At 43.2% G+C, this 72,089-nt stretch overlaps 1 protein-coding gene across 2 annotated transcripts; it reads left to right on the top strand.

Moving 5' to 3' along the window:
• Positions 1-11,657: 11,657 nt before the first annotated feature.
• Gtf2a1l (general transcription factor IIA subunit 1 like) lies at positions 11,658-62,363 on the top strand. Of its 2 annotated transcripts, none has more exons than XM_021149157.2 (9): positions 11,658-11,737; positions 14,149-14,250; positions 14,448-14,568; positions 36,438-36,493; positions 38,138-38,222; positions 40,674-41,239; positions 59,208-59,465; positions 60,115-60,204; positions 62,097-62,363. In XM_021149157.2, exons 1-9 carry the CDS (start codon positions 11,717-11,719, stop codon positions 62,202-62,204), a joined length of 1,407 nt encoding a protein of 468 aa, XP_021004816.1. In that variant the 5' UTR covers positions 11,658-11,716; the 3' UTR covers positions 62,205-62,363. The 2 variants fall into 2 exon arrangements, with proteins under 2 accessions (XP_021004816.1, XP_021004815.1); XM_021149156.2 differs by having other exon boundaries at positions 11,673-11,737; positions 14,448-14,607.
• Positions 62,364-72,089: the final 9,726 nt, after the last annotated feature.

The following is a 72,089-nucleotide window of genomic DNA, read 5'->3' as shown; positions in this document are numbered from 1 at the left end:
ATCCTGCCCTTCTTTCCCCCTCCCTCTCCCCTCTCCTATCCAGTTCCCTCTGCCTCCCATGATTATTTTGTTCCCCCGTCTAAGTGGGATTGAAGCATCCTCACTTGGGCCTTCCTTCTTGTTTAACTTAGGGTCTGTGGGGTGTATCATGGTTATTCTGTACATTTTGGCTAATATCCACTTATCAGTGAGTATATTCTATGGATTTTGGGGGGGGGTCTGGGTTACCTCACTTGGGATGATTTTTTAGTTCCATCCATTTGCCTGTAAAATTCATGATGTCCTCATTCTTAATAGCTGAATAGTATTCCATTGTGTAAATGAACCACGTTTTCTGTATCCATTTTTTGGTTGAGAGACATCTGGGTTGCTTCTAGTTTCTGGCTATTACAAATAAGGCTTATAAGCAGCTCTAACTGTCTGGCTCCAGCTTTATTTTCTTGGAAACGTTGGTCACCCCTTCAGTATGAGTTCTTTTGTGGCACAATGCTTGAATACTTTTATAGTTAGATGTGACTGTTCGAACATACTCCTGTGTTTGAAAAATTGGCACATAGCTGATGGTGCTGACTGGGGAAGTTGTGGAATGTTTAGAAGGAAAGGCCCTAGATGGAGGCAGTGGGTCCCTGGGCTGTGTCATGAGGATTAGGCCACCTTGCTTCTGACTGGCCCTGCTGCATGCTCTCGGATTGGAGCCCTAGCACCCATGTGCTCACCTTTCGCAGAAGACAGCGTGTTGTGATGGACTAAGGTATCCTCAGACCTGAAGCCATGCAATTCTCTCTTCAGTTGCTTCTGACAAGTTACCAGTGAGAAAAGTTACTTATCAACTACGCTGACCTTGTAGCATTCTTATGACCTTGAAACTAAAATGAACCATTTCCTCTAAGGAGGAGTAAGAATGGGCAAGGTATCTCTGATTTGTAAGTGTTCTAGATTTCAGTCTCCCTGTCCTTTCTGGGAGGTGATGCTTCAGGCTTGGGAGAAGTAGAAGGTGGCCCCTAGCTGTGGCACTTGTGAGGGGTGAGGGTGTCCCCTAGCTGTGGCACTTGTGAGGGGTGGGGGTGGCCTGTAGTCACGGTAATTGTCCTTTTCTTCAGTGATTTATTTTGATATTTTCACAGTGTTCAGGTTGAGCTCCACGAAGAGGTCTGAAGTGCCATAAAGGGGACAGGAAAGGACATCTCCAAGAGTGACGTGGTTAAATGCCAAGAGCCGGCCTCTCTGCTGAGTAATTCTGAGATATTCTGAAACACTTTTCAAAAGCTTTGCTAAGTACTCGTTGTGGAAAAGGACACACTCTGACTTAGACTAGCTCTGGGATCAGAGACAGCTGTGCTAGAATGCCAGCTAGATGACTCTTGTAGCTGCCTTTTAATTTCTCTCATTCTTTGGCTGGGTAGCCCAGCTCTATAGCCCTGCATCTCTCTGAGGCTCTTGGGTTCTTCTTTTTTCTTTTTACTTCAGGTGGTTGACACCAGCCACTCAGACCTCATCCTTGGATGGCGCTTCTGTGGCTTTTTAAATGGAGTTGCTTGTGTTTCTACAGTCCAGAGCCCTCAAGCAGTGTCTTGGCCTCCAGTGTCGTCATCCTGTGCTCTATCCTGTTGTGGGTGGGGAGCGCACCCTGCACCCCACCCTGAGATCTATGCTGTAGAGGGTGTGAGAGGTATAGCCTGTACCCCACCCTGTGCTCTCTGCTGTAGTGGGAGGGAGTACCCTGCACCCTGAGCTCTGCTGTAGTGGATGGAGAGCACAGGTCCGCCTCGGCTGTAACAGCAGTTGGCCCTGTTCTCTTCTGTCCTCTCTCCAACCCAAATCCTCAGGCTTTGGCTGATAGAGCAACCTGGACCATTTTTCCTTGAGCCTTCCTTCTGCGCTAACATTTCAGTGTAGGGGTTCTGCCCTAGGAAACCTTGCTGGAATGTCCTATTCAGGTTAGGTGGTCCTCATAAGTGATTTTTAATACTAGCCACATGATGCTATAATTATTTGCTTATTTTTTTTCTCATCTCATTCTGCCTGGAGTTTGATTGGAGAAGTCCAACCTATAGTGATTTTCTATTTTGTGGGAAGACTCACATACTGTAACGGGCTCCCAGACTTTAGTAGGACCCAGACTTTTGGACGAATGACTCCGTGATGGAAGTGCCATTCAGGCCGTAAAACTTAGCATGAAGGCAGCACCACCTGCCAAAAGGAGAACCAAGGCCTCATCCATCAAAGTCCACGGTCCGGGGAATGTTTCTAAATGCACTAACCTTGCCTTTCGGCTTCACTGGCTCTGCATCTGGTCAACTGTTCTTGTTGACTGAAACATGTCAACCCAGGATGTGGTTTTTGTGCTTAAAAGCTCAACCCGAGAAAGGCCTGGGGCTATATTGGGATCTCAAATACCCAGATTAATTGCTGGCCGGTTAGTAAAGACTTTGTGTTGGCTTAAGCTTGTGTCTGAGTACTCATCTGTGGTGGACATCCCACAACCACACAGGGGTGGGGACAGGTGGGAAAAACAGAGACAGCAGAGTCATGCAGACTCCTTAGACCGTGACCTATACAAATGTGTGAATAACAGGATGGATTTAGATGTTCACCATTTCTTTCAAGGAATATCTGCTGTCTAGGTCTAATTCTCTCCCCGTTTAGACGAGTGATTCCATATTCTAACAGTTCAGATGAATTCAAACTTGTGGATAGTTTCCACTCGTGAGACCCTACGGCAAGAACTCAGCAGGTGTACAGCCTTGCTACGCTCTCCGGTCAAGCCAGCTGGACAAGCCGAAAGGCTTAAAAGTCACTCATGAGGCAAAAGAGTTTCAAGGAAGCTCTCCTCCTGGAGTCTAGCATTCCCTACCCATACATTAATTTTCCATTCCCGCGTTAGTCTAGTGTATGGATCCACGTGCTCTCTTTCAGTATTTTCCTATTGTAAGTGCTTTTTAAAATTGAATTCTGACATGGCCAAAGCCTTCCACCAGTGTTCCAACAGTCCTAGAAATGTCCTTGAGCAAGATCATGGGCTTGGAATTCAGTAAGGTTGTAAAAGCTAAGTCACTCCCTTACACAGGAATTTACCATCACTAAGGAAGAAGGAAGTTTCAGACCAAAGGAGAAACCAGAACGGCACAGCCTCCGTCCTCAAAGGATTTAAAATCAATCACAGTTATAGTTACCTCGTAATCTTAGAATTAAACATGCACACAGAGTACGGGAAAGATCAAGATGCTTGTTTGAAATTTGGCTCAATCTTGCTTTTGAAGGTTGCCAAAGGTTGAGAAGAAGTACACACTGTGTGCTTGGACCACGTCATCTTATTTCATACAGGCCTTCTGAAAAGTTTTACTTGCATTGGTTTCATTTTGGAAATGCTCAGGAAGTACTCTGCAGCTATGAGTCCTTAGCGTTTCGGTATTTCTTGGTCTTGAAGCATTACTGGTCACTTAATTTCCTTCACCTAAAGAAAAAAAGCAACCTCAAATGAACAACATCTGGGGAAAGGTTGGCTACTTTGCCCAGAGTAAATGCACACCATCTGACAGGCTACTTGTTAGAAATCCCTTATGTGGCCAGGCCAATGGGAACAAACGGAGGCCTCAAAGCCAAAGGCAGGCCTAAGTTGGCAGGGGTGGGAGGGTCAGCACTGCTTTGTGGCTTCTGCAGAGAGGGGTATGGTTATCATCGGAAGCCCTTCATTCTTTCTTGCTTTTCCCTGTTTTGGTTTGTTTTGTTTTTTCGAGACAGGGTTTCTCTGTGTAGGCCCCCTGGCTATCCTGGAACTGACTCTGTAGACCAGGCTGACCTCAAACTCAGAAATCCACCTGCCTCTGCCTCCCAAGTGCTGGGATTAAAGGCATGTGTCACCATTGCCTGGCTGTTGTTTTGTTTTTGAGCCAGGTATTTCTATTAGTTCAGGCTGTCCCTGAAACTTTCCACACCCTGTGCTCTCTGCTGTAGTGGGAGGGAGTACCCTGCACTAGACCAGGCTGACCTCAAACTCACAGAGAGCCACCTGCCTCTGTGTATTCTGAGTGCTGGTGTTAAGGGCATGAGCCACCAGCCACACGTGTCCCTCTCCCACTCCCCCTTTTTAAAATTTACGATTTGGTTTTATTTTGAGACAATGCTCTGTAGCTCTTGCTGTCCTGGAAGCCAGTGTTGTATCCTACACTGACCTCATACACCTGATTCTTCTTGTCCCAGAGTTCATCGCTGGGACTGCAGGTGTGCATAGCCACATCTTGTTCACGTTTCCATCCCAGTGCCTCTTTCTTAGTCCCCTGGCACAAGAGACTGCACTTTTCCCCCCTTGTTTGTGGAATAATTTCTAGATTACTAGTTTCTCTGACATCTCCTGGCCCAGGATGTTTGTGGCAAAGAGAAGACCAGGGAAACCATGCCTGAGGTTGTAAGGTCCCTATTGACAGTGTTTTTAAAAAAGTTTTAGTGCTTCCTTCTGTTTGTTTTATATTTAATATGCAGAATATTTATCTCTTCTTATGGGAATAGGAAGAATTATGTGCACTATATGATGTCTCTGCCTTGACTGATATTTGAAGCACCTATGTTAACTGAATAGATGACTTAGGTTGTTTTTTTTTTACATTCCATAAAATGAGACAAATTAATTAAGAGGGAGAGTACATTTGCTATGAGGACAAAGCTGGGTGGCTCTCAGCCAGAGCCTTCAGCTGAGATCACTGGCCGTCTTCTTCTTCTTTAAATGCAGACTTAAATGGAGAATTAACTGAGACCAAGAACACTCTCTTTGCTAATATTTCATGTTCATGTATAATTATACACACTATGACAAAGAAATGGAAATAGGACATTTGTTAATTAGGAAATTACAACATTCTGATCAAGACAGCGGTGAGAGCGTTGGATAAGTAGTGACAGGGAAAATTGAGTGTGAGGCTGTTTTGAATGCTCCGGGTGATCAGTAAACTTACAAACGTATAATAGGCTGCCTCGCTTGAATATTAAAGCGCTGACTACCTGCCTTCTGCTATATGATAAGGGGGGACTTCAGCTGGCCATCACGCTGTGTTCTCTGGTCACTTGAACTGAATTCATGTTGGGGTGTGGGGAAGGGATTCATGATTGTGGAACAGTATCTGATGTTCAAATGATATAACTTGATTTTTTTGTTTCAGAAATGCAGAGTTAGAATAGACCAGCACCATCAACCCTGGAAGCATTTCAGAGTTACGGAGTTGGGGTGGGGTGTACATATTACCGTGAAGCAGAGCCAGGCGGACAGCACCGCTGGATGCAACGTGTCCGTGGCAGTGTGCAGAAGCTAATTTTGTGTATTTGCTGCCTTAAGCCACATGCCCAACTAAGTCACACTTTCCATTACAGATAAATATATTATTAGAACCTGTGCCATTACTGAAAAAGAAAACCACATTTGACTGTAATGTATAATATGTAAAAGAAACAGGGTTGTCGCTAAAATATATACATTTTAACATTCTTATTTAAGGAGGGGACCTCAGTGATACATCCTTTTTACACAATAAACAAGCTGAAGTGCTTTCTTTACATTTTGAAACAGTATCATAGACCTTCCAGGCAAAACTAATGAGAATACAGAGACTACAAAGAAATTAATCTGATTAAGATTTTCTTAAGAGGTGCAGGTACTGGTGTTGATTGCCAATGATCTAGAAATACTCATTATGGTTTCTAAGTGAGCTTAGAAGAAATGAAAGCCGGACACTCCATCTGTGATGGCTGGCTGGGGAAAACTTCCTGGTTTTGTACAGGTTTAATTTCAAAGAACTAAGAACCCAAAGAAGGGTCAGGGTTCAGAATTCCATTGGTATTCTACATTTACTAGCACAGGTTGTTGTCCCTGTAAGATTGCTCCACCAAGGCTCTGGGATCTTCAGATTCCAGTTTGACTGTCCCAAGTGCTTGGTGTATGCAACGCTCTACCGCACCCACATTTAGAAGAACTGACAGAGGAACGTGGCTACCATGTGACTACAGCCGCGTGCTTGTTTCATGATAAGCCTGGGCTGAAGCTGTCAAGCATTGGTCTCTACAGATCATTTTATAGTACATTCTTTTAAAGTGCCCTTGTGACTGATGAAGCTTTAAACACGGAGGTCAGGGAAGACACCTTCCATAGGCACAGTACAATGTGACAAAGGGCTTTGCATTACTCTTTTCTTGTTCCATGACTACTGCACTTAAAATACTTAACACGGTAACTGCCATTTCCAACAGTTTCAGAGGATTAGAGATCCAGGAGGTCCGTAGAGGAGGCTTCTGCTGTATTCTCACGAGGAGGAATTCACACTGTCCTTAGGACCAAGATCACATGTGGTAGATCATCTTGGGAGGATCCATATCCAAGCCCACTTGTCGAAGACCAGCTGTGGATTCTCAGAACCTGAGCTTCTCACCACAAGGACCTCTCCGTAGGTGACATGAATGTCCTTGGGGCAGGCCACTGTGGGATTCAGCTTGACCTGATTGTAGACATCTCTGTTTGTGACTGTCTTTTGCTTGCCAGGTGATGCTGGTGATCAGAGTCCTACAGGGTAAACACAATCATTAAGACTGTCAGCCATGACTGTTTTATGTCAGGCTGCTTTTAACTGGTTTTCTTAATGGAAATTTAGGTGAGTCTTGTTTGAACCGACAGATGGAACTGGGGAAACTGGGGTCCCCTCTTGTGCCTCTTAGTCTCATTAAGAAAAATGACTTAAGACTGTAGGGAATTTTTATTAGCATTTAAACGAAAAAAAACCTGGGGCTGGAGAGCTGGCTCAGCAATTAAGAGCCCTGACAGCACTTGCAAGGGAACAGGGTGTCATTTCCAGCAGCCACATGGAGATTCACAGTTGTCTACAACCACAGTTGAGAGCTCTGATGCCCTCCAGCAATGCTTCTCTGACATCTGCAGGCACCAGTCATGTTCTAGGTGTGCAGACATACATGCAGGCAATTTACTCATACACATAAAATTAAATCCAAAGATAAGTAGAGAAAAGAACAATTTCATGGCAGGTGAGCTTAAATCTCAGGAGCTGCACAGAGGAGAATCAGGGGGAAAAGCCAGATCATTTTAGTTCAGCAAGCATGTGGATCAACGACATGGTGGTATTGAGGCTCATGGCGGGAGTAGGAACAGTAGGGAAAGAGTAAGGAAGTCCACGCCTTGAATCCCAGTTCGAGGCCAGCCTGGTCTACAAAGTGAGTTCCAGGACAGCCAGGGCTATACAGAGAAACCCTGTCTCGAAAAACAAAACAAAACAAAACAAAAAAACAAAACAAAACAGCACACTTGGGACCTGAAAGAAAAAGAGAGAAGAAAAGGAAATATTTTCACCCTAAGCACGGCAACTTACAAAGCACAGCACCACCAAACCCCAGCCAACCCTTTACCCGCTGCACCACCGCAGCAATGCCCAAGGCAAGCAGCTAGTTCAGGAGAGTGACAGCCAGAGTCTTCCTCCTTTGTGAGTGAGTGTTAACCGTTTGTTCCCATCACCATAGATTTAGCCCTACTGCACTGCTGACTTTGTTGCCAGGACTGTGGGCGTGAGGGCTTCTGGATGAGAGCTTCTGTGTCATCGATGCTTTGTGCTGTGAGGATCCTTTTGTCTCGATGCCACCTAGAACTTGATTCTGCCCATCCATCCTTTGCCATCGCACTCTGTGGGATTCTGTATGTGTCTGCTTCTTCCTCCAGTCCCTCGACACCCTCTGCTTTTGATGGTTGGTTTTCATGAAACAGCTGGCTTCCTCCAAATGACTGTCAGCTGAGAAGAAGACGTCTCGCCACCATTTCCAACAGTCTTGGAAGTGAGAAGCCGTTACATCTGCTTTACTCGTATACAACAGAAATACGGTGGGGCGATGTGGGAAGGACAGCACCAACTTGTGAGTAGCAGGGTGGCGGGGGTGGGGGTGGGAGCAGGGGTGGGGGTGGGGGTGGGGGCGGGAGTGGGAGCAGAGCGGGGGTGGGGGGGATGAGACGTGGGACCTCTGGGGGCTCCACGGGTTTTAGTCCAGGGTCTTTGGTCCCATTATTGTGGGCCTGTGGCGGGGGAGAAATGTATGATAAGCAGGGTGTGACGGAGCAGAGCTGTGTATCTTATGGTAGGTAGGAAACGAAGCAAGAACACCAAAGGGGAAAAGGGCCAGGAACCACATGCTTCGTTTGTGGGCCACTTCCAGCTAGGCGCCATAGTCCAGTCCAGTACACTACTCGTTAACCAATAGAACAATCCAGTGGTGGGTTAAAACTCCTATGTGCTGGCTAGTGGCCCGTCAACTTGACGACCCTCAGAATTACCCATGTTAGGTCTCACACTTGGGACAAGTGGCTAATGGAAGTACCTGTTTATTATATAATCAGAGCAAACACGGACTGTTGGGTTCTCCCAGCATCCCTCAGTTCCTCTGAGCTAAGGAGTATCCTGGTTAGAAGAACCCTGTAACAGGTAGGAACTGAGGGATGCTGGGAGAAAGGATACTTGTTCAATGTGATCATACTGGGCTGCCCTTTTCTATATAATCCAAAGATTATTCTGGTTACCTGGCCTTTTTTTTTTCCCTACTGTTTACTCTCCTGGCACTCCCTTTTCCTCCCCTCTGCTCCCATAGCCTGGCTCAGGGTCCTGCCCCCTCTGGCCTCTCCCAGCTGTCCCTGCCTCTGGCTAAGTGCTTCCTTTTATCTACAGTAAACATTCTGCTGTAGCACACTTAGGAGCAGCCATGTCCCTCTTTTGCAATTTTAGATTCCCATTCAACCTAGATGATGTATGAAGGTATACCCATGATGCGTCTTCCTGAGGATATTCAGAGAGGATTCACGGAGGCAGAAGAACCATTCTGAACGTGGATGAGACCACACTATGCTTGGTAGTTTAGCCAGAACAGAGGAGGGTAAAGGGGAAAGCAATAGGAAGGTGATATCTCCTGCTTCTCTGCTGTCTGGTCTGCTATCATCTAAAGAGAGAGAATGCCCCTCTCTTCAGCTATCAGCTTGTTGAGATAATGGGGCCCAGTTAGAACTTCCCAGGAAGCTCACTGCTGGGAAGGGAAAGGTTGGGAGTTTGGTGCCAGAAGGGAATTTATCTCTGGGAAAGAGATTGGTGCGGACAGTTTGTCAGATCACTTTGTAGGGGAGACTGCAGCTGGGACAAAGATGGGTCAGTCGTGCATGGGACTGGCAGTTGGCCAAGGTTGCCTAATTACAGATGTCTCTTGTTCTGTTTGAAATCAACTTACGTTGAGATGGGTAAGGTGAGCATGGGAGTTGCAGGTGCTTCATGGTCCTCAGCCCAGTGTGATCAAGTATCCTTTCTGTACCTATCACCATTTTCTCTGTTTAATAAGCTGTCTGAGAGTGGGTGGCAGAGCCTAGCTAGTTGGGGTCACCAGAACCCAACAAATCTAACAATTCCAGAAACAAACGGAACCATTTTGTCTCGGTGGACCCAATGTTTGACCCACAAATAAAGTAAGTGTTCTTCAACATCACTTGTGTCTATCACATATTTTGGTCTGAATGATGACAAAAACCCCTAATGATCCAGTCAGGCTTTGGAGGCCATACCTGTGCACACTGCTGCACTGGGTATCAAGCCTTAACACCTGTAACTTGGAGACATATCTAAGGTGTGACAACCTAGATCTTGGGTTCAAGCACATGTCCTTTAATGGCCACTGCCATTATTGTGAAGAAATCAAAGCAGCGTCTACCGGTGACCTATTAGAATACACAAGAGGGCAACCAGAAAGTCACTGGGATTGCTCAACTAGTGTTGTATAGCTTTTCTATAAAAAGTGTATCCAGTGTTCTACTCAGTAACAACTCAATTGTTAGTTACACTTTTTATGGGTACCAAGGTCCAAATTTAAATTTAAAAATACACATCGTCTACTCTATCGCTTTGAGAAAGGTATAATGTATAATGAAGTACAGCAAATGGCTTGCTGTCACAGAATGGTAGATTGTTACCCATTCTGTGCATTTTAGGATTATAATTTTGAAACCCTGCAAAGAGAAAGATGGAAAACAAGAACCTTTTCAGCTTTCTTATTTCCCGGCTTGAATAATTTAATTGGACTTTATAATATCAGAAGGAATCAATGCTTGCTTTTAGCTTTTCTATTTTGGGTGACGGTAAGTCACTTTGAATATTCGAGGCAGTAAGTTGTCACGTAGAGAGATGTAACCATTAAAAATCACCACACATAATGGCTTTTTGTAAAGAAATTCCCAGTAGTTTTCAATTTAGGAAAAGTCTTCAAAATGACACCAAATGAATCAGCAGCTAGAAGCTTACACCTGGCCCAGGCAAGCAACTCAAGGTGGGCAATCACACACAGCTCTATTGCACTTATACACACGAATAAGCAAGCAGTCGACTCTGAACCCTAATGGGATTTAAAATCACCACATAACCATGTGTTAGGTCGAGATCTATCTTCAGATTAGAAAGGCTGCTTGAAGGCAGAGTGGTGGAAGTAGATGACTCTTTCCCCTTTGAACTAGTGGGGACGTGTGAGCTTAAATCTTATCTTCAGCTTTAGCTAGTTAAGTTGCTTCAAGCCCAAGAGAGCAGAGACAGGAAGAGGGAGGGAGGAAAAGAGAGAGAGAGAGAGACAGAGACAGAGAGGAGAGAGAGAGACAGAGAGAAGAGAGAGAGAGAAGAGAGAAGAGAGAGAGAAGAGAGAGAGAGAGACAGAGAGAAGAGAGAGAGAGACAGAGAGAAGAGAGAGAGAGACACACACAGAGAGAGACACAGAGAGAGAGGAGAAGAGAGAGAGAATTATAGGGCAAAGATGGCAGCTTCTGCCTGAGGACTGGGGAGCCCACTTGGTTTAAAAGGTAGTTCTCCGTCTTCAGGCTGCAGTTTTAATCATATGCTCTGGGGAGAGACTTAGGCACCAAACCTTTAAAAGGAAAGAATCCTTCGGGTAATTTGAATGTGGCCCCACTCTTGAATGTGTTGTAGGGCAGTGGATCTCATTTTAATGTCCATCAGAACTCCCTGGAGACCATCTGAAGTCACCGTATGCTGTGCCCCCCAGTTGTCAGTCCCTGATTCGGTAGAGATGTTTACGTTTATGAAATGAACCCTTACTTGTTTGTATTAATCTCTTTTACACGCATTGATGCATGGATTGTCTGTGTGCCCACTCCCACAGCTGTTCCTACGAAGAACAGAGGACAAGCTTCTAGAGCCCCCACTCTTCTAGCACACGGGTCAGACTTGGCAGCGAGCGTCTTTATGGCTTTCATCTCTATTTTTTAACACTTTCCCAGGTGAAGTTGCTGCTGCTTTTGCTCACACTTCAACCACTAGTTACAGAAGAATTTGGCTCTTGTCACACTTTTTAGACGGCAGCATGGAGCGCAGTTGTGAGTGGTATTTAGTGAGGCATGGTAAAAGCAGGAATAACTCATCATCTGTCCTCTTTCTTCTTCCCTTACATCCTTCAAAGACGAGGTTGCCCCATCGACCTGACACTGCACAACCCCACTTAGCTAAAGCTGGTTAGACTCCTTACCACACCCGTGCCACGCCCAAACTTTATCTCTCCAACCCCTAACCTTTCTTGCCCCGTCCTACTCAGCTCCGCCCCCAGCGGCCTCGCGGTTGCGCAGCAACGAGCACCCACTGTTCAAAAGCGAGCCTGGCGGCTCTCTGCCACGCAGGCGCAAACGGTTAGGCACAGAGCGGCTGGCATGGCCTTCATCAACCTGGTGGTAAGGAGGCAGGCTTTGCCGACACCCTCCAGACTTTGATAGACACCCCCTTTTCACCATGGGGTACAGGAAATAGAAGACAGCCACGTGGGGCTCTGATTCCATTTGAAAAAGTGTGCGTTCCACTCCAACTGAGGTCACCTAGGTTAGGGCACCTAGAAATCGTGTAGAGGCAGGGTTCCCTCAATCAGGATGATTTCCTCTGTGTTTAAGAAATTCCTAGGTTTTCTTCTCTCTCTCTCTCTCCTCTCTCCCTCTTCCCTTTCTCCCCTCCCCTCCCTCCCCCTTTTCCCTCCTCCTCCAACTCTTTTTTTTTTTTTTTTTGGACAAGGTCATGTAAAGGAACCCTAGGCTGGCTTCAGACTCGGGGTCCTCAGTTTTTAAAGAGCAGCCTCCAGCTCTAATCCTAGTTATTGGAACATAGCTGGCTCATGCTGTTTTTTTTTTTTTTTTTTTTTTTTTTTTTTTTTTTTTTTTTTTTAGTTTTTCGAGACAAGGTTTCTCTGTGTAGCCCTGGTTGTCCTGGAACTCACTTTGTAGACCAGGCTGGCCTCGAACTCAGAAATTCGCCTGCCTCTGCCTCCCAAGTGCTGGGATTAAAGACGTGCGCGCCACCACCGCGATTACTTCCTAACCCGGAATGAGAGGTGATGTGATTTGGATTGTCGCCTCATGATCTTGCCTTTCCTTGCCCTTTAACATCTTAATGCTTAAATAGGAAACGCTCTAACGCTGCCCTAAGGACAGCTAAACCCTACAGTGAGAATTCACAGGCAAAACGGCACTTGTTAGATCCATCAAATTAAAAATCCCAAATTGAAGGCAAAAACCACTATCAACAGATGCTCATTTCCAGAAGGACAATGGGCAGCCAAGATAGGTTTGTGTCTGTAAAAGTCTGTGTATGCAGCCTAAAAGGTTCCGTTTTTAGAGACATGCTCATGTATGTTTGTTTTAAGAAGTGTAAAGTATGGATGCCCGGATATAAGCTTTCCACGAATACCAGTTTGCCTGATTGTTATTGCCAATGAGGATTTTTTTTTTTTTTGAGATACCGGTAAGATGGAGGTCCAGGCTATATATAGTTTTAATAAAGATAACATAGAGAAAGCAATATAAAGTTTAACGGCGGTCCTACAAGAGAGACATGTTCAATACTTACTTCGCTTTTGAAAAATTGTATTTTATTGGCTTCTTTTGGACTGCTGCTGTTAGACTCCAAGGGCAGGTCTTAAAAGATGTTTTTAGCCCTAGGGGTTTTCCCTGCAGCTCTTAAGTGTGATCTTATAGCTGGGATTAAAACAGAAGCCTCAGTTTAGAAGCCTTTCTCAGGGTAGACGGAGAAGCAGCAGCTCATCTGGGGGCACTTAGTCTTAATGGGTAAGCCTGTGAACAACATTTAAATGTTACTGATTGGCCTATTCATAGACTTACCCTGGGTCTTTAGAAGGATTAGTTTAAATTGTGCTGCTCCTGGAGTGAGAGTATGTTTTGTGGGAAGCATGAAAAGAGCAGCCCGAGAAAGCCTCAGTTTTCATTTGGTCTGAATTAAGCAATTGTGAAAGCAACTGGAGTCCTGTGTTACTGAATGATATCTGTGGTCTTTGTCAGAATCTGTCTGTCTCTGTCTCTCTCCCTCTTCCCCCAACCCCCCCTCTAGCTCACAAACGCACACGCACACGCACACACACACATACACACACACGCACACACGCACACACGCACACACGCACACACACACACACGCACACGCACACACACACCAGAAAGGCTGAGTATATTTCCTATGTTTCCGCTGCTTATGCAGAGGAACAGGTGGCTCTGGGTAGGGTCTGGCTAATTTTGTTCTGTGGCTTGGTTTGAACATCATGGGTTTGTTCATGAACTTATTAATGACTTACAGGGATGTGGTGTGCTTTTGCTCGCCCGTGCTCTCAACCTGCCACCTGTCCAAGTCTACTTTGGAAGCAGGGCAGGCTTTGATTGTCCCACTTTTAAGGTCTGAGATTTATTTATATCTGTGGTAGTTCACTAATAGTGGCTACTTTGAGAAAATGGTAGATTGAAAACAGGGGCTTATTTCCAGCTGCTTTCAATTTCCCGTTCAAAGAGAAGCAGGAATGTTAAATACACAAAAGCCAAGTTGTATAAGCACAAGTAACACCCACATGTCTCCAGATGACCCCAGGTTCCTTGTAGTCCTGGGTTCAGCCTTGTGGATAGGGGCCTCAAAGGGATTACAGGAAGCTAATACAATTTACCAGGAGCCACAGTGCACCGGGGCGGGATGTGCTTAATAACCTTGTGGTAGTTTTTCTTTAAACTGAGGATTAGAGAGCGTATCTGCAGGTCTTTTAAGGCAAAAGCATTCTACTTGAGAATTAAAACCTCTAACAATCGTTTTCATGTAGCCCAAACTCTACCAATCTGTAATTGAAGATGTCATCGAGGGCGTGCGGGACCTGTTTGCTGAGGAAGGCATCGAGGAGCAGGTGTTGAAAGACCTGAAGAAGGTTCGTGCTCACAGGACTCTCGTGTTTCATCTTCACAGCCTGAGAAGTGACACTTCCTCCTTCAACTGTGTTAGGATATGTTCCTTGTGCTAGCCACTGAAAGTATACACACTTAAGAAAAATGGAACAGTGCATAATCATTAGTGAAACAAACAAACAAACAACCAGATAGACTTGTTTTTTCTTTCCCCTTGCAGCTCTGGGAAACCAAAGTGTTACAATCTAAAGCCACAGAGGAGTTCTTCAGGAACAGCGTGCAGGTGCCTCTCCTCACTCTCCAGCTGCCTCATGCCTTACCACCTGCAATGCAGCCCGAAGGTCGGGGAGAGTTAAAGACTATGTTCTCAGAGCAAATTCGTATGTGATATTGTTTTTTAGTCAGGATAATTAATGTTCTTAAGGTAGAGAGGGCCTCACCTTTCTATGATTCAATGAAAGGGACACAGTGTATGTGTTGATTAAAAAAAAAAAAAACAAAAAAACCAGCTGGGCGGTGGTGGTGCACGCCTTTAATCCCAGCACTAGGGAGGCAGAGGCAGGCGGATTTCTGAGTTCAAGGCCAGCCTGGTCTATAAAGTGAGTTCCAGGACAGCCAGGGCTATACAGAGAAACCCTGTCTAGAAAAAGCTCCCCCGCCAAACCAACCAACCAACCAAAAACAAAACAATACAACCCCCCCAAAAACCCCAACAAACTCAGGTAGCTAAAACTAGTGTTTAAAATTTGGAAAAACTGACAACGGTTACTCTAGAGAAACTAAGGAGATACTTTGTAAGTTCAGAGTGTCTGCTGCTGTCACTTCTGTGAAGTTGACTGGACGTTTTGAGGAAGACATCCCCTGGGGAAGGTGGGTACTGGAATGTTTGTTTGCTCTCTTTTCCTCCCTTCCCTCGCTTTCCTCCCCTCCTCTTCTTCCCCTCCCCTCTGTCCTCTCCCTTTTCTCTTCCCCCTCCCCCCACCTCCCCTCCTCCCACCTCCTCTCTGTGCACAAACCCATTATCGTATTGGAAGCAAAACAGAGGAAGAAGAATATGGAGATAATTCAGGCCTCCTTATAGTTTGGGCTGTATAAAGCAAGGGATATAACTTTATATACATTTTATTTTATTACTGGATTTACTAAATCTAGAGCTTTGCTTCTAAGGAAAAATTTTGCCCAGATTTATGTGTGTCAATTTAGTTTGGTAAAGACTAATAAAAGATGAAAGGAATAGTACTCTATCTGGTCTCTCTCTCTCTCTTTCTTTCTGTTCGTCTGATCTCTACAAGCCCTAGGTTGCTTGAGCACACATCTAGGCATGTACACACGGATAGATTCTGTTGGTTTTAGCTGAAGTGTATGAGTATAATGTTTGTAACCAGGAAGGGTAGTATTTGAATTACATTGTCAGTAATAATTAGATTATTCTTTGTATGTTTGGGAAATTTTTTTATGAAAATCATGTCAGGCATAGTGAAGAGAACATGCCTGTCAGTTCTGGACAGAGACAGACCCAGCTCCGCACCACTACCCACTGCAGGCTGAGGGCCTGTTGGGGACCTCAACTCAGGTGAAATGTGATCCTTGGCTTCAGTGCAGAAAAGAATTTCCAATGGGGGGGGGGTAAGAGCTTGGGTTTATTAAAACACTGTGTGTATACACACACATATATGTATATATATATATGTCCTTTTAAATGAGTTTAATTCAAGGTGACCGTTCAGAACAAAGATGAAACAGTAGGTTCTGTCAGGATCTGAGATTGGATTTATTTTATGATATTTACTTATTATCTATTCATTTATTTATTTTACCAAAATGTATTACAATGTTCAGTAGGCTCCAAGACAGTGTAGCAAAAGATGTGCTAGTTGGGCACCAGGAGTGAAGAAGGTCATCTCCCTTATCCCAGGCATGGCTGACGCTTGACCTGCCTTCTGAATGTCTTCCAGGGCAGAATCCTTCCCTCCTGCCTCTATTCTTCTTTTCTTTTCCTTTTTCTCCCCCTGAAAGTGTTATCTTTCCCACCTTGACCTCCATCTTGGGCTGTTTCAGGGGCTTCTGGTCCATCTTAGCCTGGTGTGGTGCCTGAAACTTGTTCTGCAGACCCTGGTCCTGGGCCAGAGCATTTCTTAATAGGTGTTAAGATGAGGACTGAGAGGCGGTGTGGGATGGGCTTCTCCAAGAGCTGCCTTTGGCCTTCTCTGTAGCAGGCATACACGAGGTTTTGGTGGGTCTGAGGCTTTTCTCTCTGAAGCATTGCTAAGTACTTAGATGAGGTTACAAGTGGTTCCTAAGGGGTCCCCAACAAGATTCCAGTTGACTTGGTGACACTCCAGAACAGGGATGTGGAAGGTGGGAGATCTCTCTGTCAACAGAGTCAATAGTCTTGTTTGAGGTTTCCAGAAAATGTCTTGGTAAAGGAGTAAGGTCCCACTTGAGGTCATACATACCTGGCTTGTTGCTATTTTAACAAAAATACTTTGCTATAAAAGAACTATTATCTCTGGGCAGACAACCTTTACAGGAAATGTTAGTGTTCTGCCTGCATGCACGTCTCTGTGCCTCGTGTATTCTATGTATGGTACCAGTGGAGGTCAGAAGAGAGCAACAGGTCTCCTGGAACTGGAGTTACAGGTGCTTGTGAGCTACCATGTGGGTGCTGGGAATGGAACCCGGGTTCTCTGAAGGGCAGCCTTTAGGCTCTGAGCCATCTCTCTCCAGTGCCCATGTTTCTTGATTCTCAGCAGGCAAGAGGCGTCAGCTAGATTCTTTTCGCCTCACACTTTCCATTAAAAAAATAGTTGAAGTGTGGCAGCAATTATGAAAATGAAATAAATTAGCAAACTAATATTGAGTTACCAAGCATAAAATTCCTTACTAAGCTTAAAATTATGATATTGCTCTATAAGGGTCGGTCATAGGAGGACTGGTCAGGGCATTTCCGGTGCAAGCATGAGGGCCTGAATTTCAGTCCTAGCACCCATGTAAAGGTCTGTGTGTGCTCTTGCGAGCATCATTTAACCCTAGAGCTGTGAGAGATAGGGTGTGGAGGATTGTTGGGGCTTGCTGGCCTCCAGCCTAGCTTCAGGCTCAGTGAGAGACTATTTCTCCAAAGGCAAAGGGCAGAGAGTGATTAAGAGTAGGACACAGGATGTTCTCTTGTAGCCTGTGCAAGTAGGCACACACATGTGCATATACAACACACATACCACATATATGTGCGTATTCCACACACAAACACCAACCACACATGTATATACCACATGAACATATGTCACACATATATATCACACATGTATATATCACACACCCACCATACACATGAACATACCACAGATGTGCATCATATGTGCATACACTGCACACACACATAACCTGTCTGTCGTATATGTGTATATACCTTACACGCATACATATACTGCAAACATAACATGTTTTATATACTGCTCACATATCACATAAACATGAGCATACAAGACACACACACAGACACACAGACACAGACACACACAGACACACACAGACACACACAGACACACACACACACACACAGAGTGATGGGAGTTTTGTTGTGAATGTGACAGGCTGACCAGTTTTATCAGCAGTTGTTTCTTTGTGCTTTTGTTTTGCCGTCTACTGTTTTGTCAGGAGATTCCCTTCACCACCACCCTGTTTAGCACTTTTGCAAATCTCAATACTTTTTTTTTTCCCCCTTTGAGGTAGGAACTTATCCTAGAACTCACGATCATCATCCAGGCTGGCCTCAAACTCGGTTATCCTCTACCTCGGCTTCTGAGAGCTACCACGCACGGCTACGGAGCCTCTGGTTCTCAGTTAAATAACCCAGAAGGAAGCAAGGCTCTTGTAGTTGAGGTTGGGGGATGCATGAGGAGGAGGAAAGCACGTGAATATCTTGTCATCAAAGGCACAGTAACAACTTGTCATCTTTCTTGTCATTCACAATTGCAATACTCCATTTTATCCGGAAGATGGTAATATTACCAGTGATTTAAATCACAAGACAACCTGGCAAAGGCTGGATCGAGCTAGATTTCACTCAGCACCTTATTTTTGATTCTGTCTTGGAAGTTAGAATAATAGAAATAATTACATTTAAAATAAGACAGCTTTTCTTATTCTCTTCCTTGAAATTTACAATGAAGATGCTTAGGAAGGGAAGTGCATTACAGACCCTGCTCTTATCTGTCTTCATTCTGGGTACCCTTCAATAAGAGTCTCAAAATAAATTGCCTCATAAAATTGAAGTACTTCTTAATTGTATCTTCTCATGGCATGCTTTAAAAAGCCTGATTAAAATAACTTAAATGCTACAATCTTTTTATTTCTTCTGATAACGAGCTGAAACAAAAATCTACAATTGAATAAGTCATTTACATCTGTCAGTTCTGTTTTTAAAGCTTCTTTGCTTTGTTAAATTTTTTGGCTATATTATTCACTTCTTAGAAATATTCTGCGTTACCAGTTTTCAACATTTTGTTTTTTTATTTTTTAAATATGGGTTTTGGGCTAGGAGGCGGCTCAGTGGATGGGTGCCTGCTGCACAGGGCGAGGACTGGGGTGCAGATCCCCGGGAACCACAGAGAAGCTGGCAGGTGCGTGTGCGCGTGCGTGCGTGCGTGCGCAGACGTGCTCACGTGCTCATAGGTACACTTGCTCATGAGTAGAGGTTTGAGGACAGCTTGGTGGAGCTACACCCCTGTTCTTTTTCTCTGCCCTCACATGGGTTCTGGTTGTCAAACTCAGGTTGCCAGACCTGCACAATAAACAACACCATTGTCTGCTAGGCCACCTCCCTGGCCCCCTATTTTTAACTTAAATTTTACTGTATGTGTTTAAACTGGGTCGCATGATGTGATGATGTACGTAGAGTGTTGATTAGGTTATGTAAATTGGCATGTCCATTACTTTAGAGTTAACCTAATTTTTTTAAAGTGTGGCAAGAATCTCAAATCTATATTGATAGCGAAACTCTCAAGCATAACACAATATTAAGAAGGCCCCCCCCCCATGTTGCACATCTAACATCTAGACTTCAGGTTCAGTACTGACTAAGCATGTAAGGTGTAATAATAATCACAGCACAAAAGAAATATTTAATAATATTTATTCATTTATTTATTTTTTATTTCTAACTATATTTATAAATTTTATATATTTACATCCCAAATACTGCCCCCTCCCAGTCTCTCCTCCCAGGGTTACTCTCTCATTCTCCATTTTGCCTCTGAGAGGGTGCCCCCTCCCCCCCAGTATCTCCCACCCTAGTGCATCGAAGTTCTGTAGGATTAGGAGGATCCTCTCCCACTGAGGCAGGACAAGGCAGCCCTCTGCTGCATATGTGCCAGGCTTTGGAGGAGGCGAGTGTCTTGGGCCAGCCCACACAGGCTCTTTGGTTGGTAGCTTCGTCTCTGGAAGCTCCTAGGGGTCCATATTAGTTGGCACTGTTAGTCTCCTGTGGGGTTGCCACTGCCTTCAGGGCCTTCAATCTTTCCTCTAACCCTTCCACGGGGGTCCCAACCTTCGTCCAATGCTTGGCTGTGGGTATCTGCATCTGTCTCAGTTAGCTGCTAGTAGAGCCTCTCAGAGGACAGACAGCTATGCTAGGATCCTGTCTGCAAGCACAACATCACTAATAGTGTCAGGGATTGGTGCATGCCCATGGGAGGAGTCTCAGGTTGGGTCAGTCACTGGCTGGCCATTCCTTCAGCCTCTGCTCCATCTTTGTCCCTGCATTTCTTTGAGACAGAGCCAATTTTGGGTTGAAAGTTTTGCAGGTGGGTTGGTGTCTTCATCCCTCCACTGGAGCTCCTGTCTGGCTATCGGAGGCAGTCTCTTCAGGTTCCGTATCTCCATTGTTGGGCATTTCAGCTAAGGTCAGCCACGTTGTTTCCTGGGAGTTCCTAGAGATTTCCCCCACCTACACCCCTGGCAGCTGCATATTTCCATTCCTTCTCCTGACCCTGGGGGGCCACTCTTCTCCCGTACCTCATCTTGTCTCCTATGCCCCCCTTCCCTTCTCCCACTCAGGTCTCCCTTTTTATTTATCTCCTTTGAGTTTGTGAGTGTATCATGGGTATTTTGTACTTTTTGGCTAATATCCACTTATCAGTGGGTACATACCATGCATGTCCTTTTGGGTCTGAGCTACCTCACTCAAGATGGTATTTTCTAGTTCCATCCATTTGCTTGCAAAATTCATGATGTCCTTGTCTTTAATAGCTGAATTGTGTAAATAAACCACATTTTCTGTATCCATTCTTCAGTCGATAGACTTCTGGGTTGTTTCCAGTTTCTGGCTATTACAAATAAGGCTGCTATGAATATAGTGGAACATGTGTCCTTGCATGGTGGTATAGCTGGGTCTTTAGGTAGAACTATTTCCATTTTCTGAGAAACCAACAGATTTATTTTCAGGGTGGTTGTACAAGTTTGTAATCCCACCAGCAATGGAGGAGTGTTTCTCTTTCTCTGCATCCTTGCCAGCATCTGCTGTTGCCTGAGTTTTTGATCTTTGCCATTCTTATTTGTGTAAGGTGGAACCTCAGGTTTGTTTTGATTTGCATTTCCCTGATGGTGAGGGGTGTTGAACATTTTTTAAAGTGCTTCTCAGCCATTCAAGATTCCTTTATTAAGAATTTTCTGTTTAGCTTTGTAGCCCATCTTTTAAATTGTGTTATTTGGTGTTTTGGCATCTTAACTTCTTTATATATTTTGGATATTAGTTCTTTGTTGAATATAAAGTTAGTGAAAAATCTTTTCCCAATCTTTAAGTTGCCCTTTTGTCTCATTAATAGTGTCCTTTGCCTTAGAAGCTTTTCAGTTTCATGAAGTCCCATTTATCAATTGTTGATCTTAGAACCTGAGCCAGTTGGTGTTCTGTTCAGGAAAATTTCCCCTGTGCCATTGTGTTCAAGGATATTTCCCACTTTCTCTTCTATTAGATTCCGTGTATCTGGCTTTATTTTGAAGTCCTTGGTCCACTTGAACTTGAGCTTTGTGCAGGAATATATATATGGATCTATTTGCATTCTTCTATATGCAGACATCTAGTTAGACTAGCACCATTTGTTGAAGATGCTTTCTTTTTTCAATTGTATGGATTTGGCTTCTTTGTCAAAAATCAAGTGTCCATAACTATATGGATTTGTGTCTGGGTCTTTGATTCTATTCCACTGATTAAACCTATCTGTTTCTATACCCATATCATCTGTTTTTTTATCACCATTGTTCTGTAGTACAGCTTCAGGTCAGGGATGGTGACTTCCCTGGATGTTGTTTTTATTGTTCAGGATTGTTTTGGGTGTGCTTGTTTTTTTCTGTTTTTTTCCATATGAAGTTGAGAATTACTCTTTCAAAATTTATAAAGAATTGTGTTGTAATTTTGGTGGGGATTGCATTAAATCTGTCGATGGCCATTTTCACTGTTTTCTTACTGATCTATGAGCATGGAAGATCTTTCCATCTTCTGATGTCTTCTTCAACGTCTTCTCATATAGATCTTTCACCTGCTTAGTTAGAGTCGCACCAGGGTATTTTATATTATTTGTGGCTATTGTGAAGGATGTTGCCTCCCTCATTCCTTTCCCAGCCTGTTTTTCATTGTATAAAGGAGGGCAACTGATTTTTTCGAGTTAATTTTGTATCCAGCCACTTTGCTGAAGTTATTTATCAACTGTAGGAGTTCTCCAGTAGAATTTTGGGGGTCAGTTATGTAAACTATCATATCATCCATGAATAGTGATATCTTGAATTCTTTCTTTCCAATTTGTATCCCCTTGATCTCCTTTTGTTGTCTAATTGCTCTAGCTAGAACTTTAAGTACTATATTGAATAGATAGGGAGAGAGAGGGCACTCTAATTTTAGTGGGATTGCTTCAAGTTTCTCTCCATTTAATTTGATGTCAGCTGTTGGCGTGCTGGATATTGTTTTTATTATGTTTAGGTATGTGCCATGAATTTCTGATCTCTCCAAGATTTTTTACATGAAAGGGGTGTTGGATTTCGTCAAAGGTCTTTTCAGCATCTAATGAGATGATCATGTGACTTTTTTGAGTTTGTTTATATAGTGGATTAAATTGATGGGTTTTCGTATATTGAACTATCCCTGCATTCCTGGGATGAAGCCTACTTGATTGTGGTGAATTATGCTTTTGATGTGTTCTTGGATTCGGTTTGCGAGAATTTTATTGAGTATTTTTGCATTGATGTGTATAAGTGAAATTGGTCTGAAGTTCTCTTTCTTTGTTGGGTCTTTGTGTGGATTAGATATCAGGGTGACTGCGGCCTCATAGAATGAATGAAGTAGTGCTCCTTCTGTTTCTATTTTGTGGAATAGTTTGAGGAGTAGTGGTATTAGACATTCTTTAAATGTCTGTTAGACATTTTGCACTAAAATCATCTGGCCTTGGTGTTTTTTGTGTGGGAGGTTTTTAATGATTGCTTCTATTTCCTTAGGGGTTTTGGGACTGTTTAAATGGTTTACCTGATTTTAGTTTAACTTTGGTATGTGGTAACTGTCTAGAAAATCATCCATTTCATCTAGATTTTTCAGTTTGCTGAGAATAGGCTTTAGAAGTAAGGCCTAATGAATTAAAAAAAATTCCTCAGTTTCTGTTGTTATGTCTCCCTTTTCATTTCTGATGTTGTTAATTTGAATACTGTCTTTTAGTTAGTTTGGCTAAGGATTTGTCTATCTTGTTGATTTTCTTAAAGAACCAGTTCTTGGTTTTTTTGATTCTTTGTATTTTTCTCTTTGTTTCTAATTGATTGATTTTGGCCCTGAGTTTGACTATTTCCTGCCATGTACTCCTCTTTGGTGTGTTTGCTTCTTTTTGTTCTAGAGTATTCAGGTTTGCTGTTAAGTTGCTAGTGTAAGATCTAATTTCTTTATGAAGGCATTTAGTGCTATGAATTTTCCTCTTAGCACTGCTTTAATTATGCCCCCTAAGTTCGGGTATATTGGGCCGTCATTTTCATTGAATTCTAAAAAGTCTTTAATTTCTTTCTTTATTTCTTCTCTAAGTGATTATTGAGTAAAGAGTTGTTCAGTTTTCATCAGTATGTGAACTTTCTGTTGTTGTTGAGGTCCAGCCTTAATCCATGGTGATCTTATAGGATGCCAGGGGTGTTTGGATAATCTTATATCTGTTGAAGTTTGTTTTGCATCTGATTATATATGATCAATTTTGGAAAAGGCTTGTACAGTGCTGAGAAGAAGGTATATTCTTTTGTTTTGGGGTGGACAGTTATGTAGATATCTGTTAAATTCATTTGGGTCATAACTTCTATTAGTTTCACAGTGTCTCTGTTTAGTTTCTGTTTTGATAATCTGTCCATTAGTGAGAGTGGGGTGTTGAAGTCTCCCACTATTATTGTGTGAGATTCAGTGTGTGTTTTAAGCTTTAGCAAAGTTTCTTTTATGAATGTGAGTGCCCTTGAATTTGGGGCATAGATGTTCAGAATTGAGATGTCATCTTGGTGAATTTTTCCTACAATGTATTGAGTGTCCTTTCCAGTCTCTTTTGATTACTTTTGGTTGAAAGTATATTCTATTAGATATTTTAATTGCTACTCTAGGTTTTTTCTTGTATCTATTTGCATGGAAACCCTTTTTCCAGCCCTTGACTCTGAGGTAGTGTCTGTCTTTGTTGCTGAGGTATGTTTCTTGTATGCAGTAGATGATGAATCCTATTTGTGTATCCACTATATTAGCCTGTGTTGTTTTATTGGTGAATTGATCCCATTGATGTTGAGAGATATTAATGACCAATGGTTGTTGGTTCCTGTTATTTTGTTGTTGGAGGTGGTACTGAGTGTATCTGATGCTCTTCTTTTGGGTTTGCTGTGAGATGATTAATTTCTCGTGTTTTCTTGGGTGTAGTTACTCTCCTTGTGTTGGAGTTTTCCTTCTAGTATCCTTTGTAGGGCTGGATTAGTAGAAAGATATTGTTTAAACTTGGTTTTGTCATGGAACTTCTTGGTTTCTCCATCTATGGAGACTGAAAGTTTTTCTGGATATAGTAGTCTGGACTGGTATTTGTGGTCTCTTAGGGTCTACGAGACAACTGTCCAGGATCTTCTGGCTCCTAGAGTCTGTTGAGAAGTCAGATGTAATTCTGATAGGTCTGCCTTTATATGTTACTTGGCCTTTTTTTCCTCTCAACTTTTCATACTCTTCCTTTGTTCTATACATTTAATGTATTGATTGTTATTTGGTGGGGGACTTTCTTTTCTGGTGTTCTGTAGTTATCTTTTACATTTATAGCCATCTCTTTCTTTAGGTTGGGGAAGTTTTCTTCTATGATTTTGTTGAAGATGTTTTCTAGCCCTTTGAACTGGGAATCTTCACTCCCTGCTATTCCTTCTATTCTTAGTCTTTTCATTGTGTCCCAAATTTCCTGGATGTTTTGAGTTAGAAACTTTATAAATTTGATGTTTTCTTTGATTAATGTATCAATTTCTTCTATGATATCTTCTATGTCTGAGATTTTCTTTTCCATCTCTTGTAATCTGGTGGTGATGCTTGCATCTGTAGTTTCTGTTCTCTTTCCTAGGTATTTCATTTCCAGGCTTGCCTCCATTTGTGTTGTCTTTATTGCTTTTATTTTCATTTTTAGGTCTTAGGCTCTCTCATCCATTTCCTTCTCCTGTTTGATTATATTGTCCTGTATTTGTTTAAGGGATTTATTTCTTTCCTCTTTAAGGGCTCCTGTTTTTCTGAATTTGTTTAAGGGATTTATTTATATCCTCTTTAAATGCCTCTATCATCTTCATAAGTGGGATTTAAAGTCACAATCTTGCTTTCCAGGTGTGTTAGGATATCCGGGGCTTGTTGTAGGAGGAGAGCTGGGGTCTGAAGGTACCATGTTTCATTGGCTTCTGTTGATTATGTTCTTGTGCTTGCCTATTACCATCTGGTTGTTTCAGGTGTTAGCTGGCCTGGGTGTCCTGAGTTGGAGCAGGCCTCCCAGGAGGCAGGTGAAGCTGTGTGTCCTGGGTTAGAGCAAGTGTAGGTGCAGATCAGAAAGGAGATGGAGCTCTGACAGGGCAGGACTCTGTGGGTTCTGTGGATATTTGTTGGGCTCTGTGGGTTCCTAGCGGTTGGAGTATTGGGGGAGGGTGTCTCACCTGTCTCTGGTTAGAGTAGGGCTCCTGGGACTCAGGCAGGGCTGTAGCATAGGGTGTGAGGTGGTGTTCAGCTCCACAAGTACAGATGAAGGAAAAAAGAAATTTTTAAAAAATGCAGGTTAGCAAATCAAGATTTTGAAAAATCCAACACCATTTTTGAGAAGACAATTCTTTTCCATTGTCCTTGTTGAGAATTAATTGATCATACATGTGTGAATTTATGGTACTCCCCACGGTGTGTGTGTGTGTGTGTGTGTGTGTATGCATGCATGCTCGTGCGAGTGTGTGCTTGTGCGTGCTTGTGCATGCTTGTGCACATCATGCAGGTATGAGGACACGCTCAGGTGCTGGTGTTTGCCTTTATCCTAGTTTGGTAGGGGATTCATTGCTGCTGTGAATGCCTGGATAGCTGGCCCATGACTTTAAGGGGATTAAGGTCTCTTGCCTCTACCTGCTGTTTCACTATAGGGGCTCTGGGCTTACACTTGCATATTTGCATTGTCTTTCAGGTGAGTGCTGAGGCTCCAAACTCAAGTCCTCACACTTACAGAGCAGACTTTTTACCTGCTAAACCATCAACTCAGCCTTGATTTAGTTTTCTCTGGATTGCCTTGGTTATTGAGATTTACTTATGGTCTGGTTGAGAATTTTAGGACCCCCCCCCCCCATTTCTGTTAGGGTACCATTAGAATTTTGATAGAGATTGTGTAGCATTTGTATGTTATTTGGGGTAGTATGTCAATTTTAACAATATCAATTACTTCAAGAAGTTTATGAGTAGAAGTTTTTTTTTTTTGTTTGTGTCTGTTTGAATCAGTGATTCTCAACCTGTGGGTTGTGACCACTATAGGGTCAAACAACCCTTTCACAGGGGTTGCATATCAGACATCCTGCATATCAGATATATACAGTATGATTCATAATAGTAGCAAAATTATAATTTTGAAGTATCAATTAAAATAATTTTATGGTTTGGGGTCACCACGATATGAACCACTGTGTTAATGATTGAGAATCATTGGCTTAAATCAATCAGTCCCTCTACCTCCATCTCCTTCACTTCTACCTTCCATCTCTTCCTTCTCTTCTTCCTTCTTCCCTTGACAGGCTCTCACTGTGAGTCCTAGTTACTTTTTTATTGCTATGAGGCAACTTAAAGAAGCATGTTGGGCTGGAGAGATGGCTCAACCATTAAAGGCTAGGTTCACAACCAAAAATATAAGAAAGAAGCATGTTGGTTCCAGGACTCCGCCGAAAGTAGTCTGCAGAGGCTAGAGTGTGCACTACACAAGCTAACAGCTTCTGGGACAGGCGGGAGCTACAGAGCTTCTGAGGCAGCCCCCTTTTTGGGCTCCAGACATCTGGCCACCTTGCTGGCCAGAGGATAGGTGTCCGCCTAGCCCGGGAGGGCTTTGCCTCAGCATCGGAAGGAGCCATCTTGGTTCCGGGACTCTGCCGAAAGTAGTCTGCACAGGTGAGAGTGTGGACTACAGAAGCTAACAGCTTCTGTGACAGGCCAAAGCAACACAGCTTCTGGGACCAGAAGAGCCTGGACAGATGTTATAAAGACACTAAGAGAACACAAATGCCAGCCCAGGCTACTACACCCAGCCAAACTTTCAATTACCTTAGAAGGAGAAACGAAAGTATTCCACGACAGAACCAAGTTCACACATTATCTTTCCACGAATCCTGCCCTCCAAAGGGTAATCACAGAAAAAAAACAATACAAGGACGGAAACCGCATCCTAGAAAAAGCAAGAAGGCAATCCCTCAACAAACCTAAAAGAAGACAGCCACAAGAACAGAATGCCAACTTTAACAACAAAAATAATAGGAAGCAACAATTATTTTTCCTTAATATCTCTTAATATCAATGGACTCAACTCCCCAATAAAAAGACATAGACTAACAGACTGGCTACACAAACAGGACCCAACATTTTGCTGCTTACAGGAAACTCATCTCAGAGAAAAAGATAGACACTACCTCAGAATTAAAGGCTGGAAAACAATTTTCCAAGCAAATGGTCTGAAGAAACAAGCTGGAGTAGCCATTCTAATATCTAATAAAATCGACTTCCAACCCAAAGTCATCAAACAAGAAAAGGAGGGGCACTTCATACTCATCAAAGGTAAAATCCTCCCAAGAGGAACTATCAATTCTGAATATCTATGCTCCAAATACAAGGACAGCCACATTCATTAAAGACACTTTAGTAAAGCTCAAAGCACACATTGCACCTCACACAATAATAGTGGGAGACTTCAACACACCACTTTCACCAATGGACAGATCATGGAAACAGAAACTAAACAGGGACACAGTGAAACTAACAGAAGTTATGAAACAAATGGATCTAACAGATATCTACAGAACATTTTATCCTAAAACAAAAGGATATACCTTCTTGTGAGCACCTCATGGTACCTTCTCCAAAATTGACCATATAATTGGTCACAAAACAAGCCTCAACATATACAAAAATATTGACATTGTCACTTGCATCCTATCAGATCACCATGGACTAAGGCTGATCTTCAATAACAAAAATAGAAAGCCAACATTCACGCGGAAACTGAACAACACTCTTCTCAATGATACCTTGGTCAAGGAAGGAATAAAGAAAGAAATTAAGGACTTTTTAGAGTTCAATGAAAATGAAGCCACAACATACCCAAACTTATGGGACACAATGAAAGCATTTCTAAGAGGAAAACTCATAGCTCTGAGTGCCTCCAAAAAGAAACTAGAGAGAGCACACATTAGCAGCTTGACAACACACCTAAAGCTCTAGAACAAAAGGAAGCATATTCACCCAAGAGGAGTAGACAGCAGGAAATAATCAAACTCGGGGGCAAAATCAACCAAGTGGAAACAAGAAGAACCATTCAAAGAATCAAACAAAGGAGGAGCTGGTTCTTTGAGAAAATCAACAAGATAGATAAACCCTTAGCTAGACTCACTAGAGGGCACAGGGACAACATCCTAATTAACAAAATCAGAAATGAAAAGGGAGACATAACAACAGATCCCGAAGAAATCCAAAACACCATCAGATCCTTCTACAAAAGGCTATACTCAACAAAACTGGAGAACCTGGATGAAATGGACAAGTTTCTAGACAGATACCAGGTACCAAAGTTGAATCAAGATCAGGTTAATGATCTAAACAGTCCCATATCTCCTAAAGAAATAGAAGCAGTCATTAATAGTCTCCCAACCAAAAAAAGCCCAGGACCAGATGGGTTTAGTGCAGAGTTCTATCAGACCTTCAAAGAAGATCTAATCCCAGTTCTTCACAAACTATTCCACAAAATAGGAACAGAAATTACTCTACCCAACTCATTATATGAAGCCACAATTACTCTGATACCTAAACCACAGAAAGACCCAACAAAGATAGAGAACTTCAGACCAATCTCCCTTATGAATATCGATGCAAAAATCCTCAATAAAGTTCTCGCTAACCGAATCCAAGAACACATCAAAACAATCATCCATCCTGACCAAGTAGGTTTCTTCCTAGGGATGCAGGGATGGTTCAACATATGGAAATCCATCAATGTAATCCAGTATATAAACAAACTGAAAGACAAAAACCACATGATCATCTTGTTAGACTCAGAGAAAGCGTTTGACAAAATCCACCACCCCTTCATGATAAAAGTCTTGGAAAGATCAGGAATTCAAGGCCCATACCTAACCATGATAAAAGCAATCTACAGCTAACCAGTAGCCAACATCAAAGTAAATGGTGAGAAGCTGGAAGCAATCCCACTAAAATCAGGGACTAGACAAGGCTGTCCACTCTCTCCCTACCTATTCAACATTGTACATGAAGTCCTAGCCAGAACAATTCGATGACAAAAGGAGATCAAGGGGATACAAATTGGAAAGGAAGAAGTGAAAATATCACTTTTTGGCAGATGATATGATAGTATATATAAGTGACCCTAAAAATTCCACCAGAGAACTCCTAAGCTGGATAAACAGCTTCATTGAAGTAGCTGGATATAAAATTAACTCAAACAAGTCAATGCCTTTCTGTACACAAAGGATAAACAGGCTAAGAAAGAAATTAGGGAAAAAAATACCCTTCTCAATAGTCACAAATAATATAAAATACCTTGGCGTGACTCTAAGGAAGTGAAAGATCTGTATGATAAAAACTTCAAGTCTCTGAAAAAGAAAGAAGATCTCAGAAGATTGAAAGATCTCCCATGCTCATGGATTGGCAGGATCAACATTGTAAAAATTACTATCTTGCCAAAAGCAATCTACAGATTCAATGCAATCCCCATCAAAATTCCAACTCAATTCTTTAAGGAATTAGAAAGGGCAATCGGCAGATTCATCTGGAATAACAAAAAACCTAGGGCAGCAAAAACTCAAGGATAAAAGAACCTCTGGTGGAATCACCATGCCTGACCTAAAGCTGTACTACAGAGCAATTGTGATAAAAACTGCATGGTACTGGTATAGCGACAGACAAGTAGACCAATGGAATAGAATTGAAGACCCAGAAATGAACCCACACACCTATGGTCACTTGATCTTCGACAAGGGAGCAAAAACCATCCAGTGGAAGAAAGACAGCATTTTCAACAAATGGTGCTGGCACAACTGGCGGTTATCATGTAGAAGTATTCGAATTGATACATTCCTATCTCCTTGTACTAAGGTCAAATCTAAGTGGATTAAGGAACTCCACATAAAACCAGAGACACTGAAACTTATAGAGGAGAAAATAGGGAAAAGCCTCGAAGATATGGGTACCGGGGAAAATTCCTGAATAGAACAGCAATGGCTTGTGCTGTAAGATCGAGAATTGACAAATGGGACCTCATAAAGTTGCAAAGCTTCTACAAGGCAAAAGACACCATCAATAAGACAAAAAGGCCACCAACAGATTGGGAAAGGATCTTTACCTATCCCAAATCAGATAGGGGACTAATATCCAATATATATAAAGAACTCAAGAAGGTGGACTCCAGAAAATCAAATAACCCCATTAAAAAATGGGGCTCAGAGCTAAACAAAGAATTCTCACCCGAGGAATACCGAATGTCAGAGAAGCACCTGAAAAAAATGTTCAACATCCTTAATCATCAGGGAAATGCAAATCAAAACAACTGTGAGATTCCACCTCACACCAGTCAGAATGGCTAAGATAAAAAATTCAGGTGACAGCAGATGCTGGCGGGGATGTGGAGAAAGAGGAACACTCCTCCATTGTTGGTGGGTTTGCAAGTTTGTACAACTACTCTGGAAATCAGTCTGGCGGTTTCTTAGAAAATTGGACATAGTACTATTGGAGGATCCAGCAATATCTCTCCTGGGCATATATCCAGAAGATGTCCCAACCGGTAAGAAGGACACATGCTCCACTATGTTCATAGCAGCCTAATTTATAATAGCCAGAAGCTGGAAAGAACCCAGATGCCCCTCAACAGAGGAATAGATACAGAAAATGTGGTACATTTACACAATGGAGTACTACTCAGCTATTAAAAAGAATGAATTTATGAAATTCCTAGGCAAATCGATGGACCTGGAGGGCATCATTCTGAGTGAGGTAACCCAATCACAAAGCAACTCACACAATATGCACTCACTGATAAGTGGATATTAGCCCAGAAACTTAGGATACCCAAGATATAAGATACAATTTGCTAAACGCATGAAGCTCAAGAAGAACCAAGACCAAAGTGTGGACACTTTGCCCCTCTTGGAATTGGGACCAAAACACCCATGGAAGGAGTTACAGAGACAAAGTTTGGAGCTGTGACGAAAGGATGGACCATCTAGATACTGCCATATCCGGGGATCCATCCCATAATCAGCTTCCAAATGCTGACACCATTGCATACACTAGCGAGATTTTGCTGAAAGGACCCAGATATAGCTGTCTCTTGTGAGACTATGCCAGGGCCTAGCAAACACATAAGTGGATGCTCACAGTCAGCTATTGGATGGACCACAGGGCCCCCAATGGAGGAGCTAGAGAAAGTACCCAAGGAGCTAAAGGGATCTGTAATCCTATAGGTGGAACAACAATATGAACTAACCAGTACCCCCCTGGAGCTCGTGTCTCTAGCTGCATATGAAACAGAAGATGGCCTAGTTGGCCATCAGTGGAAAGAGAGGCCCATTAGTTGTGCAAACTTTATATGCCTCAGTACAGGGGAATGACAGGGCCAAGAAGTGGGAGTGGGTGGGTGGGGGACTTTTGAGATAGCATTGGAAATGTATATGAAATAAATACCCAATTTAAAAAAAAAAGAAACATGTTAAAATGGCCTACAGTTTCAGAGGGTCAGAGTCTATGATATTGAAGTGAAGAAACAGCTGAGACCTCACATCTTGATCCACAACCACTAGGTAGAGAAAGAGACCCACTGGGAATGGTATGGGTGTTTTTGAAACCTCAGAGCCCACCCCTAATGACTCACCAACAAGGCCATACATCCTAATCTTCCTAGACAGTCCACAATCTGGGAACCAACTATTCAAATGTATGAGCATCCGGGGCCATGCTCTTTTAAATCACACACTATATGTCCCGGATTTGTCTCAGGCATGTGTCACTCTCATCATACCCTTTTAAATTTCACTTTAAAAATCTCTTTTGAGTAGAGGTACAGATCTTTTTAACCTTCTTGATTGAAATTATGCGTAAGTATTTTTTTTTTTTTACTTTTTTATTTGTATAAATCAGATATATGTTTTATATCTGTGTGGCTGTATGCCATATGTGTGATGGTGCCCAAGAAGGTCAGAAAAGGGCACTGATCCCTGGAGCTGGAGTTATGGATGGGTATGAGCTGATATGTGGTTGCTGGGAACCTGGGTCTTCAGCAAGAGCAACAGGAGGTCTTAACCAGTAAGCTAACCCTCCAGCCCCCAGCATTTGCCTTTTTAAATGCTGTCATGTTTGATTTCTTTTTCAGGTAGGTTGTTTTTATTCAGAAACATAACTGAAATTTTTATTGCTGTTGATTTTGGGTTTTGGTTTTTCAAGACAGAGTTTCTCTGTATAGCCTTGGCTGTCCTGTAACTCACTTAGTAGATCAGGCTAGTATCTTACTCTGAGATCCTCCTGCATCTCTCTCCTGAGTGCTGGGATCAAAGGTGTGCGGCACCACCACTTGGATCAAAATTGACTTGAATCTAAAACTTTATAGAAGTCACCGATTCATTTTTTGTGGACTCTGTTGTTTTCTCTGTGTTGGTTTATATCATTTGCAGATAGAGCTAATTTTGATTGCTCATTTCTCGCTTGTTTGTTTTTTCTTTTCTTAGATGATCTTGTTAGAGTGTCTGGTTTTGTATTGAACAGATATGGTGAGAGATGGGACCTTACCCTTTGGAAGATCACAGAGGAAAAGCTGGTAGATCTATTACCCTTTTATGATGTCAGCTCTAAGTTTTCATAGTCCTTAAGCAATTTGTTGCTTATTTTTCATTGTGTAGATATGTATGTCTTTGTGTGGGAAATGCATGTATGTACAGGTGCCTTCAGAGGCCAGAAGAGGATGCCTGACCCTCTGGAGCAGAGTAACAGAACCGAACTCAAGGAGTGCACTCAGTGTTGAGTCATTTCTTAAGCTCCCATTGTCTTTGTTTTGTTAAGAAAATGTCTTTAAATTGTAAACTGTTGCATTTTAAAAATTTACTTATTAATGTATACATGTGTGTACAGTATATATATGTGTGTGTGTATGTGTAGGCCAGAAGACAAATTTCAGGTTGGTTTTCTTCTTCCACTTTGTTGAGGCAGGGACTTTCTTATTTCTGACATGCTATGTATTTCAGGCTAGCTTGCCTCTGAGCACCTGGATGATTTTTATTTTTATTTATTTATTATTATTATTATTATTATCATTATTATCTCCATCTCCCATCTTGCTACAAGAATGGTAGGATCGCAGATTCACGCTAACACATCTGACTTTTTATGTGGATGGGTTCTGTAGATCAAACTCATATTTCAGGGCTATGTGGCAAGTATGTTCCTGCTGAGAAATCTGTCTGGCTTCTTCTGCTTGCTTTAATCAAGAAAGTGTTGACCAGATGGCCTAGCAGGTCAAGGTGTGTTATAGGAATTACTTGAATCCCAGCTTGGGGTTTCTACCCAGCTTTTGGTTTATTGACTTCCTAGATGAAAGGCCTTTATATTTACAATAAGCCTTAATCAGCACAAGAGCTGGGCAGATACCTAGCCTCTGTGCTATTAGAATCTACTTTCCTATTGATAACCCTGAATTATTACTCACTACTTAACTATAGTTGGCCAGCCCACAGGGCCACGGGTTTGTTTTGTTTTTTGTTTGTTTGTTTGTTTGTTTGTTTGTTTTTTGGCTCAATTAACCCATAGGCCTTCTCCTTCTCCCTTCTGCACCTTCTTCCTCAAGCCCACAAAACCATACTCTCTTGACTCTTAACCTATGGCCTCTTCTCCTTCGTCCTCTCTTCATTTTTCTCCCTCATGGTTCTTCTCTCCCCCAAGCCCATGAAACCATAACCCTGCCTACGTCTCTTCTGCCCAGCTATTGGCTGTCAGCATCTTTATTCACCAATCAGAAATAACTTGGTGGGGAGCAGGATCACAGGGAGCCTCAATTGAGAAAATGCAACCGGAAGACCAGGCAAGCCTATAGAACATTCTCTTAATTAGTGATTGGTGGGGGAGGACTCAGCCCGCTGCGGATGGTGCAGTCCACGGGCTGGTGGAAGCCATGAGGACCTGCATCCCTCCATGGCCTCGGCATCAGCTCCTGCCTCCAGGTTCCTGCCCTCACTTCCTTCAGTGATGGATTTTGATGTGGAAATGTAAAGTCAAGTAAACCATTTCCTCCTCAAATTGGCTTGGTCATGGTATTTTCCACAGCAGTAGTAACCCTAAGACACGTGGCTCACATTTTAAGATGTGTATAAACTCAAAATGAAGTCAGGTACTGCTATAGTGTATCAGAATTTTGTTTGTGGATTAGAAAAAGGTACTTACAAACTTTCATATCATTGAACCAGATTATGATGTTGAACATTTTAAAATTATGCTTGTAGAATTGAATTCTTACTATTATTATAACATTTATTGTTTTGAATTTAATGTTTCTTGAATACATCTATGGAATCTAAAATTATAATACTTCATTTGAGTCAAAATACATAGTTAATGAAAAGTTACTTGGTTATGAAACGGAATTGAATGTTTTAAATTTTCAGCCAAGCTTAACTTGTGAGCCTCATGTTAAAGTTAAGTGGGGTCTGCTTAGAACTCTACAGTTCTGTCAGTTCTGGCTTTTATTCTGAAGTCCATGAAGATGTGTGTTCTCTGATAGCTCTGTTTGATTCCCTTAAACACAGGGAATTGTCCTTTAAGAGTTTCTACAAGGGACTTAGGAGAGAAGGTTTCTTGCTGGTTTTCCTCAGGATTCAAATGCCAGAGAACATCCTGCAGCCTCCCCGGCGTAGGCTGGAGCAACGCCAGCTTTGCTCGCTCCAGCTAATTATGACATTAATACCTCCGAGCGCCTGCCACTCCAGTTGTTTGTCATTGGCCTTTCTAACAGAACACCTGCTAATAAGCCAAGCCAGAGATGAGTCAAGGATAAAAATAATTGTGTGTTTCATTAACCATCAGTCCAGTAGCCTCACTTATATTTCACGTGGAGAGGATAGTTAGCTTTGAGCTGTTTGTTGTGTGTGATGGAGCCATTCTAGCATCAAAAACAGACCTTGGGGCCATTTTCCTTGGTGTAGTGTGTGAAAAAAGAGCCACAATTAACATCACACTCAACACATACATTGCTGCATAAGCATGCTAAAAATATCCTGCCTTTATTAAAGGCAAAATGGCATTTCTTTTAAAAATTACTTCTGATTTATTATGGAGTTCTCATTCATGTGTGTCATTGTCCTTAGTTGTAATGCAGCCCTCGCCTCCGACCTCAGTCTCCATCTGACTCCCCCACCACAGTCCTGCCTGTCTAGTTTCACCACACATGTAGATGTCACACAGGTTTTAAATCCTGGTTTCCCATGAGAGAATTCCCATGTCATTGTAAGTGGCTTTGTGTGTCATGTAAAGACTTTCAGTTCTACATGTTTCCTTGCAAATATCATAATTTAATTTTTCTTTTTAAAATTCCATTGTGTACATGCACCACATTTTCTTTTTAAAAATTTATTTTTAATTATGTGTCTATGTCTGTCTGTGAGTATGCATGCTCATATGAGTGCAGGTACCTTCAGAGGCCAGAGATAGCGGCTCCCCCACACTTCTCCAGAGTTGGAGTTACAGGGGGGCCACTTGACATAGACATAGGAATAGAAGTCAGGTCTTATGGAGGCTCTTACTCACCAGGCCATGTCTCTACGCATTTACCACGCATTCTTCACTCATGGTTGGTGTTTGTCTCTGCGTATGTGCTTTTTTTTTTTTTTTGTTTGTTTTTGTTTTATTTTGTTTTTGTTTTTCGAGACAGGGTTTCTCTGTATAGCCCTGGCTGTCCTGGAACTCACTTTGTAGACCAGGCTGGCCTTGAACTCAGAAATTTGCCTGCCTCTGCCTCCCAAGTGCTGGGATTAAAGGCGTATGCCACCACGCCCGGCACGTATGTGCTTTTTATCAATAGTATCATCTCTAATATGTTCCCAGGTGAAAGGTTGTCGGGGAGCGTTAGAGCTTCCTTGACTTATCAAAGACAATTTATATGTTTTATTATAGATTTCTGAAGTACACTCTGCTTAATTTTAGTGAGAGAGTCGACACTGATAACTTAAAGCAATTTAGTTGTGAAGTCTTTATGGTTGCCAGGAAATGTATGTAGTTCAATACTTTCCCCTCAGAGCCAGTAAGTTTAGAATCTAGCTTGGTCTAACATGACCAATTGAGAATATATTAAAACAAATTATAATTGACTGTGATCAGAATCTATTATATAAAAATTAATTTCAATAAAATATATATTAAAAATAAAATTACCGACCTGTGGCAATGTAAAGAGGTAAGTTCTAATGGCTGTGTCCCACCTTGTTCTCTGTGCAGCATCGTTGCTGATCCCAGCTGGTAGAACTCTGCCGAGTTTTACGCCAGAAGACCTGGTAGGTAGCTTGTCCCTTCACTGAGGGGTGCAGAGCTCTGAGCACAGATGCGGTAGGTACATGGCCCTCAGCTTGAGTGGGAGGAGATGTGGGAAGCCAGAGGCCCAGCAATGGACCCTGTGCCTCAGGAGCCTCCCGGTTGTCAGCGTCAGTGCAGCTATGCATCAGAGTGAGGGATTCCTGACATTGTAGCATGCGGGGTTTAATGCGCCCTGCAGTAGCACATATCTGGCACCCCTTAAGTAGGTAATTTTGATGTATTTTTCTTCAAGGCTAGAGTGATGGTTTTTCATTTTAATATTTTGCTCCGTTTTTGTTGTTGTTCTTGCTTTGGTGAGGGAGAATTAATGTTTCCTCTATGACTTGGAGGCAGGTAACAACATTTTATGTGTTTATAGAAATTGAGTAGTTTTCAGATAGAGGAGCAATTCCTTTTCATATTTCCTTCCCATACCATGGCATTGACGGTTATAATCCACGATCTATCTCACACTGTGTTTTAACCCACGGACTGCCTTTCCGAGGCGTGAACCTTAGCAGGTCAGCCGGTGGCCTTTATTAAGATCACCTGTGAGGGTTTGTTTGACAATAGCTCTGCTTTGACAAGAGACCAATGGGACATCTATGTCTTTGAGGTTTATGGAAGCATCATTTTCCTTGATTACAGAAATACTATGCTGTAAAAAAAAAAAAAAAAAAAAAAAAAACAACAACAACAAAATTTGCAAGCAAACTGTGAAAGAGCCTGCTCTTTAAAGCTAACTATTGTAATTCTTTGAAATGTATTCAGTTATTTCTTGAATGCTGTATGACCTTTCAGGGTACACAGTGGAGTTGCTTTCCATGCCGTTTCTGCTATCTCGTTCTCTCCCCCTCCTCCACCTCTTCCTCCTTCCTTTCCATGGTCTGCCTCCTTAACTAATAATGTCGAGCTCTCTCTGCAAGTCAATGAAGCGCTGCCATGTGGATTGCCACAGTTTAATTAAGCAATAGTTTGTTGATGGGACATTTAAATTATTTCTATTTTCCCTTGTAGAATTATTACTGGTTATATTTGCACATGTCTCTTGTTTGTGAGACACTCAGGTCAATTCCTAGAGGTTGAATTTTTGAGATAGTGGTCATGCATATTTTAAATTATGGCATTTGCAAAGTTGTCCTCCTAAAGAATTGTCCCAGTTGACATGCACTCTTACACAGATTGTTCGAGAAAAGCAATTTCTACCACAGCCTCCACAACATGGCATGCGACTTATGTCAGAGTAGAGTCTAGCACTTGTTTCAAGGGGAGAGAGTTGATTTTGAGCCAAAATGTGGATGGCCATAGGCTAAGAACATGGGCACAGTCTGCCATGAGTGTTGTGTTTACTACAGAAATGTTTATGTGACCTTTGATAGTCACAGAACAAAAGACACAATCAATGTATTTATCAGTGAATACACGGCAAGGACATCAGGCAGGCAGGTTACAGAAAAACAAAGTGACCTCTCTGTTGTAGATTTTGGGTGCTGTTTGAAGACATTCTTAGCTTCTGGGTTGGAGGAAGCTGTGGTCAGATCATGGCTTTAACTCCCTGTGACAATGCAGTGAAAGATATAATTCTGGTCCTTTGTAACTTTGTAATGTCCACTTCTTGTGTCTAGAACACTGCCAACTGTGGTGCAAACTTTGGCTTTGCTGGCTATCCGATCCACGTCCCAGCAGGCATGGCCTTCCAGACGGCATCTGGTGAGAGCTTTTCTAGGGGTCTTTCTTTTCTTTGGTTTTAGCATGGACATTAAGTTATGTGATTTTTTTTAAAATTACTTGCTTTTTGAGAATTTCATATATATATATATATATATATATATATTTAATGTATATTGGTTGTTTCAACCCCTTACCAACATGATTTGTAATAAATGTTACACTACAGGCGATAGGAGCCTTTAATAAAACTTTTTCGTTTTGTTTTGTTTTGTTTTTTTTCGAGACAGGGTTTCTCTGTGTAGCCCTGGCTGTCCTGGAACTCACTTTGTAGACCAGGCTGGCCTCAAACTCAGAAATCCGCCTGCCTCTGCCTCCCGAGAGCTGGGATTAAAGGCATGTGCCACCACCACCCGGCTTAATAAAACTTTTAAAGTAAAAGTAAGCAGCAGCTGCCCTTGTTAGTAAAGAGGTGCAGCGTAGATGACCCTGAGCTGCTCCTGGCCTAGGCCCCTTATCAGTTCTCTTCCCTACTCACTGGAGACCTGGTATATATTGTTTGCACTTCAAATTAGCTAGCTTAATTATGTTGTTTTTAATTTAAAAACTTAAATTAGGGGCCGGAGAGATAGCCCAGTGGTAAGAGCACTCGTTCTTCCAAAGGACCTGGGTCTAATTCCCAGCATCTACCTGATATCTCATAGCCATCCATAATTCCAGGGGAACTGATGACCGTTCCTGACTTCCACGAGTACTGCATGTATATGGTGCAGTACATACATACATGCAGGCAAACATTCATACACATAAAATCAATCTTAAAAATTAACAAAACATTAAAATTGTTCATGTACTCATATGTCTATTAGATGGGTATATGCAAATGGGTATATGTTGCGGCCCAACCAGCAGTCCGCAACTTGAATGGTTCAACTGAGGATGGCAGCTTGAGCTGAAAAGAGAGGAAACTAGACGGGGCGAAAAAAGAAACGGAGCCAAGTCTCTGATCAAAGCTCTCCTTTACTAGTTCCGACATTCAGTTATAAAGGAAGGGGGAGGGAACCCGATTTCCCGCCAAATAACTCGGGGTCCAGTAGCAGGGTGAACACGTGTGTGGCTCCAAGCAGCAAAGTGACAGGGTCCAGCAGTGGGCGTGGCAGAACGAATGAGCAGGAAACTCCACCCCTGAGCCAGCAGGTTCCAGGCTGGGGGTGGGGAGGCTACAGGTATATGCTCCAGTTTATGGAGGTCAGGGGACAATTTGTGTCTGTTGGTTCTTTCCCTCTACTGTGTGAGTCCTGGGGACAGCTTGCTGACCCTTCCCTCAACTTTAGCAATATAAAATGAAAGAGTGATTAAGGCTGACCAACCCCTCCCTCCTTTCTTACTCTAGAGTTCATGGCTTAGTGGAAAGGATATGGCTTGTGGGAACCTTCTCTTGGTTTGAAAAATATGCCGGATCTATTTGGGTTGTTGGGAAGTTGAAATATCTAATTCAATGTTAAAAACAGGTTCCTTTTGAGTTGTTTTAAAGGAAAAGGAAAGGAGACTTTTATTTTTGGATAGCTTTGTGTGATGCAAATCCAAAGTACATGGAATACATGTTCCATGACTGCTTGTTAAACCTCTGTTGTGTGCTAGTAACACAGTGTTATACACAATGTTAACACAGTGTTATACACAATGTTAACACAGTGTTATACACAATGTTAACACAGTGTTATACACAATGTTAACACAATGTCACGTTTCAAGCAGCGAAAGCTCATGGAGCTCACGGAGGCAGGCTTGGGGTGGCCTGTGTGACCAAACCACATCAGTTAAAAAGAGGGAGAAAGGCTAGAGTTAAAGAGAAAACAAATACATTTTAAAAAAGTAATGGATATTTATTGCAGAAAATACAAATTCCTAGGGACAACCACTATTAACTTATAGTTATATATTGTAGTTTAGGTTTTGTTTGTTTGTTTTGTTTCTTTTTCTTTTTTCTTTTCTTTTCTTTTCTCTTTTCTTTTTTTTTTCCCCCCTTTCTTTCTTTTTATGAGGCAATGTGAATTCTCTTATACTGGGTTAGGGAGATGGCTGGGGTAAGAGTGATTGCACAGGACCTGAGGACTTATGTTCAAATCCCCATCATTCAGAAGAAAGCTAGTGCTGTGTGAGCAAAGACAGGAGGCTCACTGGGACTTTCTGGCTCTCAGCCTAGCTCCTGCCTCAAGGAAATAAAGCAGAGCACAAAAGCACTATACACGGATGTCCTTCTCTGGTATCTGTGAGCACACCTGTGGACATCACACACACTTAAACACATACCACACACAGACATACAGACATATACCATACACCACATATACACCACACATACATGCACACACATACACATACACATACTCACACCACACACACACACACACACACACACACACACACACACACACACACACACACATTGAAAGAGAATTGTACTTACTGTTTCATTTTCTCCTTTTTAAGGTCACCTTTACAAAGTCAATGTACCAGTCATGGTGACACAGACTTCTGGGAGAACAGAAATTCTTCAGCATCCATTTCAGCAAGTCCTTCAGCAGCTTGGGCAGCCTTTAGTAATACAGACCACGGTTCCAACATTGCACCCATGTTCTCTTCAAGCAGCACCTGAGAAATCCCTCAGAATGGAAGCTGTGCTGCAGCCACCTCCCATTCTGCATCCTCCTCCAGTGGACAGGAAACATGTAGAAAATGCTGCCAGCGACAGGTGCCTTCTCCCTGGAAATGAGCTGAGGCCGCAGGAAAGCTCTCCATACCTCAGCGTTCCCGGTATGGGCTTTCCTCCTCAGGCCGCTCTGACAGAGTCTAGCCTGGAGCCAGTGCTTGGTGTCTCAGCGAGCCTGACTCAGAATCTGCACAGCGGCCCTTTTTCACAGGGCCCCCCAGGCACTCTCCACCACCACTTGCTAGAGTCACAGCTTCACAGCCTTAAAGACAGGATATATGGATGCGACTCCACAAAGCAATTGAGAAAAACAGAGGAGCCCAGCAGCCTCCATGTGTCAGAGAAGGTAGGGCTTCGCATTCATAGGTGGAGGCCTGTGATCAGAGGTCATATGTTTTTCTTTTGCGGTGTAAGATTAATCAGAATTATATATGTTTTGTTTTTCCTGTAGAAAATTGTTTCTTTTTTGTGGTGTCGTGGCTAGTTCCAAATGTCAGTTTGAGTTAGGGCAAGAAGTGGGAGGTGAGTGTAATAAAAATACAGTTATGACATTCTTAAAGAATTAATAAAAACATATATAAAATTTAAAGTCAATTTTCTATCACCTCTGCAAACATAAACTCTTACAGCTAATTCCACTTGTCCAGTTTAGTCTGATATAAAAAGCAAAAGCATCAGGCTCGGCTCATAGATCAGTCACTCCCTAGCACAGCTTGGAGTCTGCAGCAGGGCACAGTTTCAGACCACCTGAGCATTTTATCTTCAGAATATTTAAATCGTCTTCTTTCATGCCTTCTTTCCCTTCCCTTTCCCCCCTTTCCTTTGTTTCCTTTTTTTCCCCACCTCTCCTTCCTTTCTCCCTCCCCTCCCCTTTCTCTTTCTCTCTTCTCTCTTTGTCTTTTATGTTGCTTGGATCACCCCCAGGCCCGGTAGATGCTAGGCAGGCTCTGAGCAGTGTTCCTGTCTTCTAATACTTCCAAGCTTGGAGGAGGATGGGTACAGTGATGGACTGCATCCAGAGTGTGTTGTAAACTCTGACCAATGGCCTTGAGAAGCAAGGCGTTCTGTTTGTGACTATTTCAGATGTTCGTGACACTTGTTCCAGGCATTGAGTTTTGGTGTAAAGAATTAGGATTAAAATGTGGGTTTTCGGTGTTTTTCTCACACTATACATACAACTTAGAAGCTAAATACAGGCAAAACTAAGAAATTATGTGACATTTGGTTTTGAGGTAGAAGTAACTGAGCTATGTTTTCTTCCTCTGGTAATCTGGAGACATTTTCCCTCTGGGTTTTATATAACCTGTGTGTGTTTAAGGTTCAGAGGTCAAGGATGAAGGCATTTCTATTATTTGTCATGTATTTTATCTATTTGTCCTGATAGGAGAAAGTAGTTTAGTTATGGATGTTAATCAAGGATAGTTTAGGGGTCAATTTGAAGCTTAGTAGGTTAAAATTCCAGCTTGACTACTTATGAGCAAGCAAAGGATGGAACTCGGGTGTGGCTTGTAACCTGGGTAGAGTCTACACTTGGAACTTTGAGAACGACCAGAGAAGGCAGGGAGACAGGACACAGCTTTGGGACCAGCAGCAAGCCTTAGGTTGGTATGCTTTGTGGTTGTATTGTAGTGTGTAGAGTTGTGGCAGTGGTGGGATCAGTCAGCAGAACTGGAAATCTCAGCAGCACATCCTGCCTGGGGCCTGGCGAGGGCACAGTTCATTATCTGTTGCTCCCTCGCCTGCCTCCTGGCTTCCAGAGGCCTGTCCTTCAGGTCACCATCTGCCCATGACCTTTTTTTTTTTTTAATTTTTTTTTAATTTTTAATATTTTTTATTACGTATTTTCCTCAATTACATTTCCAATGCTATCCCAAAAGTCCCCCATATGACCCCCCCCCCCAATTCCCTACCCACCCATTCCCATTCTTTTGGCCCTGGCATTCCCCTGTATTGGGGCATATAAAGTTTGCAAGTCCAATGGGCCTCTCTTTCCAGTGATGGCCGACTAGGCCATCTTTCGATACATATGCAGCTAGAGACAAGAGCTCCGGGGTACTGGTTAGTTCATCATGTTGTTTCCCCTATAGGGTTGCGGATCCCTTCAGCTCCTTGGGTACTTTCTCTAGCTTCTCCATTGGGAGCCCTGTGAAAAATATTTTTTATTACGTATTTTCCTCAATTACATTTCCAATGCTATCCCAAAAGTCCCCCATATGACCCCCCCCCCCCAATTCCCTACCCACCCATTCCCATTCTTTTGGCCCTGGCATTCCCCTGTATTGGGGCATATAAAGTTTGCAAGTCCAATGGGCCTCTCTTTCCAGTGATGGCCGACTAGGCCATCTTTCGATACATATGCAGCTAGAGACAAGAGCTCCGGGGTACTGGTTAGTTCATCATGTTGTTTCCCCTATAGGGTTGCGGATCCCTTCAGCTCCTTGGGTACTTTCTCTAGCTTCTCCATTGGGAGCCCTGTGAAAAATATTTTTTATTACGTATTTTCCTCAATTACATTTCCAATGCTATCCCAAAAGTCCCCCATATGACCCCCCCCCAATTCCCTACCCACCCATTCCCATTCTTTTGGCCCTGGCATTCCCCTGTATTGGGGCATATAAAGTTTGCAAGTCCAATGGGCCTCTCTTTCCAGTGATGGCCGACTAGGCCATCTTTCGATACATATGCAGCTAGAGACAAGAGCTCCGGGGTACTGGTTAGTTCATCATGTTGTTTCCCCTATAGGGTTGCGGATCCCTTCAGCTCCTTGGGTACTTTCTCTAGCTTCTCCATTGGGAGCCCTGTGATACATCCAATAGCTGATTGTGAGGATCCACTCCTGTGTTTGCTAGGCCCCGGCATAGTTTCACAAGAGACAGCTATATCTGGGTCCTTTCAGCAAAATCTTGCTAGTGTATGCAATGGTGTCAGTGTTTGGAAGCTGATTATGGGATGGATCCCTGGATATGGCAGTCTCTAGATGGTCCATCCTTTCATCACAGCTCCAAACTTTGTCTCTGTAACTCCTTCCATGGGTGTTTTGTTCCCAATTCTAAGAAGGGGCATAGTGTCCACACTTTGGTCTTCATTCTTCCTGAGTTTCATGCGTTTAGCAAATTGTATCTTATATCTTGGGTATCCTAAGTTTTGGGCTAATATCCACTTATCAGTGAATACATATTGTGTGAGTTCCTTTGTGATTGTGTTACCTCACTCAAGATGATGCCCTCCAGGTCCATCCATTTCTGCCCATGACCTTGAAAGATTAGCTATGGCACCTTCCTATGGGAATGTTTCCAGGGAAAAAGATGTGCCCTGCATGTGGTTGGAAATACCCACAGTCCTGGGGCTCAGATGGAATAAAGGGTGAAGGAGGAGGAGGCCCAGTCACATGAGCACTTGTTTTCGCTTCCTGTTGGCCAAGGTGAGCGGCCTCGTCCACAGCATACTCCTGTTTCTTGATGGTCTGGTTCACCTGAGACCTAAACCCAAACCAGTGAACTCAAAGCTCTGAACCATGAGGTCAAGGAAATCTCTCCTCTCCTCATCTAAAGTATTTCTCTCAGGTGTTTGTCCCAGTAGCAGGATGGCTGAGCAGCACATGTGGCCGATGGGAGTGGCATGGCCCAGGCTATTATTACCACAGTCTGTTAATGTGTAGCCAGTGCAGCCATATTGTGACAGATCTGGATTAAACTTCTATTAAGAATAAGAGATTTCATCCTGCCACTGAACAACTGGATTGTACATAATTTAGTTGTAGATTGAAGGGTGGGTATTGCATTATAATTTAGATTTCTTGTGCTTTCTATTATTACCCTGTCTTACCAGCCACTGAAATAACGCAATTATTCCTAAAGTTGTAATGGTTAGAAACTGGATTTGGTGAAGCTTTGAAGGACTCCTGTTTTATTTGCATATTGTATTACCTAGCTGACCCCCTCCCCCCCCCCACACACACAATTGACACCTCAGTGGAGTGGAAGATTTGGCCATTGTGCATCTGGTTTGCTCTAGAGACGGAAGGCTGGACAGCTGCATTACTTCGTCTGCAGCAGAACTGCTGACATTTTCCTCGTTCACACAGGATTTGTAGAAGAACAGAATCTGACATTCCTTTAACATTCAACAGGGTAAAAATACCAGTTGCTTTGGAGGGCAGCTGGCATCTGACTTTAATTTCCATTCACACATTGATATCATTAAACAATTCCAATGCTGTGAGCTTTTTTTATTTTCAAGCTAGAAACTGACGTTTTTGTAACAGTGTGGGGCTGGCACTTGGCGGAGTTTGAGACCCTGCATGCCAATGGAACCTCTGAGGTGCTCCCTGCACAGCATGGCCTTCTCTGTTTGAGAGGAGAGCTCCATGATGTGGGTTTCAGCATGTGGCCCGCACTGCTGCTGGGATGAAGGCAGTAATTCCAGAAGTCTTGTCAGCTGACATAAAGCTCAGAGACTTTCAAACCAAGGTTTTGTGTTATTTTTTCCAACACATGTATCAAAAAAATGTGGACAAAGTATTAAATTCTGGATTTTTCCAGCTTCCTAAAGAACCGTACTGAAGTCAGTGCTTAATCTCTGGGTAGATATTTGCTCTTCTTGGGAGGGAAGGAAAGCCCCTTCCTAACATTTCATTTGGAGGATTTATTGGTGGGGGTTTAGCTATGTGAAATACTTGAATCTTTCTATGCATTGTCTTTCAGCATTCATTATAAATGCAGCTGAACGTTATTGGCTATTTTGGTTGTCTAGGCAGGACATCAGAGCAAGCAGCTGTGTGAACTTTCCAATGTTTGTTTCTAAAGACAGAAGTTAGAGATGAAAGAAAAAAAGATCCAGACTCTTGAGGTTGTTGGTAAAAAAAAAATTTGAGTTTGTAAATTCTCTCTCACAGTAAAAAGAGCTTCCCTAGTTTAACAAAAACAGGATCTTATTTTAAAATTCAATGGAAACTGTCCTGGAGAGAGGACAGAAAGGGGAGGGGAAAGGAGGAAGGGAGGAGTGAGAAGGGGAGGAGGAGGAGGTGGGTGGTGTGGATGATGCAGACACCCTTGGGAAGGCCAGGAGGGGAGATTATCTGTGTCCTGTTCCACCACTTGTCTCCTGAAACAGGGTCTCACTGAAGTGCGAGCACCCTGTTTTTCAGCTAGCTGGCTAACCAGTGAACCACGCTTCTCAGCTTGGGGTTACAGGCTTGGGCAGGCATAACTTGAGAAGGTACAGTGTCCTTGCACACTTGTGGAGTCCTGGAGTTTGTCATATAACTAAATCAGCTTATTCTCAGTTGACAAAGTCCTGGAGGGGCTTTGATTCATTTTACAAATATCAAGATATTTGTGACTTAAGGCTGCCTTGTTGCTGTTAAAATAAAAAGCCTTATTTGGCATGCGATTCAGGACTAGGACTGACTTAGGACTGACTCCTTTTAAAAAGTCAGATTTATTGAAGTATAATCTAAAAATAATAAAATTCACCTCTGTACAGTTTTTAGGTATTCAGTGTGACCTCTGACAAACATAGGCAGTCATACAGAGCAAGATCAAGTGTGCGAGAGAACACTTGCATTATGACCAGGCCTCCTCTGCTCACTTGTAGTTCGTCCCTAGAACTGTGTTCTTTCTGGATGGGTTTGACTTTCCAGAATGTCAATCAGCTGCAGTTGTGCAGTATGCAGGTGTCTCAGTCAGGGTTTTACTGCTGTGAACAGACACCATGACCAAGGCAAGTCTTACAAAGAGAACACTTAATTGAGGCTGACTTACAGGTTCAGTCCATTATCAAGGTGGGAACAGGGCAGCATCCAGGCAGGCATCATCTGAAGGCTGCTAGTGGAAGACTAGCTTCTAGGCAGTTAGAACAAGGGTCTTAAAGCCCACACCCATGGTGACACACCTACTCCAACAAGGCACTCCCTCTGACAGTGCCACTCCCTGGACCAAGCATCTGCAAACCATCACAACAGGTTTATTAGTACGCTTGTGATTACCCCATGCTGTAGCATGCAGCAGCAAATCCATTGTATGAATGGATCCTGGTTGACCAGTTGGACAGTCGAGGTTGATTCCTAGCTTTGGGATCTGTATAGTAGAGATCGAATAAACATTGCTCTGTCATGAAGGGGCCATGAGTGGAAGCATCTAACAAGCACATGCTGGGTCTCTGGAGCAGCTCATTTTCAGTGACAGTTGTCCTGTGTTGGCTTCGTTCTGGGCACTCTTTCCCCTACCTAATCCATGTCTGTTTGCTTTTCCCCAGTGCAGCATTATCTTTACTGTAGTGGGTTTAAAGTAAGCGGGATGTCGGCAAAGGAGCCCTGCGAATTTGTTCTCTTTCAAAACCATTCTGGATCTTCTAATTCCTCTGTGTTTCCATATGTGTGATAATGAGATTTTTAACCCCCAAACAGACAAACAAACAACAAAATCAAAACCCAGCTTCTGGGATGTCTTTTGGGTTGTGCTGATTTATAGAGCTGTGAGGAAGAACTGAAAACGGCAGAGTGCTCAGGGTGTTTCCTCACGATTCCATCTGGGTTAGGTCTGACTGTCCAGGGATTTGTCTACTTTACCTACTTTTCCACTTTCTTTAGAGATTTATTTGCAATTTATAGTCTGTATGTGTGTGTATGTGTGTGTGTGTGTCTGTGCACATGACTGCAGGTACCCGTGGGGGCCAGAAGGGGGTGTCAGGTCCCTTGGAGTTGGAGTTCTGGGTGTCTGAGCTGCCCAGCATGGGCACTGTGGGGACAGAAAAGGAGGCACATGCTTTTAGCTGCTGAACCTTCTCTCCAGCTCCACTTGGCTCTTTACTGGGTTGGTGGGTAAGTGTTGATAGCAGTGTCTGACAGCACTTGTGTCTGTAAAGTCAGCAGTGCTGTCCCCTATTTTACTTGTGATTGCAGGCAGATGTCTTTCTCTTTTCTTCTTCAGTCTAGAGAAAGAGTTTCCAATTTCATCAATCTTTCTGAAAAACCAACTTTTAATTTTATTGATTTTTATTTACTATTTCCCTATTTTTTTTTAATCGCTGTTCGCTATTACTTACTTCTGATAACCTTGGATTTTCTCCCCTTACCCCTGGTTCTCTAACGTATTAGAGTAGGTTGTTAATATGAGATTAGTCTTTTAAACATAAGCATCTACAATTGTAAATTTCCCTTCTAGGTCCTGTACATTTTGGAAAGCGTATTACATGTCTTTCATTCCTTTTCAGATTTTGTTATTTATTTATTGAGGGCTCAGGCTGGCCTTGAACTGATAATCCTCCTGCCTCAGCCTCCTTTCTACGTGTGGAGATTACAGGTATGAGTTCCATACTGAGCTGTGTTTTGTTTTTTGCTTTTTAATCTTAAGATCTTATAATTTCTTTTTTAACCTACTGAATTTGAAGATATGTTTAATTGCCACATGTTTTAGATTTTCTAGTATGGATGTCTATTACTTATTCTAAATTATTTACATTTGTAACTTTGCCCACAATTATTTCTAGTATCATGATCATAAAAGATGCTTAGTATGATGTTTTTTTTTTCTTTCTGAATTTGTTCTGCATTCTAAAATACTTCATCTTAGAGATTGCTATTGTGACCTGAGAAAGGTGTGCTCTGCTGCTGTTGGATGGAGAATTCCTTTGTGTCTCTGTGTTGTTATTATCCACTTAACACAATCTAGAGTTATCTTGGAAGACGGAGCCACAACTGAGGAATTGCCTCCATTGATCTGTAGGGTGGTGTCTGGGGCAGTTTCTTACTGCTCGTTGACATAGGTAGGCCTGGCCCACTCTGGGTGGCACCATCCCTAGGCATGGAGGCCTGAGCTGTATAAGGAAGGCAGCTGAGCAAGCCAGGGGAAGTGATCCAGTAAGCAGCACTCCTCCAAGGTTCCTGTCTCCTGCCCTAGATTCCCTCAGTGATAGACTGTGTCTTGGGAGTGTAAATTTTTCCCTCCCTCAAGCTGCTTTTGGTCCTGGTGTTGATAACACTAGCAAAATGAACTAGAAGAAGAGTCTGTTAAGTCCTGTCCATCATAGTCTTAAAGGCAGTATTTTGTCACACACCACTGAAAGTCTCTTCTGTTCAAATGCTGTCTCAGAGGTGTGACAGTCCCTTCCTGTCCCAGTGCTGTCTCTGCCTTTCTTTCTGTGCTTGTTGCATATTATTTAGCAGCTCTGACCTTTGGTAGCATTTATAATTATAATGCCTGGTGCTTTTTTATCGGGGGGAGGTTGACAGTGACATATTTGCATGGTATTAATTTCTGTTCTTTGATTTTCAACCTATGCATATCCTTAGATCTTCAGTTAGGATCATGTCGATAGCAGGTGGCTGCCTTCTGCCCTTTGCAATCCGCTCTGCATTCTGTGTGCTTTGTTTGGGGAATGCTATGATTTGGAAAGAACTGGGTTGTAGGAGCTCTTGAAAAGGGAAGATGAAACCAGTCAGGTCCTAGAGTCCACCATCAGGATAGATCCATGCTGAGCGCCTAGAATGGATGGTTCTGAGAGTCCCCATGAAATTCTGTTGTGAAAAAAAATTGACTTGGCTTGTCCCTAGACTCTGGGATGTCTCTTCTCCACATGGTCCCTTCATTGTGGTTCCCTACGCTTTTGACATCTCTACCAAAGCCAAGCAGGTGCTAGCTCCTTTTGAAGTCTCAGAATTATGAACTAAATAAACCTTTTTTTTATAGATTTCTCATGCTTAGGCATTTTGTTAGAACAATACAAAATGGGTAGATAATTTAATCTATTTATGCTTTAGGTAATTATTGGTGGGGAATAATTGCCTAAGTGGTAATTTGCTGTTTTGTTACTTGTTTTCTGGGTGTCCTATGTTTCTTCCTCTGATTCTGTCTTTGCTACCACCTTTTCTGTTTAATTGGCATTCTTATATAGACGCATTTGATTTCCTTATCATCCCCACTGTGTGATATTCTATAGCTGCTTTCCTTCTGGTTGTTATGTGGATTGAACATACCATCTTCACACAATGCCAAGCCGTTTGAGTCTGACTGGAACAGATACAGACACACACAACAGGCTTCTCCTTCATAGCTCAGCCGTTCTCTACTTCTCCTTCTTATCAGAGATTGTTTTTGTACAGACGCATTAACACAGATGTGTGCTTTTGCCTTGTAAGACCTAGAGCAGAACAATAAGCCTGTTGAACTGAAATGATGGTAGTGCAGGCTTCTGATCTGCTGCTGTCAGCTTCCCTTTCCTGGAAACATTTTAGTCTTACTGTTGTTTCTATCTAGTGTCCTCTGGTTTTTAGCTCAAAGGGTTCCTGGGAGAAGCAGTGGTTTGAGTTCTTCACCTTTGATCTGGGAATATTTTTCTTTTTTCCCTCTTGTTTAGGGTGGCAGGCAGACTTTATACAAGGAAAGGGGAGATGTGGCAGTAACTATATAAATCGCTACAGCAGTGTTTGTCTTTGGGACAGAGATTGGAGTTAAACCCTTCCCTATTTTAAGCACTTTAAATACATCATCTCACTGCATTCTGCCTTTCGGTATTTTGCTAGAAACATGGAAAAGTGTCACCGAGTGTTGAAAGCTGCTTTTCTCACTGCTTCAAATGGTGCTGCTTTACAGTTTAAGTTTCTAATTATTTATTGCTACTGGGTAGACATAAAATTGATTTTCTGAAAGTGGTTTTCTATCCTGTCACCTGTTAAGACCAGGTAATTTTGTATCGTCCTTGAAATTATTTTATACAGTTATAGCCATTGTGAAAAGGAACAGCTTAATTGATTCCTGTCAATGTCTTGTTTTTTGTTTTTCTTATTTTACTCCCCCCCCCCCCCGCCCCCGAATTCTACTATAGAAATAGAGTAGAGAGAGCCAGTAGTTTGCTCTCTGTCCTTCGGGAAAAGCATTCAGTCTTGCTGGCTGTGAGCTTTCGTTAGATGCCTTTCCGGGTGGACAAAGTTTCTTTCAGTGGAAGACTGCAGAGTTGCCTGGGCCTGGGGGTGAGGGTATGAGGAGGATGCAGGCCTTGAACCCTGGCATTTGAAAGGCAGAGGCAGGGCAGTTTGACTCTGAGGCCAGCCTTGTCTACGTAGTCAGTGCTTTAGAGTGAGAGTCTGTCTTAAAAGGCCAAGATTATCAAGAGATTTTAAGAGATACTTTTGAATTGTTGAACTTTGCCCACATATACTGAAATCAAATATTCCCCTCACCCCTCCCTCCCTACCCTCTCCCCTCCCTCTCTCCCTTCTCGTTTCTTCCCTCACCTGCTTGCTAAGTGCACTGATTCCCGCCCCAGCATTCCCTTTCACAGGCCTCCTCTTGATGAAACTCCTTCACTCATGCTGTGTGATCTTTTTTTAAATGCTTGCTTCAGTTTCCTAAAATTTCACTAAGACATTTTGCCTTGTGTTCAAGAATAATACTGGTGTCTCTTTTTTTTTTTCTTTCTTTGCAATGGATTTTAAGACAGTAGGAGTTTTATAAAATAAGTTGAAACTTGTCTATACATCATTTGTTTTCTAAGAAAAGAATGTAACCTCCTAGATCCAGACTTTTTCTTTGTGGGGCAGATTTTGTGTGTGTATATGTGTATGTATGTGTGTGTGTGTTTTTCCACTGATTTATTTATTCACTTTACATTTTGATTGCAGCCTCCCTTCTTCCAGTCCCCCCTCACCAGCCCCTCCTCCCACTCCCCCCCTCACCAGCCCCTCCTCCCACTCCTCCCTCACACAGCCCCTCCTCCCACTCCCCCCTCACACAGCCCCTCCTCCCACTCCTCCTTCACACAGCCCCTCCTCCCACTCCTCCCTCACACAGCCCCTCCTCCCACTCCTCCCTCACACAGCCCCTCCTTCCACTCCTCCCTCACACAGCCCCTCCTCCCACTCCCCCTCACACAGCCCCTCCTCCCACTCCCCCCTCACACAGCCCCTCCTCCCACTCCCCCTCACACAGCCCCTCCTCCCACTCCTCCCTCACACAGCCCCTCCTCCCACTCCCCCCTCACACAGCCCCTCCTCCCACTCCCCCTTCACACAGCCCCTCCTCCCACTCCTCCCTCACACAGCCCCTCCTCCCACTCCTCCCTCACACAGCCCCTCCTCCCACTCCTCCCTCCCACAGCCCCTCCTCCCACTCCTCCCTCACACAGCCCCTCCTCCCACTCCCCCCTCACACAGCCCCTCCTCCCACTCCTCCCTCACACAGCCCCTCCTCCCACTCCTCCCTCCCACAGCCCCTCCTCCCACTCCTCCCTCACACAGCCCCTCCTCCCACTCCCCCCTCACACAGCCCCTCCTCCCACTCCTCCCTCACACAGGCCCTCCTCCCACTCCCCCCTCACACAGGCCCTCCCTTACCCCACCCCCCCCTCCCAAGAAGGGAGAAGTTGTGGGGCAGATTTTAACTATAGATTACTTTTCTTTAGTGTCTCTCTTAGGTCCTCTGGTGTTTCTTTGTAAACTTTGATAGTTTTATTTGTTGTTGTTATGATAGGAGTTCATTCATTTTATCTACTTGTAAAATTTATTGTGACAAAGTTAATAGTACTTTAAAAAAATTTTAAATATTTTTAGGACCAGTGATGACATCCTTTTTATCCTTTTAGCAGTCCAAAATTTTTGTAGTTTGTATGTTCAATTTTACCTTTTTTTAAAATGAATGAATATTGATCTTGATTTTCTTTATTTTTTGTTATTAATTTTTCCTCTTTTTTTATTGTTTCCTTTGTTTTGCTTAGGGCTTAATTTAGCTTTTTGCTCTAGTTTAAGTTGAGTTATCAAGCCACTGATTTAAGACTTTTATAATTATTGAGTGCTACATGTTTTTTTAGGCACTGTTGTATTTTATAAAAAAGAAAGAACGAACCAGGATATGTTTAGTAGAGTGAGGTATGGTGAGGTAGAAGGGAGTGCCTCTGGATACAGTATAGAATAGAGTTTATTTAGGGCATGGGTTGAAGCCTAGAAGGAACGCTAACATTCTTCTGTTGTAGGTTAGTTAGAAAAGGAAAATCTAGAAAGAGGTGATGAACTAGGAAGCCATGATCTTTGCTGCTTCTTGCTGACTTTGGGAAGCCTAAGACGATAGGGATGGGGATGTTGGTTTCGTCTTAGGAGAGCTGGCTGTGTCCTTGCTGCCCAGGGTCTGTGGAGCCATCAGAGGATAGATAGGAAGGAGCAGGCCAAGTAGAAGCATCTGTGTCTCTGAGAGTAGCTTGGAGTATCTGTGGGTTCCTTGTGAATATGATAGTTGATCATATATTTTAGCATAAGAAATACCTTGTCTATAGTTAAAAGGTAACCAAAGGAAACTTAAATTTTCAACTTACGATTTTAAAAGTTGGATTGTGTAGTGGAATGTTTTATTATAGTTAGGCTAATTTTTAAGAACTCTATTGGTTAATGTTAGGACAACGGAATAGCAAGGAGAGGAAATCTGAAGTGTTAAGTCACTGGAAACTGAGTTTAGGTAAGGAAATAACAGAAGGTTACATCTGTAAAAGTTTACATCTGAACTTGAATGTATTCCTTTGTTGTGAAGTCTGTGAGCAAGACAAACCTGTCTGTCTTTGATAAGAAATCTGGCAGTATTAACCAGTTAACAAATTGACTGATGAACTAATAACGTGGTGGATCACCTTGGGGTAAGGAGCTAGGTCTTTCTTCTAGCTGTCAAGCTTTGTTTAGTTTATCTGTCAGTGTAGTCAGAAATCTAATCTAGGTGTCATGTATTAATTAAATGTCAAGGTTGGTCTGAAGTCTACTACCTAAACAGTTCCCAGGCCCCTGTGGTCTCCATCACAACTTGGGCAGAGTCAGTCTGACCCTCAGCCCAGAAAATGAGTTTTTTTTTCCTATGGAGTAGGGACTTTAGAGAAATGAGAAATGACCCACCTTAACTTAGCCAATATGGAACATTTAGCTCTCCGGGTATCCTCTATTTGTCCACAGTGTAGGCCAAGCCCTGGCAGCACCAAGACAATGGAGCAGTGTTTCCCAGTGGCTATCATACCACAATCCAGGTAGGATCTTGTCGCTGTGACCATATTTTCTTGGAGACCTTTGGGGGGTGGGGTGGGAGGCCACTGTTAGGCTTTGGGAGTCTCTGTCTGTCATAAACATAATCATTTAACATTACATTTAGCAGATTCTTGACAAGATTGAGAGCTAGTCTATTAAGCATATGTGAGTTAGACAAACTGTGTTTAAGTACTCTTTCTAGACCTACCTAGCAAATAATGAAAGCATATTGTAACTTAATGGCAGTAGCAAAACCAAGACTAAATGTATATTTAAGGCAGCAACCTTTAACTTCTACTGTTTAGAAACCATTATTTACCAAGGCAGGACAGAACAAAAGCCTTTCTTTTTTTTTTGTTTTTTGTGTTTTTTTGTTTGTTTGTTTGTTTGTTTGTTTTTGAGACAGCGTTTCTCTGTATAGCCCTGGCTGTCCTGGAACTCACTTTGTAGACCAAACCTTTCTTAATTGTTAAGTGGCTTTGACAGGCTGAACTCCTAAAGGCATCTACCTGGGGACTACCCATAACAAAGATGGCGGGCGGATGGTCCTTAGTTAAGATGGCATAGAAGCAGGAGCCAGCCACGTGACCACCCTTAGCTAAGATGGTGCTGAACCTGCAGCTCTGCCTATAGGAAAGTCATGTGTTATACCTTAGACTGGAACAACAGAAGCATAGCAAAGGCAAACATCCAGATGACGGGTGCACAGCTCAGCATGGCAGAGTATCAGCAAGGTGGTGGTGGTGGGGACAAAGAGCAGTGCCCGAAGCAGTGTTCTCTCTGTCTCCTGGCAACTCTGCTCAGTTGGGGAGAGCATTGGGGTGCTGGAGTGCTGGGTGGTGGAGCTGAATGGCTTGGCAGAGCAGAGAACCAAGCAGGGAGCGAGAGAGTGAGGGAGAATGTGGAGAGCTGAGGATAGGCAGGCAGCAGCCACTTGGAGCACAGAGGGCAGGCGGGAACACCCAGTGGCGAATTAGGGCTTGGAACTGGGAGTGAGAGCAAGTGGCTAGAGAATGAGGGGGTAGGGCTGGGTTGCTGGTGAGTTGTGAAAGCAGCACATATAAGCAGCTATTAGAGTTATTGTTTGGTGAGTATAGGGACCAAGTTTAGCCTGTGAATTAGAGAGGGAGGCACGAGGCAGTAGTAGGGAGGAGGCAGCAAGACCTTTTCATTTGCAGGAGAGTAGGAGCTAGCAATTTGTCTGTTCCTGTGCCTGGAGGACAAATGTGGTAGCAAAAGCAAAGGCAGCAAGACCAGATCACCAGGTTGTCAGCTGTGAACTGGGGTTAAGCTCTGGGCCAGTGCCCTGAGCAAAGACAGGAGAATGGTTTACCTAGGCTCCAGCCTAGGAGTTTTTCAGCAGTGTGAGAGAACCGCTTCCCAGAGAACGACAGGGAAGGGGTCACACAGGGGTAGAGGTCCTAGAATGAAGGTTCAGTGAGAAGACTTGTCTCTGTCTTTGAGGGCACCACAGGGTGGCTTCGAGCTCAACAACCCTCCTTAAGGACCAGGGGACGTTTACACTGACAAGTTGAGGGGAGGGAGCTTACCAATTGATTTGATGGCCGCAAAATCCATGTGGTAGCAGGAGATCTGAGTCTCTACAGCAACGTTGTATTCTTATAAAAAAAGAAAGAAAGAACCAGGATGTGTTTGGTAGAGCAAGGTATGGTGAGGTGGAAGGGGATGCCTCTGCGAGCCCAAGTGGAGACATCCCTTCCCCTCTGAGGCACCAGCCATACTGACAGGCATAGGGAAGGGGAGTGAGAGGGGTAAGAGCGTGAGGAGGGGGTAAGCAATCCCCTTTATAGTGAGTCAGGCATACCTGGCTGTTGCCAGGTAACTGTGAGGCAGAGCCTAGAAGGAATGCTAACCGGCACTGTTTTCGGTATGTAAGTTTTAACTTATTTTCATTTGCATTCATTACAAGTTGTTTTATTATTTTTTTCAATTCTTTTACTCATGGAGATTCATAATTACTTTAAATTTTAAGTATCTAAAATTCTTTTCCATTTTTCATTTATAATGTCTAATTTTAGTTTTTTTATTATCAGAGAACACACATTTTTATGTTCTGTATTTGAAAGGATTATTTTAAGCCAGAATATAGATTATCTTTATGTAAATTTCATGTGACATTTTTCAAAAGAGGCTGTTTTTATTATTTATAACCACATGTCTGTGTGTGCATGTGTGCATGTGCAGGTGCCATAGATAGGTCAGGGGTGTGGGATCCCCTGGGGCAGAGTCACAGGCAGCTGGGAGCCACCTGACACAGGCAGCTGGGAGCCACCTGACACAGGTGCTGGGAGCCACCTGACACAGGCAGCTGGGAGCCACCTGACACAGGCAGCTGGGAGCCACCTGACACAGGCAGCTGGGAGCCACCTGACACAGGCAGCTGGGAGCCACCTGACACAGGCAGCTGGGAGCCACCTGACACAGGCAGCTGGGAGCCACCTGACACAGGCAGCTGGGAGCCACCTGACACAGGTGCTGGGAATCAGTGCTGGGCCTTTTCTCTATCCCTTATGCGGCCTTGATAAAAAACCATTTGGCAGGTTTTGGATAGAATATTCTATATATGCCAATTAGGTCATATAGATTACATGTGTTGGTCAAGGTTTTCTGTATTGTGCCTGGTAATTATTGTAAATGTTTCTGTTGTTTGCTGGGAGAACCTGCAATTGTGAATTTACCTACTTCTTTTACTTCCTTGAGTTATTTTCGTTTTTGTTTGTAGGTAGCCCAGTGCATTGGTGCATAATAAACACAGGCGATACTGCTGAGCTGCATCTTCAGCCCTGTTTTCAATTTACATATTTTTGAGATGATAATAATAGTAATGACAGATGCATAGAAGGGTAGAATTGTTTTCTTCTCAAACTGATCCTAGTGTTGTTAGCTAATATTCTTATGTATCTTCCGTAACATTCTGTGTTCTGACATAAAAACCATCATTTCAGTTTTACTGTGATTAGTGTTTCTATGGTACAGGTTGTCTCTTCTTACTTAGATATTTTTACATTTAAATTGTTTTGTGTCTATGTGTGATGTGAGTGGGCATGTGTCTCAGTCTATGTGTGGGGTCAGAGGATAATTTACAGGCATAGGTTCTGTCCTCCTACCACGTGGGTCCCAGGATCAAACGCAGGTTGTCAGGCTTGGCAGTGGGTCCCCCTTTTCCACTAAGCATCTCCCCAGCCCCCTCCTTAGATACTTATTAACTGATCTGCGTTAAAGTTCTATCATAAATTGATGCATTAAGATGTAACGTTGTGGTGCCCGTACATCTCGAACACAGGAGTACAGTGTATTTGTTCAAATCATAATAAAGTGTCTTAGGCCCGGTCTTCCTTGTTTCAGTGACCCTGAAGATTCCCAAAACACCTTAAGTAGATATGTGAAGGCTATCCTTTTTGAGCCCTTAATTTGTACCTGTGCACCTAACCCCGAGAGCTGAAGTGGCCTATCATTAGATAATGTGTGTCCAACTGTCCATGTGCTTCACAAAGTGCCAACATGTCCACGTGCTACCTTGTAACATCTGGAGTTCATTACCAAGGTTTCATGTTTGAGACAGTGGCCTTGAGCTCACGAGATTCTCCAGCCTTAGCCCCTAGAGTGCTGAGATGTGAGCTATGGACTTCCATTAGTTTTAAGATTATTTTCATTTACTTTTAGTTATTAAAATAAATTATTATTAAATCCACATAAAATCACTTTATCATGAGAAAAAATGAAGGTATATGTTAATCATCTCCACAAAAGAAATAAATAAATGGGTTTTGAAAAACCACTTCTCACTTGGAACTCTGTTCATATTGCACATGTGTATTTTGTAAACATATTACACACCCAGAGGCCTTGACTGGATGCATTAATCTGTCATTTGGCTTAATTTCCCCCACACTAATACAGGTTTTAAAATACCTTTTAAGCCATGCCTGTAGTGCAAATTCCTTATTTATGTGTATACATTTTCATTAGTTTAAGGCCTGATTTTGTCAAAAAGGATGAGAATTCTGCATAAATTCTGTGGTATTTATGGTTACATAAAGTAGCTTTTCTAGTTAAGAAGCTTGAAGCTCTGGGGAGCCCTAACCCACCCAGGATAGACTTGAAGCTCTGGGTAGCTCGAGCCCACCTGTGACAGACTAATGGAAGGCATATGCTGCACTTGAGGTGAAGCCTCTGTAATCAAACTTGGGCTTTAATTCCAACTCACTCTTGCTGTCCTTGTGGTCTTGTAAGCCATAGTGTCTTATCTCAGTGTGTCTTATAAGTGTGTCCTTGTGGTCTTGTAAGCCATAGTGTCTTATCTCAGATTTATCCATTTCCAGAAGGTCTCCATCATCTAAAGGAGAAACATTAGATGATCCCTGTAGTTTGAGTAAAAATGGCGCCCATAGGGCATTGTGGTTGGAGTAAAAATGGCTCCCATAGGGCATTGTGGTTTGAGTAAAAATGGCTCCAATAGGGCAATAGAGAGTGACACTATTAGGAGGTATGACCTTGTTGGACGAGGTGTGGTGTTGTTGGAGGAAGTGTGCCACTGGGGGCGGGCTTTGAGGTCTCAGATCTTCAAGCCAGGCCCAGTGATTTGTTCTCTTCCTGCTGTCTGATGATCTAGATGTAGAACTCTCAGGTACCTCTCTAGCATCATGTCTACCATGCCTCCCACCGTGATAGTAACAGACTAAACCTCTGAACTGTAAGCTAACCCCAATGAAATATTTTCTTTTATAACAGTTACTGTGTTCAAAGCATCTCTTCACAGCCACAGAAAACCTAACTAAGGCATTACACCCCCAGCCCTCTCTTCTTCCTATGCTTTAGTGGTCTTTGGTTTATTTTTGTCTTTATGAACAGTTCTACAACAGGCACCTCAGGTTAGGTGAAGCAACAAAGCAGGTCTGTATTGGCTCCTTTTACTGTATAGGACATTCTTTTCTTGAGCACACCACTGTCTTTTCCACATTGTTCAGCTTTCATTGTAACCAAGCATAATAGTTAAGATTCAGCATGTACATGCTGTCTAAGGGCATATCTATAAAATCTGGCAAACACGGTGTGAAGGCAGTGAGCTCATTTGGTGCTGGTGTCTGGCAGTATGTTTACTTAACTCAAAACCAAACAGTCATTTTTTTGTTAGAAATTCTAAAGATATCCCAGAATTTCACATTCAGAGACTGATCTCAGAAGGCAGAGATGAGTTTAAATGATCAACTGCGTGGTTCTTGCCAGTCATTTAAAATCCAGACCCAGTGTTTTCACGCCTCATTTAACTTGAAGAACTTGTTCATGCCTCTTCTGTTTGCAGAATTGTACTTCCGAGAGGGATCGGAATATTCAGGTAACCGACGATGATATTAACGAAATAATTCAAATAGATGGAACCGGCGATAACTCTTCTACTGAAGAGATGGGAAGCATAAGGGATGCGGATGAGAATGAATTCCCAGGGATCATTGATGCTGGCGACCTCAATGTGCTGGAAGAAGTGGACAGCGTATCGAATGAAGATTCAACTGCAAATAGCAGCGACAACGAGGACCATCCAATAAATGCCCCAGAAGAGGTGAGGCAGGTGCCCCTCTGAGCCCAGTCTTGGATTATTAACTGATAGGATTTGTGCTTCCATGTACTGCACAGCCAAATACATTTCTAATTAAGATTAACCTCATCTCTGGTCTTTCCTTTGTATGTAGAGTTATTTGTATGCAGGGCCCTTAACATTTAAACTTTAAACCGCCATTTAAGTGCGTAAGTAGAAATTAGATTTGTTTGTTGCTTTTTTAAGTAGTCAGAGTAGAAGGCTTGGAAGATAGAGTCTTTGCCCTTTCTCTAATAAACATGATGATATTTGGGTAGAATGTGGTAATTACATTTGTGAGGGCTGTTGGTGTGCACTTGAGGCTGCCTTCACAGATCTGCCTGTGGTAACTAACATTTTATCTGAGTTACAGTCTTTACCAGTCCCGGCACCCGTGGGTCTCATTGCATTTGTCCCTTCAGAGACGAGAAAGCTGAAAGGGAATCGAGGAATTTGCCCAAGGTCAACCATGTGATTATCAAGTGGTCAACCTGGAATTCAAATCTAGGTTATTTAACTTTAAAACAGATATACTATTCTGTCTCTGCAGGTCCCTTTACTTCTATGTCTTTCTATCTTTACAAAAATTTGAAGCATCATGAAATCCCTTAATGTAATCATTTTTCATCTTTAGGATCCCCTAAATTCTGGCGATGATGTCAGTGAGCAGGATGTGCCAGATCTGTTTGATACAGAGAATGTAATTGTCTGTCAGTATGATAAGGTACTGTGCTCGCATTTTGGACTGTGAGTTTATTAATTGAACTTATGTTGGAAGGTATATAAAATAGTGAGAAATATGATGGTGAGTTCTAGTTTGCAGTCAAGTGACTCATGGAACAGCTGTTTAATTCTGTAAAGGATTTCTTTGTGTATGTGTCCACTGTGTGCACATTTGTGTGGGTGCACATGTGTGCATCAGTGTGCCTGGAGGTCAGACGGTAACCTCTGCTGTTAGTTCTGAGGAACTGTATACCTTAATTTTGTAGACGGGGCCTTTTCATTGGTCTGGAGCTAAGCAAGTGTGGAGGCTGGCCGGCCACCAGGTCTCAATGATCCTGCCTGTGCTTGCCTTTCCCTGGATTGCAAGTGTGCACCACCATGCTCAGCTTCTCTTAATGTGGATCTGGATCTTAAATTCAGGTCCTCATTTGTACAGCAAGCACTCTATCTACTGTGCCATCTCTATAGCCTAATTCTGTAAAAGTCTTGAGGGTATATTTTGGGTCTTTCACTGTGCTGTGTAGGATAGTAACACTTGAAAGTGATCATCTTCCCCTATCCCCTTCTCAGTGGTTCTGGGGACTGAACCTAGGATGTAGCACATGCTAGGCAAGTGCTTTGCACAAAGGTATTAGGTCACACCTCTAGCCCCCATTAGGCTATGCTGCCCAGCCCCTAAATGATAATCTCTGTTTTAACGAGGTAACACTCTTATTCAAACATAGTATTTCTTACAGAATAAAAAAAAAATCACATATGATAAGATGGTGGGCAAGTCAGATGTGAGAACAGTGGGACAGGTAAAGCAAATGCTAGTGACACAGGAGTCAAACTGTAAGCTCTGTGGCAGACAGTGAGCCCTAAAGTAGCAAGGGAATACAAGGAGTCATTTGCTGGTGGAACTCCTCATGAACCCATCATGGGTGATGTGGGCCTTTGACGTGAGGCTTCCTGATTTGTGCTGCAGAGTCAGGGACAGGAGGCAGGCATTCAGAGTGCAGCCTGACACCGAGCAGAGAAATAAAGGGATGAGGGATGTGCATGGGACATTCTTAACAGCACTGTCTGGGATGTCTACACCCTGGCTACTGCCTGTCATGTGACATTCAGATCCTTGGCAACCTAGCATGCATGAAGTGAATGTTAATATCTTTGGTGTTTTTAAATTATAATTTGATATACGTGAAGGAAACAGAAGATAATGTTTTTATTGGTATAGAAAGCCATTTCTCTACAAAATCACCTTATTCTTTTTAACATGTTAGATAGGTAGAAAAAGATAATGATCAGGTTTTGGTCTCCCTCTCCATTAAAATATAAACTCTTCAAAGGCAGGGATTGTTTTTACATTCATAATGCATTAAAGTCTATAGTCATCTCTCTATATCTGCGATTTCCTCTGTTGATTCAACCAAGAGGACCAAAAACATTTGAAAAATTACATGTTTATTGAACACATGCAGACTTATTTTTGGTCACTATTTTTCAACAATTCTGTATTACCATTACTTAAAGGCAGTTAGATTGCAATGGCTGTTATGAAAAACCTAGACATTATGTAAATCTTTCAGGAGGATGTACATAGGTTGCATGTAACACATGAAACCATTTGTATAAGGGATTTGAGCAGTCCACAGACCTGAGTCTCAGTCGCTGTGGAGCCAACCTCTGACACTTTGACACAGAGAGATGGTTCTCACTGTGTATGGATGGCTGACCTTTCTCCAGAGCTTATGTTAGTTTTTGACTTATGGGAACTCAAGTGTTTGTTAAAGGATGGATACAGTATCTTGAGAAGGTCTTACATATAGGGTCGGCAGAATCCTATTTGCTGTTTTAAAGAACATAAGTGATCCTTTAGCTTATGGACTTAGAGTATCTTCCTCTCTCCAGATTCACCGGAGCAAGAACAGATGGAAATTCTACTTGAAAGATGGTGTCATGTGCTTTGGAGGGAGAGACTACGTGTTTGCCAAAGCCATTGGTGAAGCTGAGTGGTAACCTCCCGAGGCTCAGTGCATCAGCTCTGTGAACCTATGTGGGACTGACTACTGTATTGTATGTGTGGCCCACATTCTTATTTTATATGTGCTCCATCAAAGAATTGATTAACTTTTTGTTCACTATATGGAATTAAATAAAAGTATAGTTCAAATGCAAGCACACATTTACAACGTAGTGTTTATTTTGTTTTTCATTTTAGCTGGCACTCAGTCATTACCCTTTTTTTGAAAAGCATAATTGCATTGGATATGACAGTACTCAGCCATGTCACCCTTGCCACCATAGCCCCACCCACATGCCCTTGAACTTCTCATGTTTTAAAAGTACAAACAAAATCAACGTAAAGTTAAGCTAGAAGATACTATGCAATGCTGCACAGATCAGATGGTGGTGACGACAGACAGAAGGAAATGCTCATCAAATTATTCTGAATTTGGTGCTCTCTCGCCAGTCTCAGATGAGTCTGTTTAAGAACCCCAGCTATTAGGAAATTACCAGAGTCGGAGATTTTCAAGGATGTTGGCCACACCGCAGAACATACTTTGAAATGAAGTCTCATTTGAATATATATGAACACACATAATACAAGTTTAGCAAAGTATGTCAGAAACCACACTTTCCTTCAGCATGGCGGCCTTCTGCATTCTCTGTTTGACTCTGTGCTGTCCAATTAAAAATTATATAATTTTGGCTCACAAAGTTGATTTCACTTTGTGACAGTTTATACATTTTTAAAAATAAGATTCACTTATTTTTAATTTTATGCATATAGATACTTTTGAATGCATGTCTGTGCATAATATTTCTGTAGTGCCTACAAAGCCCAGAAGACGCCCCTGAATCTGGAGGTATGTCCAGTGGTTCATTGCCACATGGATGCTGAGATTTGATTTTGGGTCCTTGAGAAGAGCAGCCTATGATATGTTTAACTGTTGGGCTATCTCTTCAGTTTGGGTTAATGGGTTAAGATCTATTTTTATTTTTTTAACACGCTGAATGTCTTAGGGTTTTTACTGCTGTGTTAACATACCACAATCAAAACCAGCTCGGGGACAAAAGGGTTTATTTTACTTATACTTCCATATTACAATTCATCATTGAAAACAGTCAAGACAGGAAACTGAAGGCAGGAGCTGATGCAGAGGCCATGGGCAAGAGCTGCTTACTGCCTTGCTCCTCATGGCTGGCTCAGCCTGCTGTCTTATAGAACCCAGGACCACTAGCTCAGGGTGTCCTTACCCACAACGGGTTGGGCCCTCCTCCGTCAATCATTAACTGAAAAACGATCCGAAAGCCAGATCTTCTGGAGCATTTTCTCAATCGAGGTTGCTTCCTCTCAGAAGACTCTTATCAAGCTGACATAAAGCCAGCGGTCACACTAATGTCCATAACTTTATTGTTTAATGTGGGTATGATATTTTGTATATAGGATCCAATTCTCAGCAAGTGTATTAATATTTTTTTATATTTGATTAACATTCCATTCATTAATAATGTTACCATGGTTTGGTAGGATATTTTCCTACACATTTATAGCATGCATCGATCAAATACAAATTTCCTTTCATCACCCTGCTCTGCTCTATCCAACCTTTAGTTACCACTTATCTATATTCAAATCAACTTTCTTTTTCATAAATTATTAAACCTTTATTATAAGGATAAAATTATGAAATTTGCAGGTAAATGAGTGGAACTAGAAATAATTATCCTATGTGAGGTAGTCCAGAGCCAGATTGCATGTTTTCTCGTATTTGTGCATATCAAATTAAAATGTTTCATACAGCACATATAATTTTATGTTTCTTAAAAGCTGAATAATATTCCATTGAGTAAAAGTACCATATTTTCTTATTCATTCATCAGTTGATGGACATCTTTATTATTTCCAGTTCTAGATATTATGAATAGAGCAACAATGAACATAGATGAACAAGTACCATTTGTTATACTATGTAGAGTTGTGTGGATATGTCCTCCAGATTGGTATAGCTGGATCCTGTGGAAAAAGAGTAGTCATCAACCTCCCCAACCACAAACCTATAGCTGTAACAATGACCTGTCTGTAGGATGTGTCCTCTGCTGCTGTAACAATGACCTGTCTGTAGGATGATGTGTCCTCTGCTGCTGTAACAATGACCTGTCTGTAGGATGTGTCCTCTGCTGCTGTAACAATGACCTGTCTGTAGGATGTGTCCACTGCTGCTGTAACAATGACCTGTCTGTAGGATGTGTCCACTGCTACTGTAAGAATGACCTGTCTATAGGATGTGTCCACTGCTGCTGTAACAATGACCTGTCTGTAGGATGTGTCCACTGCTGCTGTAACAATGACCTGTCTGTAGGATTTGTCCACTGCTGTAACAATGACCTGTCTGTAGTATGTGTCCACTGCTGCTGTAACAATGACCTGCCTGTAGGATATGTCCACTGCTGCTGTAACAATGACCTGCCTGTAGGATGTGTCCACTGCTGCTGTAACAATGACCTGCCTGTAGGATATGTCCACTGCTGCTGTAACAATGACCTGTCTGTAGGATGTGTCCACTGCTGTAACAATGACCTGTCTGTAGGATGTGTCCACTGCTGCTGTAACAATGACCTGTCTGTAGGATGTGTCCACTGCTGTAACAATGACCTGTCTGTAGGATGTGTCCACTGCTGCTGTAACAATGACCTGCCTGTAGGATATGTCCACTGCTGCTGTAACAATGACCTGCCTGTAGGATGTGTCACTGCTGCTGTAACAATGACCTGCCTGTAGGATATGTCCACTGCTGCTGTAACAATGACCTGTCTGTAGGATGTGTCCACTGTTGTAACAATGACCTGTCTGTAGGATGTGTCCACTGCTGCTGTACCAATGACCTGTCTGTAGGATGTGTCCACTGCTGCTGTAACAATGACCTGCCTGTAGGATGTGTCCAATGCTGCTGTAACAATGACCTGTCTATAGGATGTGTCCACTGCTGCTGTAACAATGACCTGCCTGTAGGATGTGTCCACTGGTGGCTGTAACAATGACTGTCTGTAGGATGTGTCCACTGCTGCTGTAACAATGACCTGCCTGTAGGATGTGTCCACTGCTGCTGTAACAATGACCTGTCTGTAGGATGTGTCCACTGCTGCTGTAACAATAACCTGCCTGTAGGATGTGTCCACTGCTGCTGTAAAAATTACCTGTCTGTAGGATGTGTCCACTGCTGCTGTAACAATGACCTGCCTGTAGGATGTGTCCACTGCTGCTGTAACAATGACCTGTCTATAGGATGTGTCCACTGCTGCTGTAACAATGACCTGCCTGTAGGATATGTCCACTGCTGTAACAATGACCTGTCATGTAGTATGTGTCCACTGCTGCTGTAACAATGACCTGTCTGTAGGATGTGTCCACTTCTGCTGTAACAATGACCTGTCTGTAGGATGTGTCCACTGCTGCTGTAACAATGACCTGTCTGTAGGATGTGTCCACTGCTGCTGTAACAATGACCTGCCTGTAGGATGTGTCCACTGCTGCTGTAACAATGACCTGTCTGTAGGATGTGTCCACTGCTGCTGTAACAATGACCTGTCTGTAGGATGTGTCCACTGCTGCTGTAACAATGACCTGTCTGTAGGATGTGTCCACGGCTGTAACAATGACCTGTCTGTAGGATGTGTCCACTGCTGCTGTAACAATGACCTGCCTGTGGGATATGTCCACTGCTGCTGTAACAATGACCTGCCTGTAGGATGTGTCCACTGCTGCTGTAACAATGACCTGCCTGTAGGATATGTCCACTGCTGCTGTAACAATGACCTGTCTGTAGGATGTGTCCACTGCTGTAACAATGACCTGTCTGTAGGATGTGTCCACTGCTGCTGTAACAATGACCTGTCTGTAGGATGTGTCCACTGCTGGAACAATGACCTGTCTGTAGGATGTGTCCACTGCTGCTGTAACAATGACCTGCCTGTAGGATATGTCCACTGCTGCTGTAACAATGACCTGCCTGTAGGATGTGTCACTGCTGCTGTAACAATGACCTGCCTGTAGGATATGTCCACTGCTGCTGTAAAAATGACCTGTCTGTAGGATGTGTCCACTGTTGTAACAATGACCTGCCTGTAGGATGTGTCCACTGCTGCTGTAACAATGACCTGTCTGTAGGATGTGTCCACTGCTGCTGTAAAAATGACCTGCCTGTAGGATGTGTCCACTGCTGCTGTAACAATGACCTGTCTATAGGATGTGTCCACTGCTGCTGTAACAATGACCTGCCTGTAGGATGTGTCCACTGGTGGCTGTAACAATGACTGTCTGTAGGATGTGTCCACTGCTGCTGTAACAATGACCTGTCTGTAGGATGTGTCCACTGCTGCTGTACCAATGACCTGCCTGTAGGATGTGGCCACTGCTGCTGTAACAATGACCTGTCTATAGGATGTGTCCACTGCTGCTATAATAATGACCTGCCTGTAGGATGTGTCCACTGCTGCTGTACCAATGACCTGCCTGTAGGATGTGTCCACTGATGCTGTAGAAATGACCTGCCTGTAGGATGTGTCCACTGCTGCTGTAACAATGACCTGTCTGTAGGATGTGTCCACTGCTGCTGTAACAATGACCTGCCTGTAGGATGTGTCCACTGCTGCTGTAACAATTACCTGTCTGTAGGATGTGTCCACTGCTGCTGTAACAATGACCTGCCTGTAGGATGTGTCCACTGCTGCTGTAACAATGACCTGTCTATAGGATGTGTCCACTGCTGCTGTAACAATGACCTGCCTGTAGGATGTGTCCACTGCTGCTGTAACAATGACCTGTCTATAGGATGTGTCCACTGCTGCTGTAACAATGACCTGTCTGTAGGATGTGTCCACTGCTGCTGTAACAATGACCTGTCTGTAGGATGTGTCCACTGCTGCTGTAACAATGACCTGCCTGTAGGATGTGTCCACTGCTGCTGTAACAATGACCTGTCTGTAGGATGTGTCCACTGCTGCTGTAACAATGACCTGCCTGTAGGATGTGTCCACTGCTGCTGTAACAATGACCAGTCTTTAGGATGTGTCCACTGCTGCTGTAACAATGACCTGCCTGTAGGATATGTCCACTGCTGTAACAATGACCTGTCATGTAGGATGCGTCCACTGCTGCTGTAACAATGACCTGTCTGTAGGATGTGTCCACTGCTGCTGTAACAATGACCTGTCTGTAGGATGTGTCCACTGCTGCTGTAACAATGACCTGTCTGTAGGATGTGTCCACTTCTGCTGTAACAATGACCTGCCTGTAGGATGTGTCCACTGCTGCTGTAACAATGACCTGCCTGTAGGATGTGTCCACTGCTGCTGTAACAATGACCTGTCTGAAGGATGTGTCCACTGCTGTAACAATGACCTTTCATGTAGGATGTGTCCACTGTTGTAACAGTGACCTGTCTCTAGGGTGTGTCCACTGCTGCTGTAACAATGACCTGTCTGTAGGATGTGTCCACTGCTGCTGTAACAATGACCTGCCTGTAGGATGTGTCCACTGCTGCTGTAACAATGACCTGTCTGTAGGATGTGTCCACTGCTGCTGTAACAATGACCTGTCTGTGGGATGTGTCCACTGCTGTAACAATGACCTGCCTGTAGGATGTGTCCACTGGTGGCTGTACCAATGACCTGCCTGTAGGATGTGTCCACTGCTGTAACAATGACCTGCCTGTAGGATGTGTCCACTGCTGCTGTAACAATGACCTGTTTGTAGGATGTGTCCACTGCTGCTGTAACAATGACCTGTCATGTAGGGTGTGTCCACTGCTGCTGTAAGAATGATCTGTCTGTAGGATATGTCCACTGATGCTGTAACAATGACCTGTCTGTAGGATGTGTCCACTGCTGTAACAATGACCTGTCATGTAGGATGTATCCTCTGCTGCTGTAAGAATGACCTGTCTGTAGGATATGTCCACTGCTGCTGTAACAATGACCTGTCTGTAGGATATGTCCACTGCTGCTGTAACAATAACCTGTCTGTAGGATATGTCCACTGCAGCGGTAACAATGACCTGCCTGTAGGATGTGTCCACTGCTGTAACAATGACCTAGCTGTAGGATGTGTCCACTGCTGCTGTAACAATGACCTGTCTGTAGGATGTGTCCACTGCTGCTGTTACAATGACCTGTCATGTAGGATGTGTCCACTGCTGCTGTAACAATGACCTTTCTGTAGGATATGTCCACTGCTGCTGTAACAATGACCTGTCGTAGGATGTGTCCACTGCTGTAACAATGACCTGTCATGTAGGATGTGTCCACTGCTGCTGTAACAATGACCTGTCTGTAGGATATGTCCACTGCTGCTGTAACAATGACCTGTTTGTAGGATGTGTCCGCTGCTGCTGTAACAATGACCTGTCTGTAGGATATGTCCACTGCTGCTGTAACAATGACCTGCCTGTAGGAAGTGTCCACTGCTGTAACAATGACCTGTCTGTAGGATGTGTCCACTGCTGCTGTAACAATGACCTGCCTGTAGGATGTGTCCACTGCTGCTATAACAATGACCTGTCTGTAGCATGTGTCCACTGCTGTAACAATGACCTGTCTGTAGGTTGTGTCCACTGCTGCTGTAACAATGACCTGCCTGTAGGATATGTCGACTGCTGTAACAATGACCTGTCATGTAGGATGTGTCCACTGCTGCTGTAACAACGACCTGTCTGTAGGATATGTCCACTGCTTCTGTAACAATGACCTGTTTGTAGGATGTGTCCGCTGCTGTGGTAACAATGACCTGCCTGTAGGATGTGTCCACTGCTGCTGTAACAATGACCTGCCTGTAGGATGTGTCCACTGCTGTAACAATGACCTGTCATGTAGGATATGTCCACTGCTTCTGTAACAATGACCTGTTTGTAGGATGTGTCCGCTGCTGTGGTAACAATGACCTGTCTGTAGGATGTGTCCACTGGTGGCTGTACCAATGACCTGTCTGTAGGATGTGTCCTCTGCTGCTGTAACAATGACCTGTCTGTAGGATATGTCCACTGCTGCTGTAACAATGACCTGCCTGTAGGATGTGTCCACTGCTGTAACAATGACCTGTCATGTAGGATGTGTCCACTGCTGCTGTAACAATTACCTGTCTGTAGGATGTGTCCACTGCTGCTGTAACAATGACCTGCCTGTAGGATGTGTCCACTGTTGCTGTAACAATGACCTGCCTGTAGGATATGTCCACTGCTGTAACAATGACCTGTCATGTAGTATGTGTCCACTGCTGCTGTAACAATGACCTGTCTGTAGGATGTGTCCACTTCTGCTGTAACAATGACCTGTCTGTAGGATGTGTCCACTGCTGCTGTAACAATGACCTGTCTGTAGGATATGTCCACTGCTGCTGTACCAATGACCTGTCTGTAGGATGTGTCCACTGCTGCTGTAACAATGACCTGCCTGTAGGATGTGTCCACTGCTGCTGTAACAATGACCTGTCTATAGGATGTGTCCACTGCTGCTGTAACAATGACATGCCTGTAGGATGTGTCCACTGGTGGCTGTAACAATGACTGTCTGTAGGATGTGTCCACTGCTGCTGTAACAATGACCTGCCTGTAGGATGTGTCCACTGCTGCTGTAACAATGACCTGTCTGTAGGATGTGTCCACTGCTGCTGTAACAATGACCTGCCTGTAGGATGTGTCCACTGCTGCTGTAAAAATTACCTGTCTGTAGGATGTGTCCACTGCTGCTGTAACAATGACCTGCCTGTAGGATGTGTCCACTGCTGCTGTAACAATGACCTGTCTATAGGATGTGTCCACTGCTGCTGTAACAATGACCTGCCTGTAGGATATGTCCACTGCTGTAACAATGACCTGTCATGTAGTATGTGTCCACTGCTGCTGTAACAATGACCTGTCTGTAGGATGTGTCCACTTCTGCTGTAACAATGACCTGTCTGTAGGATGTGTCCACTGCTGCTGTAACAATGACCTGTCTGTAGGATGTGTCCACTGCTGCTGTAACAATGACCTGACTGTAGGATGTGTCCACTGCTGCTGTAACAATGACCTGTCTGTAGGATGTGTCCACTGCTGCTGTAACAATGACCTGTCTGTAGGATGTGTCCACTGCTGCTGTAACAATGACCTGTCTGTAGGATGTGTCCACTGCTGCTGTAACAATGACCTGTCTGTAGGATGTGTCCACTGCTGTAACAATGACCTGTCTGTAGGATGTGTCCACTGCTGCTGTAACAATGACCTGTCTGTAGGATGTGTCCACTGCTGTAACAATGACCTGTCTGTAGGATGTGTCCACTGCTGCTGTAACAATGACCTGCCTGTAGGATATGTCCACTGCTGCTGTAACAATGACCTGCCTGTAGGATGTGTCACTGCTGCTGTAACAATGACCTGCCTGTAGGATATGTCCACTGCTGCTGTAACAATGACCTGTCTGTAGGATGTGTCCACTGTTGTAACAATGACCTGCCTGTAGGATGTGTCCACTGCTGCTGTAACAATGACCTGTCTGTAGGATGTGTCCACTGCTGCTGTAAAAATGACCTGCCTGTAGGATGTGTCCACTGCTGCTGTAACAATGACCTGTCTATAGGATGTGTCCACTGCTGCTGTAACAATGACCTGCCTGTAGGATGTGTCCACTGGTGGCTGTAACAATGACTGTCTGTAGGATGTGTCCACTGCTGCTGTAACAATGACCTGTCTGTAGGATGTGTCCACTGCTGCTGTACCAATGACCTGCCTGTAGGATGTGGCCACTGCTGCTGTAACAATGACCTGTCTATAGGATGTGTCCACTGCTGCTATAATAATGACCTGCCTGTAGGATGTGTCCACTGCTGCTGTACCAATGACCTGCCTGTAGGATGTGTCCACTGATGCTGTAACAATGACCTGCCTGTAGGATGTGTCCACTGCTGCTGTAACAATGACCTGTCTGTAGGATGTGTCCACTGCTGCTGTAACAATGACCTGCCTGTAGGATGTGTCCACTGCTGCTGTAACAATTACCTGTCTGTAGGATGTGTCCACTGCTGCTGTAACAATGACCTGCCTGTAGGATGTGTCCACTGCTGCTGTAACAATGACCTGTCTATAGGATGTGTCCACTGCTGCTGTAACAATGACCTGCCTGTAGGATATGTCCACTGCTGTAACAATGACCTGTCATGTAGTATGTGTCCACTGCTGCTGTAACAATGACCTGTCTGTAGGATGTGTCCACTGCTGCTGTAACAATGACCTGTCTGTAGGATGTGTCCACTGCTGCTGTAACAATGACCTGCCTGTAGGATGTGTCCACTGCTGCTGTAACAATGACCTGTCTGTAGGATGTGTCCACTGCTGCTGTAACAATGACCTGCCTGTATAATGTGTCCACTGCTGCTGTAACAATGACCTGCCTGTAGAATGTGTCCACTGCTGCTGTAACAATGACCAGTCTTTAGGATGTGTCCACTGCTGCTGTAACAATGACCTGCCTGTAGGATATGTCCACTGCTGTAACAATGACCTGTCATGTAGGATGCGTCCACTGCTGCTGTAACAATGACCTGTCTGTAGGATGTGTCCACTGCTGCTGTAACAATGACCTGTCTGTAGGATGTGTCCACTGCTGCTGTAACAATGACCTGTCTGTAGGATGTGTCCACTTCTGCTGTAACAATGACCTGCCTGTAGGATGTGTCCACTGCTGCTGTAACAATGACCTGCCTGTAGGATGTGTCCACTGCTGCTGTAACAATGACCTGTCTGAAGGATGTGTCCACTGCTGTAACAATGACCTTTCATGTAGGATGTGTCCACTGTTGTAACAGTGACCTGTCTCTAGGGTGTGTCCACTGCTGCTGTAACAATGACCTGTCTGTAGGATGTGTCCACT

This window comes from Mus caroli, unplaced genomic scaffold (genome assembly GCF_978045245.1).
Source record: "Mus caroli unplaced genomic scaffold, Mus_caroli_1 scaffold_18, whole genome shotgun sequence".
NCBI lineage: Eukaryota > Metazoa > Chordata > Mammalia > Rodentia > Muridae > Mus > Mus caroli.
The sequence above is the reverse complement of the archived record's forward strand: the minus strand, read 5'-3'. Positions and strand labels throughout refer to the sequence as shown.

What these genes read in the sequence shown, in the direction of transcription:
- Gtf2a1l (XM_021149156.2), top strand. Translation starts at nt 11,717, where the DNA reads ATGGCCTTCATCAACCTGGTG. An exon ending in GCCTCCATGTGTCAGAGAAG is followed by an intron (nt 41,240 to 59,207) that starts GTAGGGCTTCGC and finishes TTCTGTTTGCAG; the next exon opens with AATTGTACTTCCGAGAGGGA. An exon ending in TTGTCTGTCAGTATGATAAG is followed by an intron (nt 60,205 to 62,096) that starts GTACTGTGCTCG and finishes TCCTCTCTCCAG; the next exon opens with ATTCACCGGAGCAAGAACAG.